We start from the raw sequence: 72,089 nt of genomic DNA, 5'->3' as shown, positions 1-72,089 counted from the left end.
GAGGACTCCCCACCTCCTAGAGACACCCCACCTACTTCTGAACTTTCAGAACCCCCCCCCCCAAAATCCACGTGTTTCTGAGGCAGCGAAATTCCATTTCAGGCACTCACATGAGCTGGTATCTTGGTTCAAATTCCCTCAAAATAAAGGCAGCTATGTGGGAACAGATCCTAGGGTGCAGGGGGAGTGGAGGGGTGGAGGACCCAGGAAGGTCACACAACAGATCCTACGGTGCAGGGGTCAGGAAGGGTGCATGACCCAGGAAGGTCACACTCGAGGTCTCTGCTCCAAGTGTCAGAGTCCCTAGAACCACCTACCTGGAGCCCACATGGCCCCACCATTTATCCTTCTTCCTTTCCCCACTGGGGACACCTGATGACTCCAGGTTGCTTTTACCAACTCCCACAGCAGTGAGCAGGCCCCAAGAGCCACACAAAGGATACACGCTCCTTAGGTGGTCGCTGGGACCAGGCAGGGCTGAGCTCTGCAGAAGCGCCCGCTGCAGCTGATGCCAGAGCCAGCCTGGGGGCTACAGCCAGCAGAGCATGACAGTAGCCCCGCTCACGCACCTGCTCGCTGGCCTCATCTTCCCAGTTTCCCTGCTCTCAGCCACCCAGACACTGTCCAAATAGAATATGAAGAAGAGCCAGGCCCAGACTGTGGACCCCAGAGCATGGCAGACCAACTCGTTACTGCCAGAGTGAGGACATGGGGCAGCCTCACACCCACGGAGGTCTGGACCGCAAGGTGGGCGGGCAGGTGCAGGAGCCACCCGCACCCCTCACAGAGGCCCCTGTGCCCCGCGGAGCACCCTCCCCACACCTTACCCCTGGAGGCCCAGCACTGCGAGTCAGTGATGGAGGATGTGACAGAAGCTGCTCCAGCACGGGGGATTCTCCGGGAGGAAACAGTAGATCACGGAATCCTTCAGGGTGAAGGCCGACTACAAGTCACGACTGCGCAGGGTGCCTGCCCTTCCACCCTGAGTGCACCAGTTCCCACAAGTCAAACTCTTAGCTTTTTGAGGTGGGAAGTCCCTGGGTGGCATAGACCCTGATTGCTGGAGACCCTCAGTCTGGCTCCTGCGGGAAAGGAACCCAAGGGTCCCAGCAGCCCTCAGCCCCCGTCACACAGGCCCCCAAGGGATGAATACGTGAGCACCCCTATGTGGGGCATGGCCAACACTGATGTATAATGAAAAGAAAAACTTAAATCTGAAAGTCCGGGCAGACCCTGGTGTGGCCACCATTCAGAGTCAGCACCGTGCCGGTGCTCCCGGCGCTCCCTGGGGCTGAAGGCAGACGCCCCCCACCACCTCCTGCAGTGACCAGGTTGGTGCCCAGCCCACTCGCCAGCCTTCTTAGAGATAAAGGAGTGATGGGTACTGGACACCCACCAGACCCAGGCTGAGGGGCGAGGTCCAGGAGAGGCCAGGAAAGTTGGGAGTTGGGAAGGGGGTGGTTCCCCTAGCAAATGCCAGGAGCCCCCATGCCTGGCCCCCAATGTGGCCAACCCTGTGGATGCCAAGCCAGACTTGCAAATATAATTCATTCAAATGTGTCACTTTTGGAATACATGAATATCTGAACGAAATCAAAGCAGATGGACCAGTGAGTCCTGAGAGGGCTGACAAAGCCAAAGGCCATCAAGCTGAGGCCGTGGGGACCGACCTCCGTCAGGGTGGAGTGGCTTGGGCACCCCGCGGTCAAGCCACCCTTGCAGGGCAGATGGCTCCCTCAAGAGCACCCAGCCAGTCTGCTCGCCTGCAGGGTGGGGGCACAAATGCAGTGTTCACAGAGCAGCTGATGGTGTGGGCTGGGAGCATGGGGGTGCCCCCAGCACCACCCACAGCCCCTGGCAGCTAGGCCCAGGGAAGAGGGTAGAGAAACGTTTGTGCAAGGCACAGTGGTAAGCAGAGGACAGCAGCCACCACAGCCAAGATGAGAGCAGAGGTGACAACGCCAGGGCATCAGGGGGCTGGCTGCCGAGGGGCAGTACCACATTTCTGCCCACGGCACCCCCGGTAAGAACCAGCCCCTTCAAGGACACTGCTCTACACCAGGAGAGGGAGGTCCATGCAGGTGCACAGCTCAGCTGAGGCCGGCACCGGGCAGTGGCGGGATCTGAGCCAACCATGTTAGACTCTGGGCCTTCCTGGCCCTGGGTGGTGCCACCTCCTTGTAGCTGGAAGTGCCAGCAGCCCTGCTTAGAGATGTGATGCTCACTAGGGACCCTGGGGGAGAGGCAGGCAGGTGAAAGTGGATCCAGGAAAAGCGTAGAAATCCTTCTGAGAAATTTGACCATGGCAAGGAAGGCTGACCTTGGTGGAGGAGAGCCAGCGAGCATTTTCCATTCTGATGCTACATGACTGAGCATATCTAAGGCCAAGAGCAAGGACTGGGCCAGAGGTAGGAGTCCAAGGGGTAGGATGGCGAGAAGGGAACGGAAGCCGTAGAAACCGGAGTCCAGACCACCCTCCGGGGCCTGGCCCAGCCAGCAAGGGCCTCTGCATCCGGGCCAGAGGAAGGAGCAAGGACACAGACAGTGCAGAGAGGCTGCCGGGCGGCCAGAGGGCAGCTTGGATTTCCTGTGAGAAGCAGGAAGGGAAAATTCAACTGGTCCTGAGTGTCAGAGCTGAAGAGATCAGAGATGTCGCAGTTGGAGAGGTCAGAGATTGGAGAGGAAAGGAAAAGATTTGAAGAAGCCCTTGCAGGGAAGAGGAGAAAGCCCTGGCTGGAGGACGGCAACGCCATTACCCAACAGTTCCCAGGGCCAGGTGCAGTTAGAGATGCTGAATTTATTAAACATTTATTATTTATACCACCACCTACTTCCATACCAAACCTGAAACAGCTCACAATAATAGGCACAAATTCAGATGAAATTTACCCACAAGAATAAGAAGGTGAGGGTGGGAGAGGGAGGGAGAAGGTGTAACAAATGGCAAACTGGAGCATGACATTGAACTTCCTGTGTTCTGAGACAATGACAGAAACCTCGCTATCCGTATCTGCATAAGATGCCTCCTTATCCTTGAACACCAAGAGCAGCTTGCTGTATGTGTGTTGCTGCTTTTAAGAAAATTATTACAGAACTTAAATAGCAATACTAGAGAATCCTGTAATACAGGAGAAGGAAACATGTCCCAGATTTCCACGTGCAGCCCTCTACAGGAGACCCGAGGCATGGGGGGACAGGTGCATCTCTGGAGGGACCTCCAGAGGAGGGAAACATTCCCCAGATTCCCACGTGCAGCCCTCTACAGGAGACCCGAGGCATGGGAGGGCAGGTGCCTCTCTGGGGGGACTTCCAAAGGAGGGAAACACGCCCCAGATTTCCACGTGCAGCCCTCTACAGGAGACCCGAGGCATGGGAGGGCAGGTGCATCTCTGGGGGGACCTCCAGAGGAGGCAAACACACCCCAGATTTCCACGTGCAGCCCTCTGCAGGAGACCCAAGGCATGGGAGGGCAGGTGCATCTCTGGGGGGACCTCCAGAGGAGGGAAACACGCCCCAGATTCCCACGTGCAGCCCTCTGCAGGAGACCCGAGGCATGGGAGGGCAGGTGCATCTCTGAGGGACCTCCAGAGGAGGGAAACACGCCCCAGATTCCCACGTGCAGCCCTCTGCAGGAGACCTGAGGCATGGGAGGGCAGGTGCATCTCTGGGGGGACCTCCAGAGGAGGGAAACATGCCCCAGATTTCCACGTGCAGCCCTCTACAGGAGACCTGAGGCATGGGAGAACAGGTACATCTCTGGAAGGACCTCCAGAGGAGGGAAACATGCCCCAGATTTCCACGTGCAGCCCTCTACAGGAGACCCGAGGCATGGGAGAACAGGTACATCTCTGGAAGGACCTCCAGAGGAGGGAAACACGTCCCAGATTTCCACGTGCAGCCCTCTACAGGAGACCCGAGGCATGGGAGAACAGGTACATCTCTGGAAGGACCTCCAGAGGAGGCAAACACGCCCCAGATTCCCACGTGCAGCCCTCTGCAGGAGACCCGAGGCATGGGAGGACAGGTGCATCTCTGGAAGGACCTCCAGAGGAGGGAAACATGCCCCAGATTCCCATGTGCAGCCCTCTACAGGAGACCCGAGGCATGGGAGAACAGGTACATCTCTGGAAGGACCTCCAGAGGAGGGAAACATGTCCCAGATTTCCACATGCAGCCCTCTACAGGAGACCTGAGGCATGGGAGAACAGGTACATCTCTGGAAGGACCTCCAGAGGAGGGAAACACGCCCCAGATTTCCACGTGCAGCCCTCTACAGGAGACCCGAGGCATGGGAGGGCAGGTGCATCTCTGGAAGGACCTCCAGAGGAGGGAAACATGCCCCAGATTTCCACGTGCAGCCCTCTACAGGAGACCCGAGGCATGGGAGGGCAGGTGCATCTCTGAGGGACCTCCAGAGGAGGCCAACACGCCCCAGATTCCCACGTGCAGCCCTCTGCAGGAGACCCGAGGCATGGGAGGGCAGGTGCATCTCTGGAGGGACCTCCAGAGGAGGCCAACACATCCCAGATTCCCATGTGCAGCCCTCTACAGGAGACCCGAGGTATGTGAGGGCAGGTGCATCTCTGGAGGTATCTCCAGAGGAGGCCAGTGTCCCCGGTGGCCATTCCAGGATCTTGCACAGTCCAGAGGACACAATACAGAGCTGTTTCTAGACACCTCTCTAGGAAACAAAAGCTGTAATATGCAAAGACATCATGCCCTTGACTTGAAATCAAAGACAGAAACCAACTCATACTAGAAGAAGAGATGGCTCCATCACCTTCTATGCCAGTGCTTATTAACAAATACAACTTAAATACCAGAGAAACTGATAATGAGACCCATTGAGAGTATAAATTTAAAACATGAACTTCAAGGCTTGGCACCTATCGCTAAGTGGTTAGGGCACTGGCCACATACACCAGGTCTGGCAGGTTCAAATCCAATCTGGGCCTTCTAAAAACAATAATGACAACTGCAACAAAAAAGATAGCTGGGCATTGTGGCAGGCGCCTGTAGTCCCAGCTACTTGGGAGGTTGAGGCAAGAGAATTGTTTAAGTCCAAGAGTCTGAGGTTGCTGTGAACTGTGATGCCATAGTACTCTACCGAGGGCAACATAGTAAGACTCTGTCTCAAAAAAAACATGACCTTCTAGCCCCATCCCTGAAGATTCTGATTACACAGTAGAGGTGATGGTGATAATGATGAAAATGACAACAGAACAAAGACATTGTCAACAGCTAGCATGGCTCGATGGCTTCCTGCGTGCTGGTCCTTCACACACCCCCACTTTACAGGTGGGGAAACTGAGCACATCTTTATTTGGAGCAAGGTGTCCAGGGGAATTAACAATCATTTGAGTCTGAAGACAAACTGCTCTAGTCTCTCTCTCTCTCTCAACACGGTGCCCATAGCAACTTCTGAAGAAAATGGAAGGGCTGTCCAATATCAATTAAGACATTAACAACATTTACCTATGCGGGCATCACTCACGATCATCAGTGACGCCAACAGTCACACATTTTTCCAGATAGGAAGACAAATTATTATAAAGAAGAAAAACACCTAAATCTTGGCATATTAAGGCGCAGGCCTGTAAGAGGGCAACGTAAGCTAACGTGGATGTTCTCTGAGAAGGAGAAAGAATGAAAAGTATTAATTCTTATTCCACTTATAAGTCATTACTGTAAGGACAAAGGTTGGCTAAAATATGTTTATGAAATAACCTAAATAATCAACTATGGGGATTAGTTAAAATCTATACAGATTTTAAAACAATGTTCTAGAAGTATACTCACATATATTTATCAAAAGAGAAATTAGGTCCTAATATATTAACAGGAAACAATATTAACAGATTATAAAGCAAGGTGTTGAGGTTTATTCCCAGCAGGAAGTAGCAGGTTGCAGCCATCCAGTGATCCCACTGCCACCACAAGAACAAAAGCAGATAAATCACTGAACGTCGTATCTTTAAAACAGCAGAGACCTGTGGTGGCAATAATGTCTAGATGAGCAAATACAGCAGAGAGGGGCTGTCCCTCATGGGCCCCATGACTGCCAGGAGCCCTCTCTAGTGGGGCGTCTGTGCACTGGGGCAGTTTGAGCATTTGATGTGGCCTCCACAGAGAGACTTTAATTGGAAAAGGAAAAAGCTGTCAAGATGATCAAAATGTAGAAAAGGCAAAAAACAAAAACAAAAAATCAACCCACCATCAGTTGAAGTCCTCAGATGTCTGCTAAGTTCTGGGCAATGCAGCAGGCTGGGGGCTGGGGTCAGACACCTCTGCTAGGTAGACGGAGATCCTCCACTATTATTGAGTTTTCAGAGTCATGTTTCCACTACCAGAAGGGGGGACAACCTAAAACACACAGTATCTCACACAGGACAAATGCTGACTTTGAAGCTGGGGTGTAGGGGAGACCGAGACCCAAGCCTCTGAGGGCAAAAGCGCATGTCCCATAGTGTTTCAGAGCTAAGGACACACACCTGCCAGAGATTCTGCCCTTTGCAACATGGTTCAACATGGGTGAATCTGGCAGGCACTGTGTTGAATGAAATATGTGGACATAAAAATATTTCATGATTTCACTCATATGTGTAATCTATAAAAGTCAAAAATATATGGTGCCCCATGAATGTACAGAGCTATGATTTAATAAAAAAAGAGAGAGAGAGAGAGAGAAGAGGGTATTTGAGCAATAAAGCTTGAAGAGAGTGGAATGGTGGTTACAGGGAGATGAGGCAGCAGACACCAAAGGCAGAAATGTACAGGTGTGTCAGGCAAGTCGTTCGAGAGACTAACATGTGCCTTACTGACTGTAGTTAATAATGTCATATTGCGGCTCAGCACCCATAACTCAGTGGTTACGGTGCCCGTCACATACAACAAGGTTGGCAGGTTCGAACCTGCCCCAGCCAGCTAAATAACAATGACAACTGCAACAAAAAATAACCAAGCGTTGTGGCAGGCACCTGTAGTCCCAGCTACTTGGGAGGCTGAGGCCAAGAGAATCGCTTGAGCCCAAGAGTTTGAGGCTGCTCTGAGCTGTGATGCCATGGTGCTCTACCTAAGGCAACAGCTTGAGACTCTGTCTCAAAAATACAAATAATAATAATGTTGTATTGTATACTGGAAATTCTCCAAGATAGTTGACTCCAGGTACTCTGACAACACCAAAAAAAAAAAAGATGTAACTATGAGAAAATGAATCTATTAACTTGCTCAACTGTAGTAATCATTTCATTATAGTACATATGTACAGAACATGCTGTGTGCCTTAAATATTAACATATACAACAGGAAAGAAGCAGCAGAAGACTAACAGCTAATCCCTGTGCAAGAACAACGAAGCAGCAAGCAGGGAAACAGCACCCTCACACGTGAAAAAGACCCTGCACACCTTAGAAAGATAAAGAATATTATAAAAAAAAAAGTTGTACCAAGGAATTCAAAAACTTAGATGAAAAGAATAAACTGTTTTAAGACAATGGAAGGACATTTGTAAAATGCTGAAAGAAAAGACAATCTCAACTAAAAATGTGGTGCCAAGGGAAAAATACTTCAAAACGAAAGGTGAAATAAAGATGTTTCAAACCAATAAAAACCGAAAGTATTTGTTGCTAGAAAACCCACGCTACAAGAAACACTAAAGGGGGTTTTCAGTGGCAGAAAGAAAACGGTCTGAGATGCAGCTATGGAGATACACTCAACAACGAGCACGCAAAGCATGAGTGGTGAGTAAACCCAAATATCCCTGCCACAGCAGCGAGGAACCACATCTGGACTTACGACACATGGACAAGTAAACGCAGGACAATAATAGCACAAAGTGTGGGGACATGTAAATGGAATTAAAACTGCCAAAAGCTCAAATATTCGCAGGGAAGTGAGGAAGGACTGAAGCCGGCCATCGGGGAGGAAGGAAGTGTGCTGTGATCTCCAGAGTAACCGCTAAAACCGTGCCACAGAAATGAGCATGCAGGAAACAACGTGGATGATAAACAAAGACTTGATTCATCCAGAGAAAAGCAAGAAAGGAGGAGGAGAAGATGGGAAAAATTGAACACATAGTAAGATAAAATGCCTGAAACCAACCAACTGCATCAGTATTTACGTTAAACGTAAATAGAATAAACACTTCAATTAAAAGAGAAAAATTGTCAGACTAGATAAAAAGATTAAAACCAGGTACACGCCTTTTACAAGAAACACACTTTAAATATAAGAATGGGAAAATATATACCATGTAAACTCCAATGGAAAGACAGTTGATTTGGCTGTATTAGTGCAAATTACACATGTGTAATGTCAGATTATGTCCCCTTCCACACTACTAGAGAAATTTTGGAACATCTTACGTTGATAAAGAACTTCACTTTAATTTTAACAACTTAAAAATTAAATGTATTTGCATAATTGTATATTAATAAATACAGCTTCAAAATGTAGAAAACAAAAGGGCGGCACCTGTGGCTCCAAGGAGTAGGGCATCAGCTCCATATACCACAGGTGGTGGGTTCAAACCCATCCCCGGCCAAAAACTGCAAAAAAAAAAAAATAAATAGAAAACAGAAAAATTAATAGAACTAAAAGGACGCAGAGGCAAATCTACAATCAAAATTGAAGATTTAGCACACTATTCAGTGATTGCTTAAAGAGGCAAAAATTTAGTAAGGATATAGATTTGAATGTGCAGGACCCAACTAGGATAGTCTAACTCTGCACACAACCACAGAAGAATATACATTCTTTTTAAGTGTACATGGAATGTTTACCAAAATAAACCAATATACTAGCCATAGAGCAAGTCTTAACACATTTCAAAAAATAAGAATCTTACAGAGGATATTATCTGATGACAAGGAAATAAAACCAAAAAAATAACATAAAGATTTTTAAAAGGGCACAAATGTTTGGAAGTTAAAAAACAATAACCTATGGGTAAGGATTAAATTGCAAAGGAAAATATTTTGAAGTAGACAATAATAAAAATACGAAAATTAAAAATTGTGGCACAACATGAAAATGGTGCTTAGTGGGAAACTGATAACCCTAAGTGTATGTATCGGAGGAGCAGATGAAGAAATAATTAAAGTCCACTATTAGATGTTGCAGGAAATAAAAAAAAGAGCAGGGATCAGGGAGATGAAATGCAGACATACAGTGAGAAAATCAAAGCCAAATTATAGTATTTAGCTCTATTAATAAAACTGAAAACCTCCCAGCAAGAACAATGAAGCAAAAAGAGAAAGAAAGACACTATCACGGATGGAAGGGGCTGACCAGGACCTTGCAGACCTCAGAAAAAGACAGAGAGCTACTATCATGAATGTAAGGGGCTAACCAGGACCCTGCAGACCTCAGAAAGAGAGAGAGAGCTGCTATCATGAATGAAAGGGGCTGACCAGGACCCTGCAGACCTCGGAAAGAGACAGCAAGCTGCTATCATGGATGGAAGAGGCTGACCAGGACCCTGCAGACCTCAGAAAGAGAGAGAGAGCTGCTATCAAGAATGTAAGGGGCTGACCAGGACCCTGCAGACCTCGGAAAGAGAGAGAGAGCTTATCATGAATGAAAGGGGCTGACCAGGACCCTGCAGACCTCGGAAAGAGAGAGAGAGCTGCTATCATGAATGAAAGGGGCTGACCAGGACCCTGCAGACCTCGGAAAGAGACAGCAAGCTGCTATCATGGATGGAAGAGGCTGACCAGGACCCTGCAGACCTCAGAAAGAGAGAGAGAGCTGCTATCAAGAATGTAAGGGGCTGACCAGGACCCTGCAGACCTCGGAAAGAGAGAGAGAGCTTATCATGAATGAAAGGGGCTGACCAGGACCCTGCAGACCTCGGAAAGAGAGAGCGAGCTGCTATCATGAATGTAAGGGGCTGACCAGGACCCTGCAGACCTTGGAAAGACAATAGAAGACACTAGGAAAAATGTTACACCAAGAAATTTGAAAGCTTAGATGAAGAGGGTAAACATTGGAGGGAACACAGCCTACAGAAAAGAAAAAAAGGAAGAAAAAGAACCTGGCATGATTAGATTGTTTCTTGCTGCTCAATTTATAATGGCCAAAATGTGGAAACAACCTAGTGCCCACCAACCCGGGAATGATGACCATGGAATACTATTCAGACATGAACAGATGGAGACTTTACATCTTTTGTATTAACCATGGAGTTGAAACACATTATTCTTAGTAAAGTATCACAATAATGGAGACCAAATATCCAATGTACTCAATACTAATGTGACCACAGTAGACAAACTAATACACACCCACAAAGGAGAAAGACGCGATTCAATTCAAGGTGAGCGGAGGGGCATGGGCAGGGGGTTGGTGTGCTCCCACCTAATGGGCCCAAGGCAAGGATATGTGCCATTCCTCCTGGGTTAACACAACTACAACAGGGACCTACCTAACAAATGCAAACACTGTAACCTAACTGTTTGTACCCTCATATTAATCTGAAATTTTTTAAAAAGAAAAACAACTTGGGCAGCACCTGTGGCTCAGTCGGTAGGGCACCGGCCCCATATACCAAGGGTGCGGGTTCTAAACCCGGCCCCGGCCAAACTGCAACCAAAAAATAGCTGGGCGTTGTGGTGGGCGCCTGTAGTCCCAGCTGCTCGGGAGGCTGAGGCAGGAGAATCGCTTAAGCCCAGGAGCTGGAGGTTGCTGTGAGCTGTGTGATGCCACGGCACTCTACCAAGGGTAATAAAGTGAGACTCTGTCTCTACAAAAAAAGAAAAAAAAGAAGAACAACTTGAGCAAATAAGTAAAAAAAAAAAAAAAAAGAAAAAGAAGCAAGTATGAAAATCCAGCTGTCATCTGCTAAGCCAAACATGAAAAAGACTCGCAAAAATGTAAGACAATAATTATTCTTCTTACTGAAAAGAAACTATCATGAAGGAATATCGCTCTATTATCTGTTTTTTGAAATGGAATCAACAGGGAGAAACTTTCTCATAAAGAAAAACCAGGTAGGGTCACTGCTGAATTTCTCCAAACCTTTAAAAATAATTATACCCATCTTAAAATAGATTTTCAGAAAAGAGAAGGGAACATTTTCCAATCAATTTCATTTATAGGCCAATATCTTTCATGACACAGGCACAAAAATCCATCCCCCACCCCCTGCCAAAAATAGCAATTTTAGTTTAGGGATAGTGAAAACAGAATCTATCATAACCAAATGGATTTATTTCAGGAATACAAGATTAACATTTAAATACAAGCATCATTCATCACATTAACACAGTAAAAGAAAAACCATAGGCTTACCTCAATAGATACAAGAAAGCATTTGATAACATTCAATACCCGTTCGTTATTAAAATACTCAGAAAACTGGTACTAAAAAAGGCCTCCCTGAAAATAATGTTTATTTTTTTTTTAAAAAAGCTTACAACTATATGTCAAAATAGCTAGGAAAGAAGATTTTAAATGTTCCCAACATGATGGATATTCCAAATCCTACTGATCATTACAGGTTGTTTACATGTATTAAAATATTACCTGTACCCCCCACATATGTACCGTTATCATGTTTCAATAGCAGCAGGCTTGATATTAATAGTGCCCACTCCCCCCGGGCTTGGGATACTCAGGGCCATCACTTCCATCAGATACTATGCTAGAAATACTAGACCAGAGGAACAAGCAAAAAGAAATAAACATAATAAAGGTTGGGGTAAAGAAATGCAGACGTTATAGTCCATGAAAAACATAATTACATAAATAGAAAACTCAAAATAATCCACAAATAAAACTCTTAGAAGTAACAGGTGAATTTAGAAAGCTCACCAGAAGCATGGTCAATATAAAGAGTCCATTTGGTTTCTATACCCTAGCAACAAAACCTAGAAAAAAAAATTAAACACTGTTTAAAACAGCATCAGAAAATCCAATCGCTATGAATAAATATATTTTTTCAAGTGCAAGTCATCTATGTGAAAAACTATAAAACCTCATTAAAATAAAGACAATGTGAGTACGTGGAGAGAGGGTCCTTGCTCATGGATCAGAAAATTCATTATTTAAAAAATGTCAGCTCTTTGGCGGCACCTGTGGCTCAGCGGAGTAAGGCACCAGCCCCACATGCTGGAGGTGGTGGGTTCAAACCCAGCCCCGGCCAAAAACTGCAAAAAAAAAAAATGTCAGCTCTAGGCAGCGCCTGTGGCTCAAAGGAGTAGGGCACTGGCCCCACATACCGGAGGTGGTGGGTTCAAACCCAGCCTCAGCCAAAAAAAAAAAAGTCGGCTCTTTCCAAATGGACCACCAGATTCAATGCAACCCCTATCAAAATCCGAACCCTTTCATGAAAACCCCTATTTTCATGAAAGTTGACACTTTCTAAGATTTACATGCAAATCCAAGACCTGGAAAAGCTGAGTCATGAAAAGCAGTAATCTTGAACTCTCAGATCTCAGGGACGGGCTACAAACCGGAGCCATGGAGACCGTGTGGTATTTCTGCGATGACGGATCAATAAACAGTAAGAGAGAAGAGAAAACAGAGACACGGCATATGCACTGTGAGAAAGCCACCCAAGTTCCGTGGGGACGAGGCAGTGGCTCAACTGCACACCCACAGAGCAGGGAGTACCAAAAACTTTTACATCTGCTTCAAACTGTGGCCAAAATAAAGTTTATTATAGATCTAAAGGCAAAAGGTAAGACAAAGTTTCAAAAGAAAAATATAGAAAGATGTTTTCATCAGCATTAGTAGGAAAATATTTCTTATAACAAAAAAGCATTAACAGAAAGAAAAAAACCTGATAAATTAGACATACTAACATTAAGGAACTTTATTTTTTACAAAAATCGCCATTAAGTGAATGAAATCTTGAAAAACATATATCCAGAAGTAAACTCATATCCAGAATATGTAAAGAATGCTTGCAAATCAGTAATCAAAATATACTTAATGTTTTTAGAATGGACAATTAAACAGGCAAATCACAAAGAGGATCTTCAAGCAGCCAATACACACTCAAAAAGTTCCCAACATATTTACCAAAGTGTGCCTGTTAAAACCACAATGAAATACTTATTCCACTCACAAAAATGACATAAAGTTAAAAGAGAAGAATTTGTGAAATACGGAACAATTAGAACTCAGAAAACTCTTTACCATCTGTCAAAGCTAATCATGCACATGCGTACCTTTCACGACCAAGTGATGTTTCTCTAAAGCAGGTACCCAAGAGAGATGAGAACGTCTGTCTCCAGAGAGGCCTGAGCAGGGATGCTCGCAGCCACCAGGATCGCAGGCGCCCGAAATATGCAAAAACAGAATAGACAAGTTGTGGAGTACTTATACAACAGAATACAACAGGGCAATTTTAAAAAGCGACTTTTACACAAAAAGACAGGGTTAAACCCCGCAGGTGCACACCACAGAGGGCCTAAGTGAGATTCCACACGTAAGAAGCTCTAGGCCAGGCAAAACCAATTTTTGGTGACGGAAGTCAGAACAGTGGTTACCACGGTGACATCCTCTTTGTCTCTGGAAAAGGGTTTTAATGGAGCCTTGTAGGGGGCTGGGTGTTTGTTACCTTTGGGTGGGTGGCAGTTGCATGGGTATATCCTTACATGAAAATGGAGCATACTGTGCACTTCAGATCATGTACTTTGCTCTGTGTGTGTGTATACATACAGCGCGCACACACACACACACACACACACACACTGCTCTTTCTCTTTCAACAGAAGTCCCTCAGAACAAGACAGAAGGTCCTCAGGGTCACCAGCTGGTCTGATGTCACAGCGCTGACCATGGTGCCAGGTTCACAGCAAAAACAAAGAAAGCCCTTTTTATTGCCACCCTCGCTGGTGGTGCCCGCACAGTCACTCCTCCTTGATGTCTGGCTCACAGGCTTCCCCCCACGTGGGGGATGTCACCAGAGGGGTGAGTTACATCCACTGTGTGTTTACTAGAGCAGGTAATCTTATTTCTCATCACCACTTTATTTCACTTGGATCCTCATGCTTTTTCCTTCACTCCTTCTTAAAGCCAGAAGCAGTCACTCTACATCTTGGCCTGTACAATTAACCATTAAGGACTCAGAACATTTCTTGGACCTGTGGAATTGCAAATGGTATTGTCACTTTACATGCTGGTCACATCAGAGAGGGTGCGTTAACCCAAGGGCTGCCAGTTAAGGTTACTGAATTATGCGTTTTCTGAATCATTTCAACAAGAAACCTTAGCCTTCGTGTGCCTTTGAGCTTGATGGAAGAGCAAAGCGCTGAAAGTCTCACACAGGTTGGAGAACTGTATTTATCAACTTTCTATAAAGCACCAAAAGCCAATGAACCAGTCCCTCTGATCTGATTACAAGCCTCAAATTTAGGATCTGTACTTCCTTTATACAAAATCTAGTTACAGAACCTCATAAATCTTTAAAGAAGTCATACATTAAGCCTTTTAAAAATATATATGGTATTTTTAGGGCTGCAGATTTCATTTTGAAGCACAGATCAATAAAGAGCGGCACTGCCATGAGCTTTTGCATAAGTTAAAAAAGGGGGAAATCAGCACATTTAACAGGAAAATATGAGCTTCATCACCAGTCGCTAATTGTAGATGAGATTAAGGCGGCAGTAATCGGCGGCAGCCCTGGTGCCCTCCGCGACTCGCTCCACACGGAGAGCAGAGATAAATGCAAAAGCAAACACGGCAGACACCTCAGACAGATGCATCACACCCCATCAGGCCCGCAGTTAATCACTGGTGCCCCCAAAGCTGCTTAATTATGGCAACCAAGAAAAGCAGCACAAAATTATGCAGTTTAAAAGGTTTCAATCAGAATGATGAATGGCGGTCTTTGGGTAGCTTGTTCACATGTTTAGAAACTTGTTTTTTTCTCAAAAGAAAAAAAAACAAAGGTCAGCAGACCCCTGAAGACTTTCCAGCTGGAAATCCCCAGCTGAGTAAAACCAAAGAGCATCCCATGGAATTAACTCGGAAGGCGGCAGGGAGCACGGGGATCCAGAGAGAGGCACCCTGGGCTCGGCTAGCCCAGCCCTGACACCCCAGGTCGCACTGCTCAGGCCTCCCCAGGACCCTCACTCAGGACAAGTCACTCCCCCACCCCAAAACCTCCCTCAAGATTTTTTGGCAACTCATTAATTGAAATGAAAGCAACATCTGAACATAAAGAAGGGACATGCCGAGATATAAAATGCAAAGGACAAAGGAAGCAGGGCTACAAAGGACGCTTCAAACCAAAGGTGTGTGGTTATGTCTCCCGTGGAGAACTCGAGTGCTCAGAAAAAACGAGGCCTTCAAATGTGGAGATGCTGCTTTGCTCCTCCTTTCTCTCACCCTTTCCCTGCATCTTTGAAAAAGATGATAGGGCAATACTCACAATTTTTACTTTAAACGCATGAAAGGAAGCCCGAAGTTTCCGTAGAATAAACGTTTCACGCGGGGCTGCAGCTGTTAGGGACTGCTCTCAGGCAAAACCATCCTGTGCGCGTCAACATTCGCCATCCTCAAGCCAAAGGCTACTCGTGGCTTTCATTTCAGAGGAGTGAAGAGAGGGCTTGGGAGGGCTTGTCAGCACTCGCTCTGAGATAGCCTCTGTGAAAAGCACATTTCTGGGGCTTCGCAGTGTACAGCACCCTCTTTCTTCAGTAAACACTCGAGAAGCACCTGGCAGCGCTCAGGTACTATATTTGTTTCCTATTCTGGCTGTGACAAATTACCACGAGCCCAGCGGCCTAAAAAAAAATACAGCAGAACCTCTGTGAGGTGACCACCCAAAGGTCTGTAGCAAACTGGCCGGTCAGCACATGGAGGTGGTCAGCATGAGGAACCAGGCCTGCTGCACCGACTCGGGCATGCACTTCACTCTCCTCACAGTGTTTGTTGGAGAATATCATACAAAATCAGGCATAATCAAAACCGTAAAACCATTCACACGGCATCATACAGGATCAGTACATTTACTGCTTCTCATGGTTAATCATGCTTTCTGAAAAAAGAGCCAGTCTCGCTCTGCTTCTTGTTCTTATTACAAGCATAAGTGGAGAGAGCCTCTCAACGCCGGCCACACCACCCAGCACACCGGGGCACTTCCCGCGGCAAGCGGCTTCAACTGCATCCTCGGATGCCTGACGTCCCCTTCTTCTGGAGTCTGTAATTTCTGTGTCTCCCCCACTTGCTTCTTCCACTTCATCAGCTATTTCATGATTTATGCTGGTGTATACTTTGGTCAGTATCGCTTCTGAGTCAGCTTTATTGTGGGTGGCCACGTCATTGGAAGGAACCTTCAAAACCTACTCCTTTGAAATCTGCCCTGGGAGATGGACTGTCTGATGGGGCAAAACATCCTGCTCTCGGGTTGTGACAAAATCCAACTTTCGTGAAACACTTCTGCGTTGTTTCTGGCTGAACTTTATTTTAAGTAGAACATCCCCAGGTGGGCCACAGGTTAGTGTTTCAGTGACACCCCACTGCGTGAGCGGGGCCAGAAGTGCACTTTAAATGTTTTGACAATGGTCAAGATGTTGGATATCTGAAGTCACGTTTGGAGGCAGAAATTTCAGTGTCACATTTGTGAGATGACTCGTTTGAAGGTGGCCAGGACAGCTGTCTACTGTCAGTGGAATGACGGTTTCTTCTTCATTCCTCAGTGGGCGCCCCCACCACTCCCCAGACAGGGCACCAGCCACCCATGTGCCCCTGTCTGGTCTCCAAGTGCCGGGAGGTCTTCGGGCTTCAGGTTCTTGAATGCACGTGGCTTTGCCAATTTCCCTAATTTAGTTTCCCTCCAGTTGAGCTGGCACAAAGCACAACTGTGACACATTCTTTGGAAGTTTTGTACTTCCGTATTTGTCGCCCTTCATGACGAGGCTCTGTTGGGCCTCGCCTTGACAAAGAGTCCTCCAAAGACTGGTGAAGTCCAAGAACTTTTTGATGAACTCTCCACGACTTCTACTGGAATTTCACTGGATTCACCACACATGACTTCCAGGGAGAGCTCACGTCACAGTTTAAATTTCTCCAGCCAACCACCTGAGGCTTGGAAACCTGTCACCCCGAATTCCTATGCACATTTTTTTAGCAGCTTCTTAGATCACTGGCCCAGAGATCTCAGTGTTAACTGCCCTCATTTGTTTGAACCACCATCATCCGGCCTCACTGGCTTCATCAAGGGAATTTCCCTCCTTTTTCCCTAGGTCTCCACTTTCCTCACTGTCTCTCTCCAAGTTCTCAGGTTGTTTTTGGATTTTGCTAACTGTGGTCTTGCCAACCCAAAAATGTTCCACTGTCTTTGGCTACTGCTCTCCAAAAAATGTAGATCAACCTTTTCCTTAAATATCAGCACTTTGAGTTCTTTCCTTTGGGCCATCATGTCCAGATTAAGTGTAAATTTTTTTCAGTAACTGTAGGATGTACTCATAGTTCAGAGCAGTCCTTCATATTAAAACAATCTTCCACTACACGTGGTAAATGATAGAACATTAGGGCTAATCGAACACATGGTGATAATAAAACACGTAAAAAGAACTTAGACTAAAGAAAAAATGATACAACTATGAGCTAAGCCGACACCTTCTACCCCTTGGTGTAGAGTGGACTCAACTGGTCAAGTGATGGAGGATAAATTAATATTGTGTCACAGTCCAAGTGGTCAAGATACAACTTACAGAGGTGGTCAGTATAGAGGTCAGCCTTCCACTGAGTACATGTGGCATGTGTCGGTCTATGAAAGGTAGGTCAGCGTAAGGCGGTGGTCAGCACAGGGAGATGGTCAGCGTAGGGAAGTGGTCAGCAATGGAGCTTCTGCTGTACATTCCCTTCCAGTCTTGGACCCCAGAATCCATGGTCACAGTGTCATCAGGGCTGGGCTCCTGCTGGAGGCTCCCCTTGTCCAGTTTCCAGAGGCCACTGCATCCCATAGCTAGTGCCCCTTTCTCCACCTTCAGGACACGTCCCTCCAGCCAAGGAAGCTTTGGTTCTGTCACCACATCGCCTTTTTCATCTTTGACCTACCTACCTCCCTCTTAAAAGGACCCTTGTAACAATGTTGGGACCACCCAGGTCATTCAGAATGCTCTCTCCCTTTAAGGATTTTTAATTCCATCACATCTGCAAAGTCCCGTTTAGCATGGAAGTCCCATTCACAGTGTTCAGAGGTTGGGAGGTAAACAGCTTCACAGAGCCGTTATGCTGTCTACCACAGGCACAGTGCATGGCCCAAGGTGGGGTCTCTATCCTCCCAGCAGGTGGTGTCAGGCAGGTGGGTGCAGTGCCCAGGAGCAAGGTGTGCTCACCAACCGGAAAAGAGAGGGAGGTGTTAGCACAGGAGGCGGGAGAGACTGTCCCAGTCAAGTGTCAGTCTGTGTGGGCAGGTGCCTCCCACCAGCACCACCCTCACTCACAGTGCTGTGGCTGTGCTGGGCCTGCTGGGACTTGCAGAAGTGACAGATTAAACTGAGCACAGCAGAATCAAGACATAGGCCTCCCTCCTGCACACCCTCATCAGAAGGACAGAAACAGCATGCAGTGCACAATCCTATTTACACGTAACTCTAAAGGTGGGATCTGAAGCCATTATCTGCCGGCATCTGCAGCTGAAAAAGACATTTAATGGGCTCGGCATGCCCGGGAGTCAGGGTAATGTGTTTTTATTTCCAAATAGCCTGGCTTTGACTCACGTAATTAACAATGACGGGGCAGAACAGATGAAAATCCAATTCAGAGGCAGATGCATTCCCAGCACCAGAGCCACCGAGCTCATGAGGACTAAGCCGTGAAACCAGACCCAGCAATTAATGACCCAGGCTGGGCAATCACACTGTGGCCTCCAAGGAAAATCAAGACCAAGACTTGAGCACATGCAGTGGATGTTTAAGTGAGCTGGATACCAGGCAAGACGTAACGACATGAGCCATCCGGTCACCAGGCAGATTCTTTTTTTTTTAACCTATGTTAAGGGGGTACAGATGTTTTTGGTTATACAGATTGCCTTGTAACACTTGAGTCATGTTTCACTCCCAGATGTGACTTTGGATTTCAGGGAGGCCCCACAGAGCAGGCCCTCTCCGGGACTGGGCACCTCTTGTCCCCACCCCTCAGGCCAGAGGCAACACAGGCATTCCAGAGGAGACACACGTCCACTAACACAGAAACTGTGTCCCTCTCCGGCCTGCAACCACACTTGACAGTCACAGTGACAGTGACAGGGCCCAAAGGTCTTCCGCACATGCTGCTCCAGAAACCAGGTGATTTGGGCACCTTCTGCACTTGGAAATTACCACTGGTGGGTTGAATCTGTTGGGAAATTCTGACCCAGGTTGTGAATGGCCAGAAGCACAGCGTGCTGTGAGGGCTGTGAGGGATGGCAGGCATTCTGCTCCTGAACCCCAGTGGGGGTCTGTGCAGGTGCCACACTGGGACCCCAGCTCTGGAATTCCTACAGCAGCCCGCAGGATTGTTCCACATCCCCATAGTGGTGGCCTTGCTGAGACACGAGTGCTCTCCGCTGCGGGCTCGGGCTCACTGACTTGATCCAGAGAGAAGTGTTGAGAGGGAACATCCAGCCGAGCTGCGAGGCCCAGCTTTCCAGGCTCTTTTCATTTAGTAAAGTAAATTGCAGTTCAGCATTTATTTTAGGACATGATTTTGTAAAGCTATTATAATGGTCTCTGAACTCACAATTTGGAAGTTGCCTTGAGATGTCTCTTCATTAAATACTGTCACCCAGAGAGTCATGAGCAAGATAAATTCTTCCCCATCTAAACGCAAATTTGCGGGGCATAAAGAAGGGTGTTAGTGGAAGCTTCTGCTGGAGCACAGAAGCCGGCACAGCCCGTGCACATGCTCAGGGGGCCACCCAGGGACGGTGACCCGAGTCCTCAGGGAGGTCAGCTCACAGGAGGCTCGAGAAAGAGCCGGACAGAAACGGCTCCAAGTGCAAATCCTCACTGTGCCTGTCAAGACCCACTGCAGGGGCAGAGGCTGTGATGGTGAGGACCAACCACGTTCGCATGACTCCCAGTTTCAGAGAGCTGGCTTTATGGACCTGCTCTTGTTTCATAAAGCAGACAGGACAGGCCCAGGAAGGGCAGGCACAGGCTGTCAGGAGCAGTCACATGAGGGCTGCAGTACCCAAGCCCAGCCCTTCCCCCTCAGCCAGGCCAGGTTCCACATCACAGTTAGCATCCACAAGAAAGCAGGCAGCTGGAGGGGGTGCATGCAGTGGTCCTTCGTACTCGGGTGTATGTTACCACGGGGCCCCTGTTGCAGTTGGGGTATTTACACAGCTCCTGTCCTGACCCTTGTCCCTAAGCACCAAGGTCCAGCCCCACCTGGTGGGAAAAGCTCCCTGGGGTCTTTTCTCAGAGGGTGAGGTCCTCCGGAAACTGACTGAGAGCAGCTCTCACTCAGAGCTGGTGCACCCTGGACACTGAGGGAAAGTGAGGCCTTCTGGAACATGGACTCAGAGCAGCACTCACTCGGAGCTGATGCACCCTGGACACTGAGGGAAAGTGAGGCCGTCTGGAGCAAGGACTCAGAGCAGCTCTCACTCGGAGCTGGTGCACCCTGGACACTGAGGGAAAGTGAGGCCCTCTGGAACACTGACTCAGAGCAGCTCTCACTCGGAGCTGGTGCACCCTGGACACTGAGGGAAAGTGAGGCCTTCTGGAACATGGACTCAGAGCAGCTCTCACTCGGAGCTGCTGTACCCTGGACACTGAGGGAAAGTGAGGCCTTCTGGAGCACTGACTCAGAGCAGCACTCACTTGGAGCTGGTGCACCCTGGACACTGAGGGAAAGTGAGGCCCTCTGGAGCATTGACTCAGAGCAGCTCTCACTCGGAGCTGCTGTACCCTGGAGACTGAGGTAAAGTGAGGCCCTCTGGAGCATGGACTCAGAGCAGCTCTCACTTGGAGCTGATGCACCCTGGACACTGAGGGAAAGTGAGGCCCTCTGGAGCACTGACTCAGAGCAGCTCTCACTCGGAGCTGCTGTACCCTGGAGACTGAGGTAAAGTGAGGCCCTCTGGAGCATGGACTCAGAGCAGCTCTCACTTGGAGCTGATGCACCCTGGACACTGAGGGAAAGTGAGGCCCGCTGGAACACTGACTCAGAGCAGCTATCACTCGGAGCTGGTGCACCCTGGACACTGAGGGAAAGTGAGGCCCTCTGGAGCACTGACTCAGAGCAGCTCTCACTCGGAACTGGTGCACCCTGGAGACTGAGGTAAAGTGAGGTCTTCTGGAGCACTGACTCAGAGCAGCACTCACTCGGAGCTGGTGCACCCTGGATACTGAGGGAAAGTGAGGCCCTCTGGAGCACGGACTCAGAGCAGCTCTCACTCGGAGCTGATGCACCCTGGACACTGAGGGAAAGTGAGGCGCTCTGGAGCATGGACTCAGAGCAGCTCTCACTCGGAGCTGGTGCACCCTGGAGACTGAGGCCAAGCTCCTCCTATGTGGCCCTGGAATCCCCAGGGGACTTCAGATGCCCTTTCGCAAGCAGCAAGGAGCATTGGCAGGGGCAGATAGGGGGGAGAACTCTCGCTCCCAGCTGCTCCCAGTCCAGTGGCCATGGGGGCAGGAGCACCCCGTGGGCCTGCTGGGCACTCCTCCAGTCACAACCCACACTCGGTTATCTCCCACAGCCCTTGCACATGGTGGAGCTGGACAAAGCACCAGAAGCAGCTTTCCAGCATGAGCCCTGCCTTGGTGCTATCCATGCTCAGAGCAGGTTTGCTCCTGGGCAGTCACTTGTGCCCCAAGGTCTCGATCACGGCCCAACAACCTAAGGGGCTCCAATCGCACTAAGCCTTGAGTGGGGTGGGGTCTTCATCCTTCCTTCGCCAGGTGTGTTCTTGACTCTGACACAAACTGCCACCCCCAATCTATACGACCTTTGAGGTCTGGAATCTAAGAGGCTTGGGGTAGAGGGCTGTGACACACCTCACATCGTCGTCACCCAACATCACCTGCATTCCAAGTGCTTCCAGCCCCCTTGAGTCAACATCCTGCTCTGTTCTGCACTAAAGTGGCTGCAGAAGAATAGCTAAGGTCATTCGCAGAGGTCATCCCCAACAGCTGCCTCTTGAACAGTTTAGAACAAAGATGTTGTTTGTTGGAGGGAAAGAAACATCACTGTGTCCTTCACCCAAGCACGTCTGGATACCTGCAGTCAGCGCCTTCCCTCTGTAGGGGCGAGCCTATTAAGCCTGGCTGCCTAGCACAGATGCAACTGTTCTAAGCTGAGAACAAATGGGTTGTAATTCAGCCTGAGGCTTTTCTTTGACCTCTTATCTGAAACACTTAAGAAAGTGTGTCAAGACCACGACCTCTAGCAGGCTCCCGGGGGTGGGCAGGGCAGGCACAGGAGTCTTTGGAAAGCCTGGCGGAGCATTCTCAGGTGCAGTTGAACACAAGGCACACGGCTGAGGGCAGGAGAGGGGAGGAGGCAGGTGGGGAGAGAAAACCCATCATGCAGGAGCCTGCGGGAAACAGCTTTGTCTCCCGGAGACAGGACGCAGAACTGCATTCCAGTTTCACATCCTTGTTGCGCACTCACCTTGCCACACTGGAATGGCACACATTTAGTTTACGGAGGGGCCCTGCTGTGGTTGTGGGTGGGCCATGCAGAGAGGGCAGTCTGGGGGGCAGGGGCAGGCTCACTCACACATCATCTCCCAAGCAGGCAGCCAGAGGGGTCAGGGAGCAACAACATGAGAGGGAAGCCCCAGAGATCTAAAGGGATGCATTTAGAAAGAAAAAAAATAAAAACACTAGTTTGAAAAGACAAATTTTGAACGGTGGGAGGCCCCTACATACCTGCTCCAATGCAGAGGCCGGACAACGTGCAACTGTGACAAGGCTGCGGAGCAACAGGAATGGCTGGCCTGGCTGCTCAGGAGGGCAGTCTGCTGGTTTCTTACAGACTGGACACTCTTGGCACGCAACCCAACAGTTGTGCTCCGCAGGGTCCTTACCTAACAAATGTGAAACCGCATGCAAGGCCTGTAGCAGTTTATTCATAACTGCCAAAGCTTAGAAGCTACTGAGATGCTCCCCCAGGAGAAAACTGGATAAATAAGCCATGGTATGTAAAACAGTGGGCTGTTTCTCAGTGGTGGTAAGAAAGGAGCTCTCAAGCTGTGAAGACGTGCAAGAAACTTACATTCGTATTACTAAGTGAAAGAAGGCAGTCGGAAAGGGAGGCACATGGCCTGGTTCCAAGAGTATGACATTCTGGAAAATGCGCCATGTCACAAGTGAGCCCTAACCTAACTACTGCTGTGGTTTGAATGTGTGCCCCAAACTCGGCTGTTGGAAACGTAACCTCCAATACCACAGTGTCAGAAGGTGAGGCTTGATAGGAGGCGACTGGGTCATGAGGGAATAGCACTTGTGAATAGAGTTAGTCGTTATCCACACCTGGATGGCCATGGGGAATGGCTTAGTTATCACTAGTGGGCTAGCTGTCACAGAGCAGATGGTTATGACAGGTAGCCGGCTCCTCCTGCTCTCTCTCACACACAGTCGCATCTACCCTCTCGCCTTCCATGGTGGGAAGTCTCTTGCTAGATGCCACCACCATGCTCAGTGACTTCCCAGCCTCCAGAACTGTGAAAAATAAATTTATTTTCTTTATAAATTACCCAGTCTGTAGGGCTTTTGTTTTAGCGGCAGAAAATGGGCCAAGACACCTGTGGTCCATGGGCAATCCGACACGTCAGTGCAGGCTCACCAGCCAGGACTAACACACACCTCTGGGCTGGAGGTGGGAAGAGGAGAGGCTGTGCCTTGTGGGGGGTAATCTGGGAAATACCTCTACCTTCCTCTCAATTTTTCTGTGAACCTGAAACTGTTCTAAAAAAAAAGAAAGAGGAAGGGAACTGGAGAAAGTGAAGAACTCCAGCCAGCACAAGGACTAGCTCAGACGTGTAGGCCGTGGTGGTCTGAACCCTGCGCCCCCACATCACTCTCTCACACCATGCCCCTGGGAACTGCCACTGCAGTCACTGTTGGGACCTTTCCTTTGTACCGAACGCCTGTTGTTAGGGTTCCAGGAACTTCGTCGGCACCTGGTATCCAGGTACATTGGCTTCCTGTGGCTGTCCTAACAAGGAACCACAACCCATGTGGCTTTAAACAGAAACTTATTTCCTTACGGTCCAAAATCAAAGTGTCTGCAGGGCATGTTCCCACAGGAAGCTCTGCGGAGGGTCCTTCCTGCCTCTTCCAGTTTCTGGGTTCTGGTGACTCCTGGTGTGCCTTGGCTCGTGGCCACCTCACCGCAGCCCCTGCCTGCACTGTCACATGCCCTGGTGCCCAGTGTGTCCTCTCTTTACAGAACACCAGTGATCAGAGGTAGGGCCCACTCCAATCCCAGATGCCTTAACTTTAATCACATCTGCGAAGACCCTGTTTTCAAATAAGGTCTGATTCTAACATTCCAGGGCCTGTGGGGTAAACATGTCTCTGCAGGGGAAAAGAGGCTCAATCAACCCACTGCATCAGTGGGGCAGAAGCTGCGATTTCAGGGCATGACTGAGCGGTAGGCTCTTCCTGTCATCAAGGCCCCTTCAATGTGGCGGCTCCTGGGGTGGGAGCAGGCTTATTCTGCCTTTCTGTCAGTTCCCAAGGAATGCCTAACGCCATGCCTCGCTATGTCTTTGCCCTTCCACGCAGTCTCTGGGAAGCCACACCTAGGTCCTGCCTCCCAGGAGTGCTTGGCCGTCTCCCCTCCAGCTTGGGGGGCATCTCATGGGTGGGTCTAGGAGATGCTCCTCTTCTCCTCCTAGAACTCCTTTCCCCATCATACTAAAGCTGGATCCACAACAATGAAGCATCCGGTCTCCCTGAGCCTTGCCCCCACCCCCCACCCCAGGCCCAGACCAGCCCAGCCACCCACACAGTGGAAGAGAGGCCAGACAGAGCCGAGGGCCTAGGGAAGGCACCAGCACCAGACCACGCCCAACCTGCACGTCCCCCTGCAGAGCCTCGCTGTCCACCAGAGGCCAGACAGAGCCGAGGGTCTAGGGAAGGCACCAGCACCAGACCACGCCCAACCTGCATGTCCCCCTGCAGAGCCTCGCTGTCCACGAGAGGCCAGACAGAGCCGAGGGTCTAGGGAAGGCACCAGACCACGCCCAACCTGCACGTCCCCCCTGCAGAGCCTCGCTGTCCACCAGAGGCCAGACAGAGCCGAGGGTCTAGGGAAGGCACCAGCACCAGACCACACCCAACCTGCATGTCCCCCTGCAGAGCCTCGCTGTCCACCAGAGGCCAGACAGAGCCGAGGGTCTAGGGAAGGCACCAGCACCAGACCACGCCCAACCTGCACGTCCCCCTGCAGAGCCTCGCTGTCCACCAGAGGCCAGATGGAGCCAAGGGCCAGGGAAGGCACCAGCATCAGACCACACCCAACCTGCACGTCCCCCCTGCAGAGCCTCGCTGTCCACAGCATCCACAGACACAAAGAGGCTGAGGTCCGGAAAGCAGATGCTGAGAAGAAGGGTCCAGGAATGAGTTTCCTCAGTCGGCGCTGGCTGTGCCTGGGGTGGGGAGTGGGGGCAAAGGAGTGGGAGTCCTCACAGGCTTGGCCCCAAGTGTCGAACCAAACAATTTGCCCGCTGGCTGGCAAACATCTCTTGTTGTAACACATGGAAATTAATTTATTGCACCTAAGGAACGTGTGGTTTCCATCTGTGTGCTCCTTAGAAACTGCACAAGCTTCAGCTTTTCTTTTACTTTGTCAGACGTTGAGTTTTCACACCTAAATCTTGCTTTGCCCTGAGGATATTTCTAAACACTAAAAATACATCAACATATAAATGATTTACTTTAAATCTGCAATGTTCTGGATTTTTTATATAAAGAAAACTTACAAAATTTACTGACAACAAAAATATTTTTAAAGTATTTTATCAGAAATGTGTTGGTTCTTTAAGGCCCTTAGATAATTGTAGACACACAACACAAATGAAGAAATGAAAAGACAATCCATGGAATTCAGATTTCTAAACAGTATGTGTCTGACTTCCTGCACGTAGGGATTTTTATTTCAGCCTGAACATCAGGCCTGTTTTCCAATTCTTCTCAGAAAAGACCTGCGTGAGCAAACATTGGCATCTCCAGATTTCCACTGTTGGCTTTTACCTGGGGTCTGGACTCTAAAGATACACTTGCCTCATTGTGACAGACAGATCTGGCATGAGCGTCCCCGAGCATCACACAAGCCCCAGACCCTCCACTGCAATGGCTGTCCCACTGAGGCCCCCCAGGCCCACCTGCTTTGCAGGCCCATGTCTGCTGCACCCTTGCAAAGGCAGAAGGCGCTTCTGTGCCACTCATAGCTGCATTGTTCCTCATCAAAACCACAACTCAAACAAGAGCATCTGCAGTCTCCTCCACCAGCAAGCATGTGTCAAATCACTAAGAGTTCCTCAGCCTTTCCTTTGAAGTAGACACCTCTGGGCAGTGAAAGCTCAGAAGACATCTGATGTTGTCACTAGGGCTGAAATTTTTATGTGGTTTAAACCATTATAAGTGAGGAAGTACCGACCTCCAAACGCTAATTCTGTCAGCAACATAAGGTAGATTAGATTTGCTTTAATAATATGGATAATTACCAGCATTTCAAATTTAATTAAGAAAGATGCTTGTGGCTGTATCTGTACTGTGCTTCCTATCGCTACTCACCTAACAACTAGGGATTAACAAAGAAAGAGCTATTTACATGAGATCTGCAGGGCATCCAAAGTGCATAACACCCTTCTCTAAACAGCCTGGGTCTCCAGAGATGCTGCGTAGATGCCAACCAGCCTCCTGCACCTACAGATACTTTCCCAGGGCACAGACACCCAGCTGGGCATGGGGCTCAGGGCCGCAGACCCCAAGACGATGTGTTGCTCACCTGCCTGGGGACCCAGGGGAAAGGCTGCAGTGGGGGTTCCCTGTGAGTATCCTGAGGGGATACCTGGGGAAGAAGGGGTTCTGTGTGAGGCTGCATGAGACTGGACTTCACAGGAGGTCAGCATGGCCACCAGATAAGATGGGGTGGCAAGGAGATGGTGGATTCCACACAGAGGGTGACTGCAGAAACGTGGAAATGATTGAAAGCTTCTGATTTGGCTTTTTAGGTTCAAAAATAATGAGATGGAGGTTGTTTTGAAAAAAATACGAGCAATTTCATCAGCCTTATGAAACCTGAGATGTGGTGTGTGAACAACTGTGGCTGGCATGAGTCCTAAGCATGTTAACCCTCACACTCTGCGGGTCCGCACAGAGTGGTTTCCTGGCCAGTCTGCCCCCTGTCCAAATGGGAATCCACCTAACAGGTGCTTGACTCTAAGGAACCCTGTCTTTTGTGAGAGCCCATGGCGTGCCTCATACCCTAGTCCCAGATTGACCCGAAACTGCCAAGGGCTTCCCTTCTGCCTGCTGGAGGGGGATGGTGGAGGTGGCTAAGGATGCAGGCTAAGAAGGGATGTGACACGGGGATCAGTCAGACAACTGAGGAGCAACATAAGCCCCTCTGTAAACAGGGAGTCGAGTGCATTCCCATGGGAATCAAGGCTGGATCTGCTGTTTGAATTAAAAGAAGGAAAGGGTAGGGGAGCAGAGAGAGCCTAACTAGAGAGGTGGGCGAGAAAGGGAAGGCTGGGAAAACGCCAAACGCAGCAGACGGTGATTGGCTGGAGAGGGCAGAGGGGGACCAGGAGGAGCCAGGACACGTGGTGGCAAATTAGGGATGCAGAGGGCTGGGGCGAGACTTGGCCAGTGCAGTTTCAGTGTTGCCTGTGAGTCTGGACCAGAGCGTGCAGGCAGCAGCGTCAGTGCAAATGGAAGCCAGATGGAAAGAGCCTGGTCTCAGCATCAGGCCCGGGCTGCAGCTCTGCCGTCACCTCCAGCCTCAGGGTCCCATCCCAAACACAGGGATAGGATGCTGGCGTCCAGAGACAAGGTGAGGAGCAGAGGTTGCCAGCACTAACTGCGGGCAGAGGTCATTTTTTTGTGGGCAGTGCCGGTCTGGGGCTTACTGAGAGCGGGGAGGGCACAAGCCCTGCAGGGCAGAGGCTGTGACACTGTCAGCACCTTGGAGAGCACCCAGGCAGGCCACTGGTTGGGAGGGAGAACCCACTGGTTTTCTCACAACCAGAATAAGAGGCAAAAAGAAGTGGAGATGCCTCCTTAAAGAAGTGTGGGGTGGGACAGGAAGCGAAGAGGAGAGGACATGAGACCGCGATGGGGGCAGGATAGCAGCCACCCCAGGCCCCCGGCCTTGCCAGCCCACCCCATCCCTGATGCCCTGGTTCCACTGGGGTCACTAGCCTGTGGCTGCCTTTTCTGGAGCCATCCTCAGCTCTCACGTGATCAGGCAGGTGAGGCCCAGCCACTGTGATCACACCCAACACAAAGGTCTCATGGCTCATTCCAAACTTGGCACCATTTGTGAAAAGAGGCTGGCAGAGACAGAGGGGTATGACCTGCGGGCAGCACCAGCTTAGGCCGTGGTCATGAACCTGAAGACGACTGTTGGAAGAAAGAGCCTTGTGTCTGGGACGGCCACCCTCTTTGATAGAATGCCGGGGCCCAGGCAGCTGTGCTGGGAGAGGAACCTGACCTCAGCTGGGTGAGCAGCGGCAGTACCCACAGTCACTGTGTTTACAGCTCACTGCTGCTTGTGTGAGGATGCTGTGACCCCCCCGTGTTTTAGTGACACCAGCTAACATGTAATGATCACCACGTGGGCCAGGTGCAGAACTCTGCTCTGCAGATCCAGTCTCATGGTGGAGATGTTTTAGCTAAGTACATCTGAAACACCGACTTCAGGGAGGGAGCACCTTCCCTGACCCAGATGATAGAACCGAGCACGCAGAGGCTGGGGAGCATGAGCCAGTGCCTCTGTGTGACCGGGGTGTCTTTTGTAAATTGTTCATCCTCAAAATGGTCTCAGAAAAAACAATGAGGAAGGCCGTGCTGAGTTCAGAAGTTTTTTCCTGATCATGTCCACTGATGAGTGGACAAGTGCCCACCTCTGCACCCCTGCCCAGCTGTGAGAAATCCTCCCAGCCCCCCTCCCCAGGGCCAGAGACTCAGCTGGTCATCCTGTGCCCTCAGTCCCCATGCCCTGCCTGGCGTGTGGAAGATGCCCAAGAAAAGGCCAAGAAACAAATGGAAGACCCCATCTCAGATGGGAAAGAGATCAGTCTTACGTGTTTCCCCTAAAATGTACCGCTGGAAATCACTGGTGCAAGTCGTGATAGCATTAAAATTCACGGGAGTTCTGCATCTTACCTATAATGCATTCTGGAGCCTTGAATGCAATCATAATCCAAATCACTGCCTGTCAGTTAAATTGATCAGGGGTGTTGGTCCTGTGACCCCCAGGCACCTGCCCTGCAGATCTCCTCTGGTCTGAGAAGCTCAGGCTTTGGGGAACAGAGTGGTAAATGTGCCAGGTTCATAGTTTTCAAGCTATTTCTGCCCAGAAACTACTCACTTGGCATTTCTGAAATTTATATCCAAATAATTACGTGTGGTAATTGAAAGCATCAGAAAGCATGCTATGTGACGAACACTTAATTAAAAATAAAAAAGTGTGCTCACACAAATACTTTGCTGGTGAATAAACTTGAAACTGTGGGTGTGATTAATCCTGACACAACACCATTCCCATGAGATTCATCCTGGCCTGAGGACAGAGACCTTACTTGTTCATTCATGGGGGCAGCGGGATTTGAGAGAGGCCAGTGTGGGGTGGGGCAGGCGGGGAGCCAGGGGCCTGGAGGAGCAGAAGGCCCAAGAAGAACCTGTCCATATGTCAGTTCCCTGTGGCTGCCACCACGAGTCAACACAAGCTTAGTGACTTAAGACAACAAGGAGAAGTCTACAGTAAGGTGCCAGCTGAGCTGGGTCCTTCTGAAGGCTCTGAGGAGGACCCTGCCCAGCCTCTGTCCTGCCTTCTGACAGCTGCAGGAATCCTGGTGTTCCTCAGCTTTGTAGCCGTGTCACCCCAGCCTGTCGCTATCACATGACCTCCTTCCGGTATGCTTCTGTCCTTCACATGACCTTCCTATAAGGACTCCAGTCACTGGATTTAGGCCCATTCCATCCTAGCCTGCTAGGACCTTGATTTAACTCCGTGTATCTGTGAAGACCCTGTTTCCAGATAAGGCACATTCTGAGGCTCAGGTGGCCATGAATTTTGGGGACACACTACGCAATCCCGTACAGACCGCACTTCCAGCCAGGGATTTCTGGCCATCCCCCACCACAGGGTAGTGATATAGTGCCCTGCCCTTATCTGCCCTGGGCATTTCTATCAACCAGATATCTGGGCTCTGACCTTTCCCATCTGTGGCCTCTGAAACCATGTCCCATCCCTGCTCCTCCTGCAGAAGAGTGAGGGCGACGCCTCTGCACGTCCCTATCGCAAAGCTTGCTGAGACCTGCCAATTCCTAGGAAGGCTTTGCACCATGAAAATGGCCGTAATCCCAGAGAGCATCTGTACAGACACAAGCTCACTCTGAAGCGCCCCATGCCCGCCTGGCACCTCCCGCAGTCGGACTCTGTCCACAGCAGCGGCTCACATGAACAGCACGGCCCTGAACTACACACCAAGTCCTCACTACGGAGACATCACTTGAAATCGGCCTTCCAGTGAAAAGGAGGACGTTCCAGAAGAAGGAGCTGTGTAAATGCAGGAAAGTGGGGCAGTGCTGGACACACAGGAGACCCTGAACTCCCAGTGTGGATAAAGGATGGGCGTGTGCTTGGGCAGAGATGGGGGGAGAGCAGGGTGGAGGAACGGGCCACAGCAGAGGAAGGGCCAAGCACAACACCCCGCTGCTCAGACAAGGTGTGGGCCCTTGGGAGGGGTGGAGTGCAGATCACAGATACAGATTGTCTTCAGCATCCTGTGGACCACAGTCCTGAGGAGGGGAGGCAACATCACCCCCGGTACCTGAGGAAAATTAAAGGGAACAGCACGAGGCCAGAGCTAGGTGGCTGAGGCAGAAGGTATAAACCAGCTGCACTCTGTGCAATGGGCCCTCAGGCAGCCTGGCAAAGCCTGCAGACCCCTGCTCAGAAGGATGATGTTTAAAGGCATAAACACACGCATGATTCCAAGAGAAATCTGTTATAATGAGCTATGGTTAACAAACTTTATGAAAACAAATGTGTGCCATGGAAACCCAGGTGCTTCTTTATTAATAAGCTGAATAAGCTCTCGAGTGGCAGGTGCAGTGAGTGTGGTAACGAGGGCTGTGGTGAGCAGGAGTGGATCCCGGTGTCTGCAGCCCCTGTGTGGGGTGGGAGATGTGCTCTGTGGGTTTGGATGAGGTGCAAGGCATCACATGTGCAGCACAGTCAGAGGCGTGACAGTCCCTCCCGGAAGCGATGCCCATCTGTGGACAACATCCTAGCCCTGGTCACTGCAAGCCCACTGGGCTCCGATGGCCGCAGTCACAGTGTAAGGAAGTGTGGAATGCCAGCTAGATGCTAAAGGATATAACGATGGCGTCTGTCCCCATCCTCGGTCTCTGGGGTCACCGGGACTCTCTCCTGATTAGAAAATGAGCACTGGTGTCTACACAGGAGGTGTCAGCCTGGAACTGGGTGGCGAGTGTGAGGACAGGGAGGAGAAAAGTTATGCTCTGACGGGACAGATGACAACCTCCGGGAGAAAGGGGGGCGTAGCAGGCACCTGTGAGAAATGCCTTGGTAATAAGGGATTGAGGAAGGGATTTAACATCATTGGTCTCTCGTTAAAGAGCACAAGAGCACCTACATTATTGCATAGCAGTCTCCACACCTGTAGTGTATTACTGCTATAAATAGCTTTGGGAGAAGTTACCCGAGACTCCTCCTATGGCTCCTCTTCTTGCTCGGAGGACGCCTGATCAGCGCTCCTCTACTAAGACTGCTGAGAGATTGCTGCTGAGATGCTCGCTCCTACTAATATTGACTGTGACTTCTAAGATGCTTCAGCACCCGAGACCTGAACAAGACATACCCAGAGCGAAAATGTATAGCGGTCCGCGCCCTGACAGTTTAACAGGTTGGGGCCAGAGACACTGCGTCCTGGGCCCCAATGGGGGCAGCTGGGACAGGGACCACAGAGTCCCATCATGGTGGCCAGGGACAGCACCACCACCACCAAGAAGAGGGACAGCACAAAAAGTGTGTCTCGGCTTTGGTGACTGTTAGGAAGAGAACATCTGAGTGTAAATGCCCCACCCGCCAGAGAAACGCAGGCCTGGTGGCAGGAATACAGGGTTTGGAGTCGTCCGGGAAGCAGTGTTCCATTTGTTCAGTGGCTCAGGCTGGAGAGTTACAAGAGTGCTGGACATGAACTTTCAGGGCCCCAGGGTTCTCCACAGCAGCTCGCCAGCCCCTGAGTCAGATGAGCGCCCATGGGTGCATGGGGGTGTTAGCCAAGATCCGAGAGCAGGGGAAGGCAGCCAAACAGTGGGCCCAGTGAACCTGTGGGCTGTGGGTGGAGGAACGGGCCACAGCAGAGGAAGGGCCAAGCACAACACATCAGGGCCCCACTGCTCAGACAAGGTGTGGGCCCTTTGGAGGGGTGGAGTGCAGATCACAGAAAGGACAGCAAGTGGGCAGCTTCAGGCACACAGGCTGAGATGGGGCGACCTGCCCAGGGGGACATGGAGAGGGGACAGAGTCACTGGCATTAACCCACACTTACGTCTATACCACAGGCTCAGCCTGCTTCACCACAGCCTCGGCCATTTTGGCCAGCTGGGCACACAGGCCCAGTGACGTTTCAAGGGTGTCACCAGCATGTCTACAACCCACCCCACCAGCTCACCCGAGCCCTGGCACCTGAAACAGGCAGCTCAGCCTCCCCGCTGCCCACCAGGCACCCTGTCTCAGAATCTAGTTCTGCCTCAAGCTTTCCAGGTCACCAGGAGCCTCAGTGCCGATGACAGTATGTAGCCATGAACTGTGCCCGGACACTGCCTGTCAGCCGCCTGCTTTGACAGCCTATCAGAGTAAGTGGCAGGAGACAGGGTACACGGGCTGTGCCCTGCTCTGAGATGCATAGCACTGGTGGAAGGCACCCAGATCACGGGCTGTCGGACACAGCCTCCCCCGCAGGGCGGGGCTCATGCTCTGCTCTGATGCAGGCATTTTCAGGTCACAACTACATTTCCTTTAGTTTACAAAAGTGCATAGTGATAAACTATTTCCATCCTTAGAAATGGCATGATGTCATTTGAAACTGACCTGAGCTTACTGGCTTTATTTAACTGTTGACAGGTATAGAAGACAACATTAAAAATGCAATTAACTTGAGCATTGGGGGAGAAACAAACTCATCAGATGGATGTCTCTTGGATGAGAGGAGATATTTATGTCTCATAAATCTTCAAATTCTTACAGTCACACCCCAAAGTAGGACTATGGTACTTTATTATCTCAAATTTCTCAACCCTTGGCTATTACTGTTGATCAGATGAAAAAAACAAAACTCCTCAAATCAAAATGGTTCCCTACAAAATAAAGTGGTTTGGAAGACAAAGAGAGGCTTGGCTAATTTTCCCACCAAAAAAATACCATATGTCAATGATGGCTAATTGTGTGTCTCAACTTGACTGGACCATGGGCTGCCCAGACATTTGGTTAAACAGTATTTGAGTTGTGTCCATGAGTGTGTTTCTACATGAACTTAACATTTGGATCAGGGGACTGAGTGAAGCAGATTGCCTTCCCCAGAGTGGGGAGCCCCATCCCATCAGCTGAAGACTTGAATAGAACAAAGATGCAAAGTAAGAGGGGCTCCAGCTGCCCTGCTGCTTGAGCTGGGATGCTAGGGTTTTCCTGCCTTTGAACTAAAACTTGCACCACTCATTCCCTGGTCTCCAGTGTGCCTGCCACCATAGATCTTGGGGCTTGTCAGCCTCTGTGATCACAGGAGCCACCAATTCCTTCTTTCTCTCTCTCTCATACACTCACATATATATGTGCACACACAAAGATCCTAATGGCTGTTTCTCTAAAGAACTCTGACTAATATGCTATCTCTGTATCATTTATTCATTCTGTGATTTCACAGATATTTATGGCACATCCAGTAGACTTGGTTAACTTTACATGTAGCATTGATTACGCATTCTTCAAAAAATGATACCCTAATTTTATCTGTATGCCAAACCCACCCCCACCCTTGCCTTGTGTGGTTTGTCTGAGACTGACCCCACCTCCCTTGCACCCCAAGATTTGAGTGGGCACATAACCCAGGCCTGGCACATCCGCAGCCTATCCTGTAGCTACAGAGGTCAGGTCAGGGCTGGGTATGTGGCCTAAGGTCACCCAGTTACAGACAATCCTAGGGCCACAAGTTTTTAGTTCTCAGGAAAAGACACTTTCCACTGGAATTTTATGGGAAAACAAGGAAAGCATTACAGCCACTGCGGATACACCTGTGGGCTGCCAGGGCACACACAAACGTGGGGACCACACTGTGACAGGCTCAGTGGAGGCCTGAGGAGCCAGCACTTCTTAATTGTATTTGCCACTGGGTGGAGATGTCCAACATTTGCAATCCAAAGACCCCCACCTTGGGGCCAGATGCTAGAAAATGCTTCACTTGGCTGATAAATGGGATGGCCTTGTTGGGGTCAGTATAGCAGACTTCACAGATGAAACCAGGTGGGCCTTCCATTCTGAACCACACAGAGGAGATGCCAGACACCGCCCCCTGCACATCCCTTTCAGGACAGGACAACCTGCAAGGTGGCATGTAGTGGGAGCCGGAAACAAAGCAAGAGGTTACTCAGGGGCAGAATCTGGTTTCTGGTTTGGGCCTCTCACACACACACAGGATGAGGAAATGCTTTCAAGAATAAAACCTACTGCCAAGAAGAATGTCCTCGAGTGCCCACCAGCCCCTGGGTCTAACTCAGGTCACTTCTGCACAACTTTAATCTGCATGTTATATAGATTTATCCTGAACACACATGTCTCTTGCATGCCAGCTTTGTTTGCTCTCCTTATAATTTAATTTTCTTCTACTACCTTCTATTTCACTGGCTTAAGAGGATACAATTATTCTAACCAACACAGACATCCATGAACATCAGGACAGAGAAGATGAAGGTCCAGGCTGAATTCCTCTCTCTGAGGACCTTGCTATCATTAGGATGTGTGCGTCTAGCCCACACTGTTTCAAGGCATGGAACTGACATGGCCCTTCCACCAGCTCAGAGCACACGGTAAGCACATGTGTCTAGTAATAATCAAATGAGCATCACTGTGTGTCTGAGCCGCTCTTGTGAGAATGCTTATCTTTCTTCAGCCAGGGACCTCCCCTCTGTGACACCCCCGTCACCCAGGGCTCATTCCATCTACTGTGACACAGGGACCCTGGCTCATCCCCATGGTTGTTGATACAAATGCATGACACGCCTTGTGACCTAATGGTTCCATTGTCTTGGTCAAAAGCCAGGTCTCAGCACTGGGCCAGCCCTGGCTCCCTGGGTTGGAGAAAGGAAGCCTGTCTCTCCAACCATCGTGCTCAGCTACCTTCATTTTGAGCCACTTTGAGGTGAGGGCCAAACGTCAGTTCCCCCCATGTTCATACACAGAGCAATTTTCCCAAAGGCATCATGTATCTGGGTCAGAAACTCCCTCCTCAACCACACACTGTATCTGGACATATGAGCAGAGCGCCCTTCTCAGACCTTGGAGACAACATTTTCTTAATACCCACAGAGTAAGGTGGCTTGCCAAGGTCCATCAGTACAACTGAGCCACCAGTAGTCCAAATGGGGACAGGGTGTCAGGAGCTGAGCAGTGCACCAGGCCTGGGCTCAGACCAGGAGACCAGAAACACCCTCTCACACCACAAACACACACAGGCACACACAAACTGCTGCAACACGTCACCTGCTCCTGGCCCAGGAAAATCAACCATGACTGTCCACATTCCTATGGCCCCCCAGAGACAATCACAGAAGAGAACAGCCCAGTGTCAGCCCACTTGCCAGAGGCCAGGTTACCCAGCCTGCCAGAGGTCACCTTGTTAATAGCACCCTGCACTCAAATCTTTGACACAAAAAGTCCCACCATCAATCAGTGCTAATTTCAGGTTTCTGTGCTACTCTCCTGGCTTAAGCTGTTTTGCAAAAATTACATTTCATTAAATTTTATACTAATCAGCTTCAAGAGTGGAGTATAAAATTAACTTGAAATAATTTCATGTTCTCAAGTAACCTTTATTTTCTAAATTGTGGTATTTTGCAATAACTGCTTTATCCCACCATATAATAATAGTGTTCTCTGCATTAAGAACAGCACTTATATAACAGCTGTTATCTTAATCAAATATCAATAGCTTATCTTTATTTCAGCGTTAAGTCAATAGCACATGCCATTTGTTACTTCATAAACTTCAATACCACAAATATTATCGGTTAAGTAAGTGCTCTCTAAAGTGTGGTTTAATGAATCAGAACCAATTTAAAAGACAGTCGGGCCCCAAATCCTAAAATCTGCCAAATTTGAAACTTGCATAAAATTCAAAATCTTCAGGTAACAGAGTATCCAGCTGTTTTTCGAACATGTCCCCTCTTCTAGAGAGTCCTCACATACTATGGTTTCACTTAAAACATAAAGTAGGATATAAATGTATAATTCCCACCCAATACGCCATCAGATCCTGCCCCAGGAAGGAGGACATGGATCCTGCATTTGTATTTTTGCTCCTTTCTAACAGATTTTTAACATATTTTGGGTCAAATTTGCCCTTCAGAAGCCAGTATTGAAGCATACAAATATCATGCTACTGATAGCTTAACAATAAAATATTTAAATAAGATTTGAGAGTCTTGGTCAATTTTAAGGTAGTGCCAGACAACAGAATAACAGAAAACATCCCAAGGCCAAAGAATCTTGAACTACATGAGTGGAATTATAATAGCGAGGAAGCAGGGGTCATATCCATGTCCTGTAATTGGAACTACCTGTAGTGTTGTATTTAAATATGAGCACCTTGCTTGGAAAAGAGAAGAGACAATAGTTGTATTTCAATGAACAACCTAGACCGTAAAAGAATTGAAATTGGGTCCTTAGAGGTACAGGGAGGGCACATTACACTGTGGGATTGTGAGTAGCCAGTAAAACTGCAGGTGAAAAGGAGCTTCCCAACACCACAGCTGCCCAGACTTGGAGTGAGCCATGGTAGTAGGTCCATTACTTACAATACTAGTTGAATTCTGTAGAGAGGAGACCTAACAAGTGATTTTCTTGTAGCTGCCTTTAAAAGTTAAGTATTTCACTGAAACATTCTGTAGACAGATCCCAGCAGTCTGCTTCAGTTAAGGAGATTGAGCTGGAAATACACAAAAGCCAGGGTACTCACCGGGCAGAGTGCCCAGGAGGACAGAGCTGTGCACAGCGAGAACTCCTGAGAGCTGCAGAGGGCTCCCTAGAATGCTCAGCACACACTGATTCAATGAAAAAACAGACAAGCCCAGGAAAAGAGCCACCAGCAGGGTCAGGGGGAGCAAACTCACACACAACCAAGAATAGTGCCTGTTCCAACCAGGCAAGGTAGAAAAATCACACAGTACAAGGCATGGGGCAGAGTTCTCAAAGTGTTCTACCTCAATAGTGGAGTAATAAGCTCTAGCTTAAAAATTACTCTCCTTCCACTTAAGAAGCATAAAAGCAAAACCTGAAAGGATCAAGCTGTTTTCAAGGAACTTAGCCATGGTACAGAACAAAGGTCGACAATATTTTTAGGAATAGAAAAACATCCAGGATACAACAGGCAATATTAAGAATGACAGGCATCCAGTCAAAGATTACCAGACACATAAGGAAATAAGAAAATAGTACTCATAATGAGGAGAAAAAGTGTTCACTCAAAATTGACCCAGCATTGGTACACACGTTAAAATTTGTAGAAAAGGGTGTAAAACAGTTTCTGTGACTGCTCCACATGTCCCAGGAGATGAGCAAAGGCTGTGCCTGTGAAGAAGAGCTTTGTAAGACAAAAACAACCCAAACTGAAACTCTGGAAATGAAAACTATAAATTTTGAGATTAAAATAAATACAATAGGTGGAATTAACAGCAGAATAAAGGACTAGTAGAGTTGAAGACATGTGAATAGAAACCATGTAAAATTAAACAGAGAGAGAGAAAGGATTCAAAAAAATAAAAGCATTGCCATACTGTGGGACGACCTCAGTGGCCAAATACACACACACGACAGGGCTCCCTAAGAGAAACAAACAGTGGGAACAGCAGGTCCAAGATGGTCTAAATTTGATGAAAACTAAACCCACAGATCAAAAAAGCTCAACCAAACCTCAAACATGGCAAACATTAAGTAAACCACACAAACACATATGATTATAATCAAACTGATCAAAGGCAGTAATTAAAAAATAAAATCTTAAAAGCAGCCGGAAAAAAGGGGTCTGGTTACCTGTAGAGGAAATTAGACGGGAATAAGAGCAGACGTCTCACTTGACACAGCGCCAGGAAAAGATGATGGCTCAGAACCTGTAAATTATTGGAGGAAACACTGTCAACTGTGAATCCTTTACTCAGCAAAAGTGGCTTTCCAAAAATCAAGACAAAATAGTTTTTCAGGCATATAAAATCTAAAACTATTATCACCAGGAAAATTGCATGACAATAAAATGGTAAAGGAAAGTGACAGCAGATGGACATTTGGGTTGACATAAAGGAATAAAGAATACTAGAAATGGTAACTATATGGGCAAATATAAGGACAATTTGTATTGGTTAAATCTCTTTAAAACACAGTTGATTGTTTAAACCAAAGAAACTAACAATGCATGGTGTATTAATAATATATATAGAAGTCAAATGTACAGAAAGGACAAGCAAAGGCTGGTGGGGGGCACGGAAGTCCACTGTGTGAAGGTCCTTCCACCGTGCGTGAAGCCAGATAAATATCGCTTAAAAACAGATGGTGACAAATTAAAGATGTGCACGACAAGTTCTAAAGCAGGCACTAAGGACAAAGAGTCATAGCTAAGAAATGAATGAGAGCAATGAAATATAACCATAGAAACATACAATTAATCCAAAAGAAGGCAGAGAGAAAGAGTAAATAAGAAAAAAAAAAAAAAAGCAAGTGTAACAAATAGAAAATAAATACGATCATAGACTTAAAACCAACCATATCGGGAGTTTTATCAATGTCAATGGGCAAAACACACTAAATAAAAGGCAAATATTATCAAAATAGATAAAAAAGCAAGACTGAGTTAGAGCGATTCCTCCTTCTCAGTGTTAAGGAATAATCTGTGCAGTATAGCATAGTATAATTCCTGCAAGCTCTCCTTTGTAGGTTTGCTAAGACCAAGGTGTGAAACCTTCTGGTCCAGGACATTTTTTTGTGGGAAGATTTTTTATTGCTGCTTGGTGGTGATCTGTTGAGGAGCTCTACAGCTTCTCTTAGGCCTAGGGAGGTTGTGTCCATTCCCTCTGTGTTTTCAAGTTTGCGAGCATAGAGATTGTTCTAGTACTGCCAGATAACACTCTGTATATCATCATGTCAGTTCAAATTCCCCCTTTCATTTTTACTGGAGCTTATTAGGGTCCTTTCTCTCTGTCTCTGATTAATCTAGCCAGAGGCTGTTTGATCTTGCTCATCTTTCCGCAGGACCAAGTTGCCGCTGCATCAATCTTAGGTGCAGTTCCTTTGATCTCGATTTCACTCGGTTCTGCCCTGATCTTGGTTGTTTCTTCTCTTCTGCTGGGTTTGGGGTTGGTCTGCTCCTCCTTTTCCATTTCCTTGAGATGACTCATTAGATTGCTGATTTGTGATCTTTCTGTCAAAGTCAGGGAAGAACACAACTAAAAAAGAAAACTGAGAACCAACATCCCTCATGAAAATAGACACAGATTCTCAATAAAATCTTTGCAAACCAAATCCAGTGGCACATCAAAAAAAAACAAAAAAGCCATCACAACCAAGTCGACTTAATCTCAGAGATGCAAGTATGAGTCAACATACACAAATCTACAAATGCGACCCAGAAATAAATGCAAAAACAAGGACCATATGATCCTGTCAATAGATGCAGAAAAAGCATCTGACAAAATTCAGCACCCTTTTATGATAAGAATTCTTAACAAAATAGGCATAAATGGGACTTGCCTAAAAATTAAAAAGGCCATATACAACAAATCCACAGCCAGCATCATCTTGAACAGAGAGAAATTGAAAGCATTCCCACTTAGAACTAGACCCACAGTAACTGAGATAACGCCGGAAAGGCTATGTTAACCACTGTGATAAAAATGTGTCAAATGGTTTATGAAGTGAGTGTATGATGCCCCATAATCATATCATTGTATACAGTTATGATTTAATAAAAAAAATAAAAATAAAAATAAAAAATAAAAAAAAAAAAGAACTAGACCCAGACAAGGTGGTCACTCTCTCCACTTCTGTTCAACGTTGTGCTGGAGGTCCCAGCCAGAGCAATCAGATGAGAGAAGGAAATAATGGGTATCTACATAGAAAAAGAAGAGGCCAAGTTATTGCTGTTTGATGACAACATGATCTTAGATCTAGAAAACCCCAAAGATTCAAGTAAGAGACTCCTGGAATTGACAAATAAATTCAGTAAAGCGTTAGGCTATAAGATAAACATAAATCAGTAAGTTTCATATATGCCAACCATAGTCAAGCTCAGAATAAAAAACTGTAAGACTTTTCTCAGTAGCAACAAAGAAAATAAGACACCTAGGAATATACTTAACAAAGGAGGTGACAGACGTCCACAAGGAGAATCACAACACACTGAGGACAGGAAGTGCAGAGGATGGAAATAGACAGAAAAAATACACCACGTTCATGGACCAGCAGAATCGGTGTTGCTACAAAGGCTATACTACTCACAGTGATTTACAGATTCAATGCAATCCCCATTAAAATACCAATGCCATTTTTTGTAGAACTAGAAAAAATAGTTCTACGCTTCACATGGAACCAGAAGAGACTTCACACAGCAAAGGCAATAAGAACAAAGTGGGAGGCCTCACCTTACCTGACTTGAGGCTCTACCACAAGGCTGCAGTAATCAAAACAGTATGGTACTGGCACAAAACAGAGACAGACCTGGGGTTTTTTCTGTTGGGTCAGAGCAGAGAACCCAGAGATGAAATCATCCTCTTACTCCCATCTGATTTTTGACAAAACAGATAAAAACATACACTGGAGGAAAGTATCCCTGCTTAGTAAATGACACTGGGAAAACTGGACAGCCACATGTGAAAGACTAAAGTAGGACCCACAACTCTTACCACTCACAAAGATTAATTCACGATGGATAAAAGACTTAAGCCTCAGGCAGAAAACTGTACGAACCCTGGAAGAAAATGTTGAAAAAACTCTTATAGATAATAACCTAGGCAGAGAAGTCATGAAGAAGACCCTCCAAAAGCAATCACAGCAACTACAAAAATAAATTAATGAAGCCTGAGCAAATTAAAAAGCTTCTGGTTGGAATGTTTTAACTTCAGATAAGGATCTCTGTTAATAAAAGACAAACCACCAGAAATTTACCAAAAGTCAAGTGATCTGTTAAAATCTGTGCACTGGTTTTATTTGTTCCTTGGACTACTGTTGGTTTTAGAGAAATGGAGTATACTGATAGAGGTCTAAAGTTATCATGGAATCAGTAAGCAATGGCATCTAAGAAATTTGCTGTTAAAATACCAACTTACTGTGGATGGGAGTTGTGTCTGTCTGACTGGTAAGTATAGCCAGTCATCTGTGGAACCATGCAGTATGTGCCAGTGGCAGAGAGAGCTTGAGAATTAGAAAGGCTACTCGCAAGAGCTGCGCCGTGACCGCGATGGGCGCCCACCTGGACCTCTGTAAGGGCTGCGCCACCTGCAACTCCATAAGAGCTGCGCCACAACCATGGTTGGCACCAGCCTGGACCTCTGTAAGACCTGCGCCCCCCGAACCATAAGAGCTGCACCACCTGTAACTCCGTAAGAGCTGTGCTGCGACCATGATCGGCACCCGCCCAGACCTCCATAAGAGCTGCTCCGCGACCTCCAACCCACATCCCCTGGGCCTCCGCATGCCCTGACCAGGAACTGAGGGAGCCGCACAACACCACGGCCTCCCTCCTGTACCCTCCCTGCCTCCACACTGGCCCATTCATCTGACCAGGGACTCTGTTAGCTGTGTGTCCTCCAGAGCCCTCCCTACCTCTGCGTGGAGCCCTTTTCTCGGTCAGAGACTGCGGGAGCCTTGGGCTCTCTGTGCCAAAGTCACTGGGCGCCAGGCACTCCCAGAACCGTGTGCACCAACCCCTGCCCTATTGCTGGATCCAGGTGTGTCACACTGTGGAGCTGCTTCCACAACCAGAACTCCCTGGCTGGGGCAGCCCCAGAGGAACTACACAGGGTCACTCCCTACAAAGATCCAGCAACAGTAGAGTGATCCTGCTGGGGTCTAATCTTGGAGAGACACCTCCCCAACTCTGAGGGCGGCCAGAGGCAATGATGAAAAACAATCATGAGGCGAAATCAACAGAAAAACTCTGGCAATATGAATAATCAAAGTAGATCAAATCCCCCAAGGATCAATGGGGCAGACACAGCACAAGATCCCATGCACAAACAAATAGCTGCGATGTCAGAAATCAAATTCAGAATCTGGATAACAAATAAGACTGAATTAGAATTCCAAGCAATAACCCAAAAGATATCTCAAGAATTCAACAAATTCAAAGACCAAATGACAAAAGATTTTGACACATTGAGACAAGAAGTTGCAGCCCTCAAAGATCTGAGAAACACAGTAGAATCCCTCAGTATCAGAATAGAGCAAGCAGAAGAAAGGATTTCTAACATTGAAGACAAAGCTTATGAACACTCCCAAACTTTCAAAGAGGAAGAGAAATGGAGGGCAAAAACAGATCACTCTCTCAGAGAGGTCTGGAATAATTTGAAGAAAACCAATATTCATCTTATAGGGATCCCCAAAAGCGACGAAGTGGCTTCACAAGGCACAGAGTCTCTTCATGAGATTGTGAAGGAGAACTTTCCAGACATGCCAATAGATTCTGAAATTCAGATCGCAGACAGTTTCAGAACTCCAGCATGACTCAACCCGAATAGGATATCCCCCAGACACATCATAATCAATTTCACTAAAGTTAATATGAAGGAGAAAATTCTGAAAGCAGCCAGATGAAAGAAAACCTACAAGGGGAAGAATATTAGAATAACTGCAGATCTCTCTTCTGAAACTTTTCAAGCTAGAAGAGGATGGTCATCCACCTTTAATCTCCTAAAATAAAATAACTTTCAACCCAGGATCCTATACCCAGCTAAACTGAGTTTCACTTATGACGAAGAAATTAAAAACGTTAATGACATTCACATGTTGAAGAAATTTGCCATAACTAAACCAGCTCTCCAGGATATTCTCAGACCTATCCTCATAAAGACCAGCGTAATCCTCCACCACAAAAGTAAACCCACCCAGAAAATTTTGATCAAATTCCAACTTCCACAGTCACAAAAGGATTAAAAATGTCCACCAGACTCTCAAAAGGCTTATCAATATTCTGCATTAATGTGAATGGTTTAAATTGTCCTCTATAGAGAAACAGTTTGGCTGACTAGATACAAAAACTCAAGCCAGATATCTGCTGCATACAACAATCTCATCTTACATTAAAAGACAAATATAGACTCAAGGTGAAGGGATGGTCATCTATACTCCAGGCAAATGGAAAGCAGAAAAAAGCAGGCGTTGCAATCCCATTCGCAGATGCAATAGGCTTTAAACCAACCAAAATAAGGAAGGATAAGGATGGACACTTCATATTTGTTAAAAGTAATACTCAATATGATGACATTTTAATTACTAATATTTATGCACCCAACCAGAACACACCTCAATTTATAACAGAAACTCTAACAGACATGAGCAACTTGATTTCCTCCAGTTCCATAGTAGTTGGAGATTTTAACACCCCTTTAGAAACTTAATTTTGAATTTAAACTTAAACATTCAACATCTGGACTTAACAGACATCTACAGAACATTTCATCCCAACAAAACTTAATACACATTCTTCTCATCAGCCCAGGGAACATACTCCAAAATCAACCACATGCTAGGCCACAAATCTAACCTCAGCAAATTTAAAAGAATAGAAATTATTCCTTGCATCTTCTCAGACCATCATGGAATAAAAGTTGAACTCAATAACAACAGGAATCTGCATACCCATACAAAAAATGGTAGCTAAACAACCTTATGCTGAAGGATAGATGGGTTATAGATGAGATTAAGAAGAAAATCACCACATTTTTAGAACAAAACAACAATGAAGACACGAATTATCAGAACCTCTGGGATACTGCAAAGACAGTCCTAAGACGGAAATGTATAGCACTGCAAGTCTTCCTCAAGAAAACAGAAAGAGAGGAAGTTAACAACTTAATGGGACATCTCAAGCAACTGGAGAAGGAAGAACATTCCAACCCAAAAACCAGCAGAAGAAAAGAAATAACCAAAATCAGAGCAGAATTAAATGAAATTGAAAACAAAAGAATTATACAACAGATCAATAAATCAAAAAGTTGGTTTTTTGAAAAGATCAACAAAATAGATAACCATTGGCCAACCTAAACAGGAAAAAAAGAGTAAAATCTCTAATTTCATCAATCAGAAATGGTAACAATGAAATAACAACAGACCTCTCAGAAATTCAAAAAAATCTTTAACAAATTCTACAAGAAACTTTACTCTCAGAAATATGAAAATCTGAAAGAAATCGACCAATACTTGGAAGTACGCCACCTACCAAGACTTAGCCAGAACGAACTGGAAATGTTGAACAGGCCTAAATCAAGCTCCAAAATAGTATCAACTATACAAAATCTCCCTAAAAAGAAAAGCCTGGGACCAGATGGCTTTACATCAGAATTCTACCAAATCTTTAAAGAAGAACTAGTACCTATATTACTAAACCTCTTCCAAAATATAGAAAAAGAAGGAATATTACCCAATGCATTCTACGAAGCAAACATCACCTTGATCCCCAAACCAGAGAAAGACCCAATAAGAAAAGAAAATTATAGACCAATATCACTAATGAATATTGATGCTAAAATAATAAGATCCTAACAAACAGAAACCAACAACACATCAAAAAAATTATACACGATGACCAAGTGGGATTTATCCCAGGGTCTCAAGGCTGGTTCAATATACGTAAATCTATAAATGTAATTCAGAACATAAACAAACTAAAAAATAAAGACCATATCATTCTCTCAATTGATGCAGAAAAAGCTTTTGATAATATCCAGCATCCGTTCATGATCAGAACACTTAAGAAAACCGGTATAGAAGGGACCTTTCTTAACCTAATAGAGGCCATCTACAGCAAACCCACAGCCAATATCATATTGAATGGAGTTAAATTGAAATCATTTCCACTTAGATCAGGAACCAGGCAAAGTTGCCCATTGTCCCCATTGCTCTTTAACATTGTAATGGAAGTTTTACCCATTGAATTTAGGGAAGAAAAGGCGATCACGGGTATCCACACAGGGTCAGAAGAGATCAAACTTTCACTCTTCGCAGATGATATGATTGTATATCTGGAAAACACTAGGGATTCTACTACAAAACTTTTAGAAGTGATCAAGGAATACAGCCATGTCTCAGGCTACCAAATCAACACCCATAAATCTGTAGCCTTTATATATACCAACAATAACCAAGCCGAAAAAACAGTCAAGGACTCTATTCCTTTCACAGTGGTGCCAAAGAAGATGAAATATTTGGGAGTTTACCTAACAAAGGACATGAAAGATCTCTACAAAGAGAACTATGAATCTTTAAGAAAAGAAACAGCTGAGGATGTTAACAAATGGAAAAACATACCGTGCTCATGGCTGGGAAGAATCAACATTGTTAAAATGTCTATACTACCTAAAGCAATACATAATTTTAATGCAATTCCTATTAAAGCTCCATTGTCATATTTTAAAGATCTTGAAAAAAATAATACTTCGTTTTATATGGAATCAGAAAAAAACTCAAATAGCCAAAACATTATTCAGCAATAAAAACAAAGCAGGAGGAATCACACTACCAGACCTGAGACCGTACTATAAATCGATAGTGATCAAAACAGCATAGTACTGGCACAAAAACAGAGAAGTAGATGTCTGGAACACTAAATAGAGAACCAAGAGATGAATCCAGCTACTTACCGTTATTTGATTTTTGACAAATCAATTAAAAACATTCAGTGGAGAAAAGATTCCCTATTTAACAAGTGGTGCTGGGTGAACTGGCTGGCAACCTGTAGAAGACTGAAACTGGACCCACACCTTTCACCATTAACTAAGATAGACTCTCACTGGATAAAAGATTTAAACTTAAGACATGAAATACTAGAAGAAAGTACAGGGAAAACTCTTGAAGGAATCAGCCTGGGTGAATATTTTATGAGAAGGACTCCCCAGGCAATTGAAGCAGTATCAAAAATACATTATTGGGACCTGATCAAACTAAAAAGCTTCTGCACAGCCAAGAACACAGTAAGTAAAGCAAGCAGACAGCCCTCAGAATGGGAGAAAATATTTGCAGGTTATACCTCCGATAAAGGTTTAATAACCAGAATCCACAAAGAACTCAAACATATTAGCAAGAAAAGAACAAGTGATCCCATCTCAGGGTGGGCAAGGGACTTGAAGAGAAACTTCTCTAAAGAAGACAGATGCACATGGGCGGCGCCTGTGGCTCAAGGAGTAGGGCGCCGGTCCCATATGCCGGAGGTGGTGGGTTCAAACCCAGCCCCGGCCAAAAACCACACACACAAAAAAGAAAAAAAAAGAAGAAGAAGAAGACAGATGCACGATCTACAAACACATGAAAACAGCTCATCATCCTTAATCATCAGAGAAATGCAAATCAAAACTACTTTGAGATATCACCTAATCCCAGTAAGAGTAGCCCACATAACAAAATCCCAAAACCAGAGATGTTGGCGTGGATGTGGAGGAAAGGGCACATTTCTACACTGCTGGTGGGAATGCACACTAATACGTTCCTTCTGGAAGGATGTTTGGAGAATACTTAGGGACCTAAAAATAGACCTGCCATTCGATCCTATAATTCCTTTACTAGGTATATACTAGGTATATACTCAGAAGACCAAAAATCACAATATAACAAAGACATCTGTACCAGAATGTTTATTGCAGTCCAATTCATAATTGCTAAGTCATGGAAGAAGCCCAAGTGCCCATCGACCCACAAATGGACTAGCAAATTGTGGTACATGTATACCATGGAATATTATGCAGCCTTAAAGAAAGATGGAGACTTTACCTCTTTCATGTTTACATGGATGGAGCTGGAACATATTCTTCTTAGCAAAGTATCTCAGGAATGGAAGAAAAAGTATCCAATGTACTCAGCCCTACTATGAAGCTAATTTATAGCTTTCACATGAAGGCTATAACCCAACTATAGCACAAGAATATGGGGAAAGGGCCAAGGAAGGGGGAGGGGGGAGGTTTGGTGGAGGGAGGGTAATGGGTGGGGCCACACCTACGTGCATCTTAGAATGGGTACAGGCGAAACTTACTAAATGCAGAATACAAATGTCTACATACAGTAACTAAGAAAATGCCATGAAGGCTATTGAACAGTTTGATGAGAATATTTCAGATTGTATATGAAACCAGCACATCGTACCCCTTGATTGCGCTAATGTACACAGCTATAATTTAACAATAAAAAAAAATGGAGACTTAAAAAAAAAGGAAAATAATAATAAAAAGCTTCTGCACAGCCAAGGACATGATCAAACGAGCAAATAGACGACCCACCCACAGAAGGGGAGAAAATGCTCACATGCTGTGCGTCTGATGAAGGATTGATAACCAGAATCTACGAAGAATTCAAGCAAATCAGCAAGAAACAACCAGTCACCCCATTAAAAAGTGGGCAAAGACATGAACGGAAACTTTTCAAATGAAAATAGACTAATGGCGAACAAACATGAAAAAATGCTCACCATCTCTAATAATTAGGGAAATGTAAATCAAAACCACAATGAGATATCACTTAACTCCAGTGAGAATGGCTAATATTAAAAACTCCCAAAACAACAGACACTAGAGTGGACGCAGAGAGAAAGGAACTCTCATACACTCTTTGTGGGACTGCAAACTAGCCAAACCTCAATGGAAAATTGTATGGAGACACTTCAAAGATCTGAAAGTAGATCTACTACTTACTTAATACAGCAAGCCCACTGCTGGCAAAGAAATAATTTTATTAAAAAAAAAAAAAAAGTTGCACTGGAATGTTTATCGCTACATAAACAATCACAAAGATGTGGAAACAACCCAAATCCTCACCAATACGTGAATGAATTAATAAAATGTGATCTACATATGATTATGGATACTACTCAGACATAAAAACATGGCAATCTTTTGGGACAATCTTAAGGGAAACTATCACAAGAATGGAGAAACTAATGCATGTTCTCATTACCAAATAGAATGACTTGGTCAACACTCCAGTGACATGTGGAAGTAAATCTCCCTGGGAAGGGCCTGGGGAGGAGTAAGTTCACACCTGTTGGGTACAGGGAACACCATCTCGGTGAAAGACTCACTTACATGGATAACTTTGACTCAATCTGAACAAAAACAAAATATGTGAACCAAATACGTGTACCCCCACATTCCAGAATTTTAAAAAGTAGAAAATAAAAATATGTTTTAGGAAAGCAAGACTGAATTGTGCGTTGCCTGGAAACCCATGTTATTATAAATATAAAGACACAAACAGTTTAAATGTAAAATGACAGGACAAGATACATCATTCTAAGTCCAATCAAAAGGTGGAGTGGATACGTTAACATCAAACAAAATCAATTTCAAAACCAAGAAAAATAGCAGGGATTAAAAGTCTCATTTTACAACGATGAAGGGATCAATTCATCAAGAAGATGTAAGAATCCTAAATGTTTACCAACCTAGCGACAGAGCTCAAAGTACATACGAAAAAATTAACGGGTCTGAAAGGAGAAATAAACAAATCAGTAATTATAGCCAGAGATGTTAACAACTCTCTCTCAATGACTGAAATAAAAAGTAGACAGAAAATCAGTAAAGATTTAGAAGACTGAACAGCATGGTCAAGCAAGTTGACCTGATTCATCCTGATAGAGCCCCTCGCCCAGTAAGAGCAGAATATGTATTTAGCAAGACGGAAAAAAAACTAAAATAAACAACACTCAAAAGACCTGAGATGCCCAAACAAGGGAGTCAAATCTGAGCCGCATCTGAGCCCGTAGGAGGGAACAAAAAAGGCAAGTGAGGAAAAAGGAACCAGGGTGGAGGAAGGTTCCTGGACTGTGGAAACACCCGGCCGGGGCCAGGGGCTCTGAGCAGCCACAGTGAGACGTGCACCCCTCAGAACAGGAAGGAGACACAGAAAGAAAAATGCCACCGACCTGTCTTACATGTAAAATCTCAAAAAAAAAAAAAAGAATAGAATGCATAGAAACAGAGATGGACGTGGCTACCAGAGAAAAGTGGCCCCCGGCCTGGGAGCCAAGTGCTTCTTTCCAGCCGTGTCCTTCACAGCAGCTCCCCAGGAAAACCAGCAGTTCAAACCCAGTGCACTCTCACTTAACCGCTCGGCACCTGCTCTCTTTTCTAAAAAGAGGAATAATGTACCTATTTCATCAGCAATTGTGGGGAGGGATAAGCCGATGCACATGGAGAAACCTGCAGGAAGCGGCCCCGTGTCAGCGAGCTCGGAGCTGAGCTGCTGTCCCTAGCACTGACACCACCGCTACATTAAGCTCTCCCTGAGGCTCAGCACCCTTCCTTATTAATGGCTCAAGTTTTATATCACACACTTCATCTCTGTGGGATAAAACTATTACCTTGTCAGCCTCTTTGGTTGACTTTTCCTACTATTGCTCAAGCCAGATTGCTAAAACTTAACTTAGGCCTGGGGGAGTGGTTCTCAACCTTCTTAATGTTGCGACCCTTTAATATAGTTCCTCATGTTGTGGTGACTCCCAACCATAAAATTATTTTCGTTGCTACTTCATAACTGTAATTTTGCTACTGTTATGAATCATAATGTAAATATCTAGTATTCAGGAGACCCCCCCAAAGAGGTCGCAACCCACAGGTTGAGAACCGCTGACTTAGGCCATTGCTTTGCTTAAAACAACAAAACAAAACAAAAGCAAAAAGCCACGCCCTCAACAGCTCTCCAGTGTCTGCAGAATTAAACTTTCCCACTTCTGCTTAGCATTCCAGGTCTTCCGAGAGCACCCACCACCTTTGCACACTGCTGCACACTTCAGACGGACCGGATGCCACATGGATGACATGTTGGAGCAGTAATCAGCCCCACGTCTAGTATGTTGTACCTGCCCATTGTTTCTCCAGCAGATTGGAAATTTCTTGAACTCAGAGGCCACAGCTACTTATCTTTGTATCTCTAGCACCTGACAACATAGATGCAACTGAACATGGCCGCAGAAAGATGCCTGCACAAAAGATGTCTACATCCTGATCCTTGGAAGGTGTGAATATGTTACCTTTGCTTAGCAACGGGAATTAAGCTTGCAGAAGCAATTGAGGTGCTAGTCACCTCCCCCTCAGATACAAAATTATAGAAAGTGCGTTTGTAAGTGCAAAGGGAGACAGGAGGAAGGAGGCCAGAAAGAAGTGGTGGGAAGGATTCCGTCTGGAGGCTGCTGGCTAAAAAGTGAGGAGGGCCTCTAGAGCTGGAAGAGGCCCTCCAGAGCCTCCAGGAGGAGCAGCCAACCATTTCAGACCTCCAGCTCCAGAGCTGTCGGGCAATCAAGGACTGTTGTCTTATGCCACTGGGAGTGTGTGAGGATTGGTTCCAACAGCACTGGGAAGCTTTACACTCTGTTGGACGAGTGCACTTGAGGGTAAAAGGACAGAGAGGACAGTGCCCAACGCTAGGTTCACATCCCTCACTGCTTGTCCTTTACGTCTGCATCCCAGCACCTGCCCCCTTAACCCGGGAGAAGCAGCTGGTATCCCTCTGGAGAGCCACCTCCCTCATCCTAACACTGTGGGATTTGTCAGACCCAAACACATGACCCTCTGGCCTGTGATAGGTTCACAAATGGACACATGACCAGACCGGCCCAGTGAGAGCCGACCGTGGGACTTCCACTGTGAAGGTTAGGCAAGAAAATGCAAAGTCACTGAGTAAGGTGACAATGAGGAGGGTGCAGAGGACAGCAGCTATGACAGGGACAGAGCCTTAACACCTCAGTGGAACTCCTAGATCCAGCCAGGCCCTGGAAGTTAGTCTGTTAAACTTCCATTGCTACATCGTTGTTAAATGTAGGCACCCACCTCTCGGGCCCTCACCCACCTCTCGGGCCCTCACCCACCTCGGGCCCTCACCCACCTCTCGGGCCCTCACCCACCTCTCGGGCCCTCACCCACCTCGGGCCCTCACCCACCTCTCGGGCCCTCACCCACCTCTCGGGCCCTCGCCCAACTCTCAGGCTTTTGCTCAAGGCACTCTTCAACCCAGGTTGTGTCTTCCCGCCTTTCAAGCTCAGCTAAAGCCCTACCACACCTGGAAAGCCTCCCTGAGCCAATGGCACTTGTGTCTTTGCTGACATTCCCTGTGAGCCTGCAGCACCAGGGCCCAGCCAGAACCCCACCACTCACCACCAGGCATCCGAAATTGAAACTCTGATTCTTGAGGCAGCACAAGGAACCTAATGTAACACATGTAACACGGAGCTCAGGGTGGGGTGCTTCAGACTAAAACAACGGCTGCAGGGTGGGGTTTTCCAACCTTGGCCATTCCATAGCTCACTTGAACCTACAGGTAAATCTCCACAGCACACTTACATTAGGTTGATGGGGAAAAAAAGAGTAATCCCAGCACTCTGGGAGGCCAAGGCAGGTGGATTGCTTGAGCTCAGGAGTCTGAGACGAGCCTGACTCAGAGTGAGACCCCGGTATATAAAAGTAGAAAAACTCTCTGGGCATTGTGGCAGGCACCTGTAGTCACAGCTACTCAGGAGACTGAGGTAAGAGGATTGCTTGAGCCCAAGGGTTTGAGGCTCCTGTGAGCTATGACACCATGGCAATCAACCAGAACAACAAAGTTAGACTCTGTCTCATAAAAAATAAAAAAGAACTTCTTTGGAAAATAATTTAATTAATGATCTTGAAATATTTTCCCAGCACACATAAGACCCCTCACAGCACCAGCTGACATCACTACTATAGGAGAGCCCACCTGCAGACCCCTCTGAACTTGGGGGAGATGTGGCTCTGCTTAGAGAAAGCTGCGGGCGCCTCTGTGGAGATGTGCAACTGAAAGCTGGCCACTTGCTGTCACGTAGGACACTGTGACCTCACACTCCCCAGAAACATGCATGGACCAAGGCAACCAGTTTTTCATGCTTAGGAAACATAAAGGGTCTCAGAACAGCTCCTGGACCTGATCAATGTGACAGACAGGGCATCACTCCTCCCTCGTGAGTCTATAAGCACCTCAAACTTCAGTCGCCCAAACTGAACCCCAGAATTCCTCACCAAACTGCTCCTCATGGCTTCTCGTCACCACAACTGCCCCCCATGCCCTGCCAGGGCTCATACATCTCAGGTCAAAGCTAGGTCCCTCTCTGATGCCTCCCCTTCCTTCCTAGCAGCCTGGAGTCGATCCGGGAGGCTGGGCTTCTCCACCTCCAGCATCAACACGGAGCCAACTGCTCCTTCTTCCTGCCCCACACCTAACTCAGCCAGAGCATCATGGTGGAGGGTGGATTCAAACCCTGGTCAGCAGACCCCTCAGCTGGGCTCCTCACTTCTGTGCAATCTCCAGGGTCCTTGTAAAGCACCAGTTGACGGCTTTACTCTTTGGCTTTTATCCTTGACTGTGAGAGACCAGATGTGTACAGAGGAGCAAGTCCTTTCACTGCTCTGAGCCCCACTTCCTCAAGTGGAAGAGGGTGTCAGTGGGCCCAGGTGAGCAATGTCGGACATTGGCCCCAGCAGGTGGCCACCTTCCCCTCACTGTGACCATTTCAGACTCTGTTAGCAGATGAGTTCACTTGCATTTTTAAAGCTTCAATAAACCAGCATGTTCCAAGCTGCATATAAAGAGCATCATGGAAAATGCAGAGTTGAAGGAAAACCACAGCGGTGACAAAGATTCTGAGTGTCAGATTCTGAGTGTCAGGACAACAGGATAACCAGCCCTTTGCTCTAATAGGAGGTCCTGGGGTGCTGGAATGGCCCCCAGCCAGCTGGTCTGAGAGCACACTCGGGAGACTGTCAGAGCAAAACTCCTGTGTGTGTAAGGAATAATCTGGCTATAAGGCTCAGAAGCCATAGGTGATGGCCAGAATGACTGGGGTGCCTTCCTGGAAAAATGGGACTTGAGGAATGCCCTTGATAAGACAGAATTACGGGGTCTGAGAGGTCTCCCCCAGGCCCCACGCCTTTGCTCACCTGCCTGCCACCCACCCCACTGGTCCAGGAGGCCAGGGAGCAGCCGGCCTACAGATTATAAGGTCACACTGTTCTCAGGTTCTGAGCTTTCCTCCCACTAGCTTTGCACTCCTGGATTAGTGTCATAACCTCGTAGAGCCTAGGGTCCTCGTGTGCAGCAGTCGTGACAGCACTTGCTCCTGCAGATTTGGGAGGATGAACAGATCCTGCACACACAGCACTCGGCACAGCACTGGGAGCACCTCTAGAGCATTAACTAGTCCCATTACCAGGAGACCCTGAAAAAAAGGGTCTGTCCTGTGGGCCTGTGCTAACACTGTCACATCCCCGTCAGGCCGGGGTAGTTCTGTGTTGCTGTGTCCCCATCTCAGGGTGAGTCCAAGGGGCCTTCCTGTGGCAGGAGCCTTGTGGGGGAGTCTGGGACACACGCGCAGAGAGGCCGGAGCTTCCTGAGTGCTCATACCCTCCTGAACACGGGACAGAGCCAGCAGTGTGCAGTGATGGGGACGGCGGCGGTCATGGGGATGAAACGTCAGGGTTACCAGGTGCATGTCCCAGAAAAGCATCATTACGCACGTCTCTCGTTTACTCTTCACGGCCTTCTCCCACTTACAGACAATAAAGCTGTGTCTAGAGATAATAAATAACTTGTCAGAGGTTATGAATAGATGCCCTGCAACTCTTAGCATCAAATGTTTCGTAATATTCCCTGTTCCCTTTCACGTCATCTTTACTGTCTATCAGCTCTGTGGTGATGCTCCTTCCTTTACTCCTGACGTTGGAAATTTGTGTCTTCTGCCCTTATTTTGAATCACTCTGGCTAGAGGCTTACAAGATTTATTGATCTTTTCAAAATCTACATTCTTTTATGCCATTGATTTTTCTCCATTTTTCTGTTTTCAGTTCCATTTTTTTCTTTTCTTGTCTTTATTATTTCCATTCTTTCTGGTTGTTTTGAAATTCATTGACTCTTTTTTTTTTTCTAGTTTAAGCAAGAAACACATATTCTTGATTTGAAACCTTTCTTGTCTTTAATATATATATTTAATGCAATAAATGGCTCTCAAAGTATTGTTTCACTTGTACCCACAAGTTTTATATTTTATGCTTTAATTTCATTCAATAAAAAGTAATTTATCATGCCCTTTACCTTTCTCTTTGACTCCAGGGTTATTTGGAGGATTGTCTTTTGGTTTCCAAGTTCAAGAGCATTTTCTGGTTATCTTTCTGTTATAGATTTCTGCAATCCCTTGGTGACCAGAGAACATACTTTATATAATTTTAATTATTTTAAATATGGTGAGGTGTTGACATTTATTTTATAGCCAAGAATACAGTTTATCTTGATAAATGTTTTTTGTGTACTTGAAAAAGAAATTATCTCCTGCTTTTTGGGGTAAATTATTCTACAAGCATCACATAAATCGAGGTGACAGTGCTGTTCTGGTCTTCTCTAACCCTACAACTTTCTGCTCATATCCCATTCATTACCAAGAGGGGAGCATTACAGTCTCCAACTATAATTGGGGATTTGTCTATCTCTCTTTTCAGCCCAATTAGGTTTGGGTTCACATATTTTAAAGTTCTTTAATTAGCTAAGGACACATACAGGACCATATCTCTTGATTAACTGGCCTCTTATCTTTATATAACACCACTTCCCTCCCTGGGATGTCCCTTGCCCTTCTGTCTATTCTGACTGATATCAACACGGCTACTCCATTTCCCTTTAAATTGGCATTGCGATGGTCTGACATCACCCATCTTTGTACTTTTCCCATGTATTTATTTTTCCTTTTTGTAATTTTTATTTTTTTATTAAATCATAGCTGTGTACATTAGTGCAATCAAGGGGTACAATGTGCTGGTTTTATATACAATCTGAAATATTTTCATCAAACTGTTTAATATAGCCTTCAAGGCATTTTCTTAGTTATTGTATGTAAACATTTGTATTCTGCATTTAGTAAGTTTTGCCTGTACGCATGCTAAGATGCACCGTAGGTATGACCCCACCAATTACCCTCGCTCCACCCCCAAATTCCTCCTCCCCTCCCCTCCCTTGGACTTTACCCATATTCTTGTGCTATAGTTGAGTTATAGCCTTCATGTGAAAGCTATAAATTAGCTTCATAGTAGGGCTGAGTACATTGGATACTTTTTTTTTTTTTTTGGTAGAGACAGAGTCTCACTTTATGGCCCTCGGTAGAATGCCGTGGCCTCACACAGCTCACAGCAACCTCCAACTCCTGGGCTTAAGCGATTCTCTTGCCTCAGCCTTCCGAGTAGCTGAGACTACAGGCGCCCGCCACAACGCCCGGCTATTTTTTGGTTGCAGTTTGGCCGGGGCCAGGTTTGAACCCATCACCCTCGGTATATGGGGTCGGCACCTTACCGACTGAGCCACAGGCACCCCCCCTTACATTGGATACTTTTTCTTCCATTCTTGAGAAACTTTGCTAAGAAGAATATGTTCCAGCTCCATCCATGTAAACATGAAAGAGGTAAAGTCTCCACCTTTCTTTAAGGCTGCATAATATTCCATGGTATACATGTACCACAATTTGTTAATCCATTCGTGGGTTGATGGGTACTTGGGCTTCTTCCATGACTTAGCAATTATGAATGATACGTTTGAGTTCTCTGTGGATTCTGGTTATTAACCCTATATCAGAGGTATAACCTGCAAATATTTTCTCCCATTCTGAGGGCTGTCTGCTTGCTATACTTACTATGTTCTTGGCTGTGCAGAAGCTTTTTAGTTTGATCAGGTCCCAGTAGTGTATTTTTGATACTGCTTCAATTGCCTGGGGAGTCCTCCTCATAAAATATTCACCCAGGCTGATTCCTTCAAGAGTTTTCCCTGCACTTTCTTCAAGTATTTTTATAGTTTCATATCTTAAGTTTAAATCTTTAATCCAGTGAGAGTCTATCTTAGTTAATGGTGAAAGGTGTGGGTCCAGTTTCAGTCTTCTACAGGTCGCCAGCCAGTTCACCCAGCACCATTTGTTAAATAGAAAATCTTGTCCCCACTGAATGTTTTTAATTGGCTTCTCAAAGTTCAAATAACAGTAAGTAGCTGGGTTCATCTCTTGGTTCTCTATTCTGTTCCAGACATCTACTTCTCTGTTTTTGTGCCAGTACCATGCTGTTTTGATCACTATCGATTTATAGTACAGTCTCAGGTCTGGTACGTGATTCCTCCTGCTTTGTTTTTATTGCTGAATAATGTTTTGGCTATTTGAGGTTTTTTTCTGATTCCATATAAAACGAAGTATTATTTTTTTAAGACCTTTAAAATATGACAATGGAGCTTTAATAGGAATTGCATTAAAATTATATATTGCTTTAAATAGTATAGACATTTTAACAATGTTAATTCTTCCCAGCCATGAGCATGGTATGTTTTTCCATTTGTTGACATCTTCAGCTATTTCTTTTCTTAAATATTCATAGTTCTCTTTATAGAGATCTTTCACTATATCTTTCTATTTGTTAGGTAAACTCCCAAATATTTCATCTTCTTTGGCACTACTGTGAAAGGAATAGAGTCCTTGACTGTTTTTTCAGCTTGGCTATTGTTGGTATATATAAGGCTACAGATTTATGGGTGTTGATTTGGTAGCCTGAGACATTGCTGTATTTCTTGATTACTTCTAAAAGTTTTGTAGTAGAATCCGTGGTGTTTTCCAGATATACAATCATATCATCTGCAAAGAGTGAAAGTTTGATCTCTTCTGACCCTATGTGGATATCCTTGATCGCCTTTTCTTCCCTAATTGCAATGGCTAAAACTTCCATTACAATGTTAAAGAGCAATGGAGACAATGGGCAACCTTGCCTGGTTCCTGATCTAAGTGGAAACGATTTCAATTTAACTCCATTCAGTACAATATTGGCTGTGGGTTTGCTGTGGGCCTCTATTAGTTTAAGAAATGTCCCTTCTATACCAATTTTCTTGAGTGTTCTGATCATGAAGGGATGCTGGATATTATCAAATCCAATCAAATTTTTCTGCATCATTGAGAGAATCATAAGGTCTTTATTTTTTAGTTTGTTTATGTGTTGAATTACATTTATAGATTTACGTATATTGAATCAGCCTTGAGACCCTGGGATAAATCCCACTTGGTCATGGTGTATAATTTTTTTGATGTGCTGCTGGATTCTGTCTGTTAGGATCTTATTGAGTATTTTAGCATCAATATTCATTAGTGATGTTGGTCTATAATTTTCTTCTCTTGTTGGGTTTTTCCCTGGTTTAGGGATCAAGGTGATGTTTGCTTCATAGAATGTGTTGGGTAGTATTCCTTCTTTTTCTATATTTTGGAAGAGGTTTAGTAATATGGGTACTAGTTCTTCTTTAAAGGTTTGGTAGAATTCTGACGTAAAGCCATCTGGTCCCGGGCTTTTCTTTTTAGGGAGATTTTGTATAGTTGATGCTATTTTAGAACTTGATATAGGCCTGTTCAACATTTCCACTTCGTTCTGGCTAAGTCTTGGTAGGTGCCATACTTCCAAGTATTGGTCAATTTCCTTCAGATTTTCATGTTTCTGAGAGTAAAGTTTCTTGTCATATTCGGTAAGAATTTTTTGAATCTGAGGGGTCTGTTGTTATTTTGTCTTTACCATTTCTGATTGATGAAATTAGAGATTTTACTCTTTTCTTCCTGGTTAGATTAGCCAAAGGTTTATCTATTTGATAGTTCTTTTCAAAAAACCAACTTTTTTATTTATTGGTCTGTTGTATAATTCTTTTGTTTTCAATTTCATTTAATTCTGCTCTGATTTTGGTTATTTCTTTTCTTCTGCTGGTTTTGGGGTTGGAATGTTCTTCCTTCTCCTGTTGCTTGAGATGCCCCATTAAGTTGTTAACTTCCTCTCTTTCTGTTTTCTTGAGGAAGGCTTGCAGTGCTATAAATTTCCTTCTTAGGACTGCCTTTGCAGTATCCCAGAGGTTCTGATAATTCATGTCTTCATTGTTGTTTTGTTCCAAAAATTTGGTAATTTCATTCTTAATCTCGTCTATGACCCAGCTATCCTTCAGCATAAGGTTATTTAGGCTTTCATGTTTTTGTATGAGTATGCAGATTCCTGTTGTTACTGAGTTCAACTTTTATTCCATGATGGCCTGAGAAGATGCAAGGAATAATTTCTACTTTTTTAAATTTACTGAGCTTAGACTTGTGACCTAGGATTGATCAATTTGGGGGTATGTTCCCTGGGCTGATGAGAAGAATGTATATTCAGTTTTGTTGGGATGAAATGTTCTGTAGATGTCTGTTAAATTCAGATGTTGAATGGTTAATTTTAAATCTAAAATTTCTTTGCTTCTTTTCTTTCTAGCTTCTTTTTAGAGGATCTATCCAATACAGCTAAAGGGGTGTTAAAATCTCTGACTACTATGGAACTGGAGGAAATCAAGTTGCTCGTGTTTGTTAGAGTTTCTCTTATAAATTGAGGCACTTTCTGGTTGGGTGCATAAATATTAATAATTGAAATCGCATCATATTGAGTATTACCTTTAACAAATATGAATTGTCCACCCTTAGCGTTCCTTATTTTGGTTGGTTTAAAGCCTATTGTATCTGCAAATAGAATTGCAACACCTGCTTTTTTCTGCTTTCCATTTGCCTGAAATATAGATGACCATCCCTTCACCTTAAGTATAGATTTATCTTTTAAGGTAAGATGAGATTCTTCTATCTGGCCTGAGTTTCTGTATCCAGTCAGCCAACCTATGCCTCTTTAGAGTACAAATTAAACCATTCACATTAATTGAGAATATTGATAAGGCTTTCGAAAGTCCAGTGGACATTTTTAATCCTTTTGCAACTGTGGAATTTGGAATGTGATCAAAAGTTTCTGGATGAGTTTACTTTTATGGTGGATTATGCTGGTCTTTATGGAGGACAGGTCTGAGGATATCCTGGAGAGCTGGTTTAGTTATGGCAAATTTCTTCAACATGTGAATGTCATTAAAGTATTTAATTTCTCCATTATAAATGAAACTCAGTTTAGCTGGATACAGGATCCTGGGCTGAAAGTTATTTTGTTTTAGGAGATTAAAAGTCGATGACCATCCTCTTCTAGCTTGAAAGGTTTCAGCAAAGAGATTTGCAGTTATTCTAATATTCTTCCCCTTATAGGTTATGGTTTTCTTATGTCTGGCTGCTTACAGAATTTTCTCCTTCATATTAACTTTAGTGAAATTGATTGTGATGTGTCTGGGGGATGTCTTATTCAGATTGAGTCATGCTGGAGTTCTGAAACTATCTGCTATCTGAATTTCAGAATCTCTTGGCATGTCTGGAACGTTCTCTTTCATAATCTCATGGAGAAGAGACTCTGTGCCTTGTGAAGCCACTTTGTTGCTTTCGGGGATCCCTATAAGGTGAATATTGGTTTTCTTCGAATTCTCCCAGAGAACTCTGAGAGAGTGATCTGTTTTTGCCCTCCATTTCTCTTCCTCATTGAATGTTTGGGAGCATTCGAAAGCTTTGTCTTCGAAGTCAGAAATCCTTTCTTCTGCTTGGTCCATTCTGTTACTGTGGGATTCTACTGTATTTCTCAGATCTTTGAGGGCTGCAACTTCTTGTCTCAATGTGTCGAAATCTTTGGTCATTTGGTCCTTGAATTTGTTGAATTCTTGAGACATCTTTTGGATTACTGCTTGGAATTCTAATTCGATCTTATTTGCTATCCAGATTCTGAATTCAATTTCTGACATCTCAGCCATTTGTTTATGCATGGGATCCTGTGCTGTGTCTGCCTTTTTGTTCCTTGGAGGAGTTGATCTACACTGATTATTCATATTGCTGGAGTTTTTCCATTGATTCCACCCCATTATTGTTTTTCACCATTGCCTCTGGCCGTCCTCAAAGTTGGGAGGTGTCTCTCCAAGATTAGACTGTGGCGGGATCACTCTATTGTTGCTAGATCTTTGTAGGGAGTGACCCTGTGTAGCTCCTCTGGGGCTGCCCCAGCCAGGGACTCTGGCTGTGGGAGCAACTCCAGACTGTGACATACCCGAATCCAGCAACAGGGCAGGGGGTGGTACACACGGTTCTGGGTGTGCCTGGTGCCCGGTGATTTTGGCACAGAGAGCCCAAGGCTCCAGCAGTCTCTGGCCAGGAGGAGGGCTCTGGAGAGAGGAGAGGGCGCAGGTCACATGGCCAGAGTCCCTGGCCAGATGGGCAGGCCACATGGCTCCCGAAGTTCCTGGCTGGGGCGGGCGGAAGCCTAGTGGGTGTAGGGCTCGGGGTACAGGGCCACATGGTTGCCAGTGGAGTCCCTGGCTGGGGCAGGTGAATGGAGGCCCAGCAGGTGCAGGGCACAGGGCCGATCAGTTGCTCGTGGAGTCCCTGGCTGGGGCGGGCGCAGGTCACTGGGCTGCACGGTTGCTGGTGAGTCCCTGGCCGGGGCAGGTGTGCCGGGGTCCAGCGGGCGCAAGGCACCAAGGCCGCACAGTTGCTGGCAGACTCCCTGGCTGGGGCAGGCATGGGGCCATGCACTTGCCAGCGGAGTCCCTGGTAGGGGTGGGGGGTGCAGCTGGGCACAGCCCCAGAGTCTCTTGTTCTGGGGGTGCTTGGTCCGGCATACAGGGTGGGGGTACTGCTCAAGAACTTCCTCTCTCAGTCTAAGCAGGCGTTAGGCTTCTGGTTCATCAGGTAAGGGGGGAAGGGTGTACTGGAAGTTCAGAATGGCAGGGAAGACTTCAGTTCAATTTTTCTGCCTAGTAAGAAAGTGTTCAGAGTCTCTCTGAGGAAATAGGGTCTCTCTGAGGAAATGGTCCCCACTTCCCACAGCGTGGGGTGAAACAAAGAGGTCCACAGTTCATCACTTGTCTGTAGAAAACCCGTAGGAGCAAACAAAGAGAAAAAAGAAAGGAGAAAGAAAAAAACAAAACAAACAAAAAAAAAAAACCACAGCTGTCTTGGGGGAGGGGACGAACACTTTTCCTTTCAGATGAATTTTGTACCTGCAGCTTGGTTTCTTGGAGTTGCAGCTTGCCTTAGCAGAGGTGACCTGCAGTTATCATTTCTCTCTCAGCTGAGCTCCCAGCTTAATTGGGCTGTTTCTGGATGTTATCCTTCCTTTTGACAGAAGCCTCTTACGGAAGCTGCATTCAGTCGGCCATCTTGCCCCTCCCCCCTTTCCCATGTATTTAAAGTGAAGTTTTATAATGGCTCATTGTTAAATCTTGCTTCTTTATCTAATCTGATCATCTCTGCTTTTAAATTATAAAATGTTTAGATATTCAGGACACATCTAAACATTTAACATAATGATTGATAAACTAGATTGAATCCACATTTTTCTAGTTATTTTCCTCTTTTCCCATCTACTCTCTCTTCTGTTTTCCTTCTTCTGACTATTTTTGGGATTATTTCAATGCCTTTTGTGATTAAATTTTGTCTTCATTACTGGCTTGTAAGTTCTCTTTAAAGATTACATTGTTTTAAGAAGATTTAATAAATAGGAATCTAGATTTGTCAAAAAGAGACATGTTTTCTTATGAAAGAAGCCTCTATTTTGGGAAATGGATCCACCAGGCCTTGGAAGTTCTAATCATCTCTAGCAATGCATCTGACAAGGTTTCATTTACACATAAAACTGACAACCAGCTTTCTAGCACTAGGGCTGCACGTCCTCAGCAGGGCAGAGGCAGGGCAGCTGCAGAGATCAAGTGAGGCTCCACAGCTGGCCTGAGCCTAGGGGTGGGGGTCTGCTCACGGGCCCCTCATCAACACCTCACAGCATTCCCTACACCACAGGCACAGCCCAGGAGGAAGAGCTTTACCTTGAGGAGCCTATTTTCTGCCTCCTTGTCGCTGCCACTTCTCCTGGGAATCTGTCCTGTGACCACAGAAGGAAATGCCTAATGGACTCCATCTCCCCAGAAGGCACCTGGGCACCATCATTGCTCTCCCAAGGAGAAGCTGTGGGTTCTGACTCACTGCACACCGGAATCTTTAAGGATGAGTCAGGACAGCTCTCCCCACTTCCCCCTGTCAGCTGAGCGCACACTGGCATAATAATAACACTCACATTGTCAGACACACTGCCAAGTATTCAAAAGGTGAATAAAACTCTTGAAGACGAGAAAAAAGATCATTTCCCAAATCCCAATTACTTAGCAAAGGCAAGTTCTTCCTACACTGTTGCTGGGATTGCTGAGCAAGCATGAAGCTGTTGGGAAGCATTTAAAAATGAACCTCCTCACCTGAGCCACAGAGCCTGCTGTGGTTTCAACGTGCCCCCCAAACTTAGGGGTTGGAAACTTAACCCCCAGCACAATGGTACTGGGCAGCGGAGCCTAATGGGAGTGTTTAGGTCACGAGGGTCCCCCCTCACGTGTCGATTACCACCAACCATAAAAGGGCTTGAGGCTGAGAGCGATTTGAATGTGGGTTGGCTCTCTCCCCAGTCCCAGGCCCCTCCCGCAGTCTCAGAGCAGTGAGGGACTTGAGCTGGCCAGTGCCCCCAGAAGCATTTGGATCCATTGCCAAAATGGAAACTTGGTTCATAAGCAAATCGTCAACTTCTGTGTCCCTCTGCCCTTCTGCCCCCAACTAGGGGATGATGTGGCTTAAAGTCCCTCACCAGGTGGGGCCCCTCACCTTGGACTTCCCAGCCTCTAGACTGTAAGAAATAAATCTCTATTTTTTTCTAAGTTACCCCCTTAGGTGTTCTGTTATTGAGGGTGGAGAGCATAAATAATTCCAGAAACTAAGCCTCAATAAGAAGACAATCCATCACCCTGAAAATCTCAAGCAAAAAAGACAAGATTTCTCAAATTTCCCTCTTTAATTACACACTATTCTTTTGCCCAATATTCTGATAAAACTCCTACACCAAATTTCTCAGTGATGATACCATCAAGTGCATTCCTGAATCCTGCCCTCCAGGGCCCACCCAGATGCTCCTCCCAGTTGTCCAGACAGACAAAGTCCTCTCACTGTGGCAGGTCTGCGCAGGAGCCTCAGGAAAGTTAGACTCGTGTGCTCCCAAATAAAAATGGGAATCTCTGTTCATAAGCATTAAAGGCACCCATCTACCTGGCCAGGGGCTGGCCAAGTGTCAGAAGTCTCCCTGATGGTGCAGCAAGGCTCTGCCCCCTACCCCACCGTACGCCCTGCCCCTGGTGCTCAGGCCACCCGACCCCATTCCCAACCCCACCCCTAATCCTATCCTTCCCGAGCCACATGTTCAGTTTATATTTCTCCCTTGTCAGCTGCCTTTCTTCTTCCAACACATCCTTTCACTTCAACCTTACTAGATGATTTTTATAAAACAGCAGTCATTACCTGAAAATAGGTGGCAGGTAACAGACCTTCAGGGAAATGAAGCCCATTTGTCCTGGATATCACACTGAGCTGGCAAGCATGGGAACTCACCATGCTCTGGGGTGGAACCATGCAGCCCACGGTGCCAATACCAGGATTGCTGATCAGTCACCCTCCGTGGCCCCCCAAGGCCTCCCTGGAGTGAGGTTTTAGAGGCAGACACCTGCTGAGAAGGGAATGCCTGGTATTGGGAGGACAGCTGCTGCTTCTGGAGCACTGGCCAGCGCTCACCTGAAGGCTCAGGCTGAGACCCAGAAGCCACTGTGCTGAGGGGGGGTTCTGCTCCCCACTACCCGGGCTGAGCAGCCACACACTAGATTCAGGGCTTGTTCAGCCTCCTGAGTTCTGACGGCTTCTACACTCACCAGGTTGGAAAGAACAAGACACCAAGAATCACAGGGGCGAAATCCAGAGACCTGGTAGACCCCCAGTTACCCAACACACTCCAAGTCTGAGTACTAATTTCTAGACACATCAGGTTTGTAACATAAACCAATCCAGGAAATTCAAGCAACTGGAGGGTTCCTGGAAGGCTATGAAAGAAGCTCATGGAATCAAACAGAAGGCCAAGGAGCCACACTCAGAAAGGACAGACACCCAGACAGCTCCAGAGACACATGGGGAGCTTCAACACAGGCCTGGTCTCCACCTCTGGGTACCGGTCTCCAGCCACCATTAACTTTTTTGTCACTTTGCTCAGCATTCAAAAATCTATGGAGAAAATGATGTCGGGTAGCTGCACTGAGGGCTTCTCTTTTCCTCAGCAAGGAAACCTTGGGTACATTTATCCAGATCCCATAAGTGATCGGGTGACATCCCCAAGGAAAGACCAGGTGACATCCCCCAAGGAGAGTGCAGTGGACATTAGACACAGGACAAGTGATGGACTCTCCAACGCCTGACCTGGCTCCAAGGCCTCTTCTCAGAGAGTGGGGCCCACAGCCATTAGGACTGTGGCTAGGGTGCCCCACCATAGCGTGCCCTCAGCAGTGCAAAGGGGACATCCACCTTTCTATGGCTGCTAAACAAAGCCCAAGGTCATGTTTAAACAAAATGACACAAATACTCACACATGTTTGGACTTAGTACGATGGAAGGAAACTGTTGAGCACAAAGCTAGGAGGGGTGAGCTGCACGGTGGATGTTGCCCACCCGGGGGGCCCTCCAGATGGTCAGTCCAACAGGCCAACGTAAGGTCTCCTATCCATGGAGCCCAGAGGGATTTGGAACACGCGTCTGCCCAGGACCGAGGAGTTCCCGGGGCATGTGACTTTCAGGATACATTCCCAGCAGCCAGGACTATCTGTTTTCAAATCAGGAAAATTCTGGGCAACCTGGGGCCCTCTACCTGTCCCTCTAACCTCGGAGTCAGCTCAGTCTCTGACCTGAGCATGAACACAGCTCCTCCCCCATGACCCAGTGTCCTGGGCAGCCCCTGCTGGCCTGTTCCCAATCCCCTGGAATAGACACAGGCCTTATAAAGCTATAGAAATAAAATGTAATGTGAGATCTTTAGCACATAAGGTGTTAAAAGTTCCGCAAATCCCTTGCAATTCCTAAGCTCACACCTTTATAGGCAGGATCTGCGATGATGCCACAGCCGCTGCTACGTTTCCTCCTTTCTGCCAACAATGTGGCCGCTCAGACTCTGGGACATCCAATGCCTGGATGGTAGACAGTGGGCACCCATGCACCTAGACACTCCCCAGGACTGGGCAGGTGTCTGTTATTTGCCATTTGAGTAAAACAGCAGAGATTCATTTTGCACTCCAAAAATGATAATAATAATTACAACTTCATCAACATTAGCATTTAGGTATGAAATATTATGGCACCAATGTCTAATTAACATAGTAATTAGACATATTAATATATTTCCTTCTTCATTTCAAATCCATAATCTACACTAATTGCCTTTAATGCACTCCTTTTGGATGGATGCTGATATTTTAGAGTATAAAATTGTAACTTACCCCATTAACCAAAAACCACTGGCAGCAAAAATCATCCCTAATGCAATTACACTTCTTGTCTGAGCCATTACTAGCCAGCGGTGCTGAGGAGACAAGGAGATTTTCATTCGCAAATTACTGGAGCAGGATAGGGCGATTGTGATTAGGAATTAAAACTTCTCTCCCACGCCACAGCTTCAGAGAGTGAGCCCAGGGGAGTGGTGGGTGAAGACACCAGGGATGATGAGTGTGGGTGTCATTCAGACCCCGTGGGGCTCCTCCCTGAGTCAACAGCAAAGCACAGCGGGAGACCCAGAGCCTCCCTGATTGGTTTCATGAATCGGGGACGTGGGGTGCACCCTCTCCACCTCCAGGTCTAGGTCTCACGTGACATCCCTTGTCATGGCTCAGACCCAGTGTCTGCAGACCTGGCACCCTGCTGCAGAGGTCACTGCATGCCACGCTGCACCTGCCCAACCCTTGGACCACCAGGGCCAGTCTTGGTATCTCGGGTCACCCTCACCTGCTCAATGTCCAGGGAAAGGAAGGCCACTCCCAGCGACATGTCATGACTTTGTCATGCCACAAGGCTCTCTCACCCAGCGCAACAGCGTTACCTCCCTCCTTCAACCTGAACAGCCTCAGAGAAAACGTATCTGGAAAGAGGCTGTGCTGGAATATATTTAATATATTATAATTCATATCATATATCATATATATCATAATATATTATGATATCATATCATATATATATATATGATATATTCCCACACCACTCCAGATCAGCAGAATCATTTGTTGAAGGGTGTCAGCCTGATCCCCACTGTAAGGGGACTCTGCCTGGGGCCCTAGAGGGTGGCAGGCAGAGGGTCCAAGAGAGAAGAAAGCATCACTGGGAGGTCCTGGCTCCAGCCCTGGCACTGACGCTGCCTGCCGACCCTGGGCTAGGAACTATTCCTCTCTGAGCCTGGGTTCACTCATCTCAAAAGGGACATGGCAGAACAAAAGGCCCCCAAGACCACCTGATTCCAACACGGACTCAAATGCCCAGTGCCTATGGCTCTCCCTGACCACCCAGGGTCACCTGCACCCTATGAAGTTCCTCTTCCCTTCAGTGGGGAGGCTGTGGCCAGGTGTCTTCAAACAACTTAAGTGACCCAAGCTGGGTTTTTTCCACTTGAGAGCAGTGCCTAAGCCCCTTTCACCCTGCACCTGCCCCCAGGACCACTCGGAGCTGCTGAGTGGAGGAGGAGGCTCCTGCCTTCTGGCCTCACTCTGGGGAGGAGATCAGCTGAGGTGTCCCCTGACTCCCCAATGTTTCCCCCACCATTAGATATTTTATTAGACTTAAACACCAAATGCTATGCTAATGAAACATCAGCATTCTAAATCTAACCTCTGATGTTAGGAAGATGCATTTCATTTTTCAATTAAAGTCTGATCCTCAGTGTTCAGCCCCGTTCCACATTACCATCACCTCTCTAATTAATTTAGCATCTCTCAACCAGCAGTTGCTAAATTGCCTGAGCAGAGATGGGAAAACTAAACCAAAGCCCGCTCCCAGCCCAAGGTGAGCAGGCCTCCAAAGTGCCCAGGAGACATTTGGCTATTTGAATGAGAAACCATTTATCTGACAACACTTAGCTTAAGCAGCAATTAGTAAAGAAGGGAAGACCAAGCCATTTAGAAAGGGCCGGTTGGCAGGCCTGGGCCAAGTGTGGGGAAGACTTAATTAGCTCCTGGGGGACTGAGCCCAGTGTTTACTTCAGAGAGGTTTACAGGACCTGCTTATTTGCTTTCCTAGGGCTTTGCTTGTGCTTTTGTTTATGCTTCTTCTGTTCTTCTTTTTTTATCAATATTTTCTTTTTTTATTGTTGGGGATTCATTGGCCCTAAGTCTCAGGAGGCCGCCTGAGCTCCCTGCCAGCCAGGACTGGTGCCTTCAGGGTGGGCCTGCGCTCCAGCGGGGTGCCTGGGCCTGACAGCCATCTGCCCTGGTCCTCGCATCTAGGGAGGTCTGACTGGAATCCCAGGGTACCTGCAGCCCCAAGAGCCTCCACTTAGAGCAGGGTCCCTACAATGCCTGCGCCCACCAGCAGTACACCACGCTCCCTGCTCCTCCAAGCAGAAGCCCACAATTTCATCACTCTTTGCTTAAGAAAGGAAAGCTTATCTCAGCAGGACACCTCTTCCTAGGAACCTTGAATCTTCCACCCCAAGCAATAAAACCTTGCGTGGGGTTCACTTTCTCTGGTCATCAGACTCCCCCCAAAACAGCCAAAGTCCGCAGTGGCCCAGAATGCCTGGCTGGATCATTGATTATGCCGCAGCCCTTTGGATTTAGAATTTACACTTGTTAGGGTGGTGCCTGTGGCTCAAGGAGTAGGGCGCCGGTCCCATATGCCGGAGGTGGCGGGTTCAAACCTAGCCCTGGCCAAAAAACAAAAAAAAAAAAGAATTTACACTTGTTAACTTTAATAATAAGTGGTGAAAACGGGAGAGTGACGCTCAGTTGAGGTTTATCAAGCCAAGATTTTAAGGATTTGCCCAGGAAAGGTACAGCCCACAAAGCATGTGTGTGGACCAGGCTCCCCACAGCAGAGGCTGAGAACTTCACATTTAAAGGAAAAGGGGGCGCTCAGGGAAAAGGAAGGGGTGAAGGAGGCAAGCCCCAGTAAATCTACATGAGATAAGACAAACATTCAACAAAGGGAGCAGAGGAAACAGCTGCTGCTGTGATTGCAGGGTGGGTGGCCTGAGCACTTCTCCCGGCTTCAGCCATGGAGATGAACTCGTAATCGCCTCTTAAAGTTTATTTAGGTTGCAGCCCCAGGGTTATAACTGACACGCATTCATTTTATAAGAGCTGTGTGTCTGGAAGGGATTTTTTTTTTAAGATTGAAGGAATCAGAAATATTTTAACCCAGAAGATATTTCTTTGTCACATTTTGAGATGGCTGCAGGCAAACAGGACTCTGCTGTAAGGCTGTCCCAGCGGGAAGCAGGGGAGAAATGTACATCTGCAGAGAATCTCTGTTAGGAGCAGCAGGCCCTGCCTATCTGCTCCAGGAAGGGTTTGCTGAGAGTCCGTCACCCTCACAGATCTGAGTAAGAGTCTCTGTTAGGAGCAGCAGGCCCTGCCTATCTGCTCCAGGAAGGGTTTGCTGAGAGTCCGTCACCCTCACAGATCTGAGTAAAAGCATTTCCCTGGGGGCTATTCCCCAGGCTGATGTGCTCAGGAGACCACCTGCCGTCCTCCTGCCCAAACCCAGCCCAGAACACCCTGCTGCATCCTTTTAAGGGCTGTGCCCACGGAGGAGAGGGTGGCGGTGCTTCCCCGGCTCAGCTCTGCCTTTGGCGTAATGAATTGCAGAGGGCCCTGCGTCTTCTGTTTCCTTTAGGCACTGTTGGAGGGTGAGCCCGTGAGACCGGAGGGCGCTTACACAGATGTCCCACCACTCTCAGCGACTCACGGGGGCATGACAGGCTCCAGGGTCACCTCTCTGGGAAAGCCTGGACAAGTCGGTGCCCAGTCCAGGCCACCATGGACTATCTTCCAAGTCCTCCTGAATGAAATGCAGCTCCTCTTCCCATGGGGCAAGAGTCGGCCATTGTCCTTGGAGACTGAGCACAGTGGAATGGCCATGTGCCAGCACCAGCACCAGCAGCACCAGCAGCGCACTCCGGACACCCGTGGGAGTTGGGAGACACGGAGACCTGTCGCTCCCCTTCAGCCAGCCCAGCCACTCTCCACCTGGCTGCAGGTTAGACTCACCTGGGAGCTCTCCAGACTGGATGTGGCTTCCTTCCCTGAGGTTGTCACTTAGAACTGATGTGGGAACATTAGTGGCTCTGCGGGTGGCTCTATAAGACTGTCCCACAGGCAAAGCCTGATTGCGCAGCTTCCGCAGGGAAAGGAGAGGCGGCCCAGGCCACCAGAAAGGGACCCCATGCTACCCCACCCTGACCTAGGAATCCAGTCCTTAGTCTGTGACAGACAGAACAGCCTGAAGAGGGCTAAAATGTTTTCTGTCCTTTTAAAGCCCCCTCAGCCTCTTTGAGAACTAAAACCTGCATCCCAGCCAAACATCGGAGGAGCTTCGGAGTGTCCTGTTTTCTTTGCACCACAGGAGATGGCTCAGCAGAATCACATGGGCAGGAAGGTAGCGGTCACAAGATTGTCTTCTCCAAAAATGGGATCAATCAGAACCATCAACTATAGCTGAACAAGGATCCCCTGAACATGAAAGCCCTCCCTCTAAACACTCTGTGTTTCTGCTGGGGGTTGGACAGCAGTCCTGGAAGGTGGGAGTCTGCCACTCCCCTCACTTGCAGGCATGTAATAAACTCTTTCCTTTCCCTGTTCTGAGGCAGGAACAGGGAAGGCAGATGAGGGAGTGAGGGTCCAGCTGCCATCTGCCATCTGGGGGTCCTTATCTCCTAACTAATCCCAGCCAGCAGAGTGTCTGTCTGGCACCCTCTCTACAAACAAGTCTCCTTTGGGTGAGAGCCAAAGCCACCTGGCCTCACCAGTAAGACAAGATCTCCAGGGTGGGAGTGCTTAGGGGCAGATTCTGGCAACCTGACCAGTGCTGGGCAGCCTCAGGCACAGACAGGACACTAAAACTCAGGAGTCCCGCTCCCAGCCCCATCAGGTCCTACTGACCTCAGGTGTCTCTGTGAAGAGATTTCACCTGTTTTCTACACACAACCGGCCACTCATATAGGAAGGATGACAGTGTGACAGGAACCCACCCCCCAAGCTGCAGAATTAGCCAGAGTCAGTCACTCAGGCTCCCACCCCATGTTGGCGTTAAAAAGAATGGGGGAAGACACGTGAGATTCTTGTGGTCACCGTAACAAATGACCACAAAGTGTGGTTTAAAACAACAGAACATAGAGCTTTTCCTCTCACAGTGCTGGAGACTAAAAGTCTGGAATCAAGGTTATCACAGAGCCATGCTCCCTCCAAGAGCACTTGGGGAGCATTTTTCCTTGCCTCTGAGTTTCTGGGGATGGATGGCATCCTTGATCATGACGGCACCCCGGCTAGTGAGGGCACCCTGGCTTGTGACAGCACCCTGTCTCACATGAGGTGGTGTTGCAGAGGGTGGTGCAGAGATGTGGTGCACAGGGTGAAGGTGATGGGAATGTTGTTTCCGCACCGTCCCTGCTAACTGCTCTCAGCAGTTCTCCACGTCTGTGTCCCCACATGGGCTTCTCCCCTCTGTATGGCTCTCCTCTCCTACGAAACCAACCATGTCAGAGTTAGCATCCACCCTACTCCAGCATGACCTCATTCTTTTTTGTTTGTTTGTTTTGCAGGCCTGGGCCGGGTTTGAACCCACCAGCCCTGGTGCATGTGGCTGGCACCCTAACCACTGAGCAATAGGAGCCCTGCCACAGGATGACCTCACTTTGATGTACATGCTAAATCATACCTGCAAAGATCCCATGTACAAATAAGGTCATGTTCAGAGGTACCAGGGCTAGAACTTCATCATTTCTTTTGGGGGGGAGAGAATTCAGTTCACAACACAGACCAGCAGTGTGACAGGCAGCTCTTCTAAAACAGAAATGAAGAATGTGACCTGGAGGCCTCTGGTTGCGGGGAGTGGCTTTTTGTCTGGTCTCCTTCCTGCCCTGACCTCACCCCTGTACCCCAGGACAGTTGGGGAGCTGGGCAAACTCTCCTCCTGGAGGAGCCAGACTTAAGAGACACTTTTGTAACAATGTTTTCTGTTAAGACCCAGTATTAGACAACAAGATTTGCCTAAAAGCCCTAGGAATCACTATTAAAGCTTCAGAGCAGAGCATTTCATTATCTTTCACACACTCAAGACGATTTTTATTTTTAAAATAGCCTCTGTGCTAATGTGCCTTCCTCCCAAACACCCCTATGAAAATCCTTGTAAAAAGCATCGCTGTAAGGCGAGTTAGCAGGCTCTGTGGCACTGTTGCTCCATCGCAAACCTACCTTGTTAGCCCTGCACAGATGTAGCTAAGAAGCCATTTCAAAAGCATAAAACTAGCAAACAACAAGCACTTCCTTTCTGAGATCCATGGAAGGAAGATATTAAGCATCTTCAGATACTGACTTTTCTGAAATCTCTCAAATTTCTACTTTCCTTGGAGAAATTGATAAGTTCACCTCTATGTTCCCATCCTATAAGCCAAAAGAAAATGAATGAGTTTTCTGAAGAGTTCAGTTGAGTTTTGTATAAAGAGCAT

This window comes from Nycticebus coucang, chromosome 3, assembly GCF_027406575.1.
Source record: "Nycticebus coucang isolate mNycCou1 chromosome 3, mNycCou1.pri, whole genome shotgun sequence".
NCBI classification, from domain to species: domain Eukaryota; kingdom Metazoa; phylum Chordata; class Mammalia; order Primates; family Lorisidae; genus Nycticebus; species Nycticebus coucang.
This window is presented reverse-complemented; position numbering follows the sequence as displayed.